This window comes from Rhinoderma darwinii, chromosome 3 (genome assembly GCF_050947455.1).
Source record: "Rhinoderma darwinii isolate aRhiDar2 chromosome 3, aRhiDar2.hap1, whole genome shotgun sequence".
Taxonomy (NCBI): Eukaryota; Metazoa; Chordata; class Amphibia; order Anura; family Rhinodermatidae; genus Rhinoderma; species Rhinoderma darwinii.
Window position 1 is genome coordinate 18,918,017 of NC_134689.1, and position 72,089 is coordinate 18,990,105.

Below are 72,089 nucleotides of genomic sequence, written 5' to 3' on the forward strand. Positions count from 1 at the left end.
CTATAGTAACTCCACTGAAAGGGGATTTCAGGCATTTTGCTGGCAATTGATTCCCATTAATATCAGTTGTCATAAAGCATACGCACCCTATATATACATATACAGGTAATACAGGAGGATGTGTCTCCGATATCGCCGCCACATGGAAGTTTTAAAACAATAGGTGCCATAACATATGGCAACAATAAAACAAATGGTTTTTACATGGTGTAAGTACATGTAGGCATCGGGATAGATCAGACATACCCTGTCCATTGAAAGATAGGCATAAGGTTTTTAGGGATCATTCTAGTTCCGGAGGCAAGGCCATAAGCAAGGTGTGTGTGATAGTGTGGGTGCCACAAGATGGGGAAGGGATACTTCTTAGGTGTGTGTTAGGGTGGTAAAAAGAGAAATTGTCTTTTGTGCCATTGGAGAATCCTGGCCACATCCTCAAACAGAGTAAATGAAGCATTCTACACCATGTTAATACAGTACCAAAACTATTGGAAAGAAAGAAGAGGTGGAAGGGTGTGCCCGTGGGTTTGGTGGGAGGTGGGGGTTCATGGTCGAGGATTCCACCCAGTCCATTTGGAACAGGAAGCTAGTCCAAGAACAGTCTATGGCACAGGGCCTATCCGAGCCTGCAATGAGCCTTCCTGACTGACACAAAGTGGAGAAGACGTCTGGTTCCCCCAAGTTCCGCACTGCCAAAACCCAGAGAAGTTGTTAATTTTTTTTTTTAAATAACTACAACTTTTAAAACACAGAACAAAACACATTATTTCTCTTCTACAGTCTAACAAATAATTAATAGAACTAAAATCAGTGAGACATCCCTTTTAATAAGGATTTCCGAAATGTATGGCGTATACACTGAACCCTGTCCCACCGAGTGAGGAGGCCGGGGACATCCACCTATCAGACTTTTATAGCATGTCCTCTGGAGGTGCCATAAATGTCCAAGATGGAAAACCCTTTACCCACAATCCTCTGAGCTTTTTCCGTGATCATCTTGAACAATAGAGATAAAATGTCACCATTGGTTTATGGGGTTTGTCAGACACAAATGAATTTCTGTTTTTCAAAAATACATGGGCAAAATTTAATTCTATTGCCAAATCTACTATTTCCCTCTGGCAACCTCCAGCTATAATAGGAGATCAAATTTTGAAGATTTTTCAGACAGCAATTAAAATGTCCGGGGACAAGCGACTTATGGGAATGATATCCTGGACTCTAGTCACCAAGAAAACAATTTTGCACAACTTATTTGCTAGCAAATAATACTTTAATAAATGTATAAATAATTTGTATTTTTTGTTGGCCAAATCCGGTACCTTTCACAAACACATAGGAAATTACAGTGGTGAGAAAATGAATAAGGACTCACAATGGCACTACGGCTTTCAGAGTAAATGGTTGGCACGTGTTTGCCAATATAATTAAATTAATGCAGAAAAGGGGAGATTCAGGCCTTTTTCCGCTCCCTTTGTGAATTCTGGACAATGAGTACAATGTACACCGGCAGCGCACAGAACTTTTATTTCCATTTAATTACTTAAGGGAAAATTGTAATCGCTTTCCCAATTTTTTTCACAGCTTCAGCTAAACAAAGAGAACAGATAATTGTTTGCAGGACTCGTCATTGTTTTACAACTTTTGTGTGATCTCTGGAGAGTGCTAGTAATATCAATTGTAAAGCCGTAAAGGAGTACAGTCTACAAGAAGCAGACATAGATAAACGTATCCAGTCGCAAGGAGCGTACACAGAAATAAAAGGGACCATGGCAAAACGTAGAATGAGTCCCATCCCTTAAATGGGATAAAAAAAAAAGTTAAGAAATTCTAGAACAACTAAAACGGAATATACTGCATATGGCTATGCTGATGTCGAATATCAGGTGTCATCAGAGTCTCTGGAGGCTGTTTCAGACTACTAATACCCCCTACCATGGGGAAGACGAGGTAGTCTGACGTTATCACAACATCCGCTATTATTGGCTTTTTGCTTCTATCACAATCTTCACAAAAATAAAATATCAGGCTGGATACAGATGCTCAGCCTCTAACATTTTAAGAAAAGTGATCGTTTGATTGGAAGGTCGCTTTGAATGAAAATTTTGGTTGCCACCATCTGCCACTAGGGGAGCTTACTGCATATGGATGTATACAGCTCCCATTGAACTTGGAGCTGTAAAATTCCCCTATTGGCAGGTAACAAAAAATTTACAATTTAAAGGCATTTTTCCCACTAACAATGTTTATTACTTATTCACAGAATGGTTCGATTGCTGCAGGCCCCACCACTGGGACCCCACAGATCACTAGTATCCTAGCTAGAGTCCACCACAGCACGTCTGGGTGGTTTTAGATTTTTTTTTAATCTATTGTCAGGTAGAGCACTTAGTGTAAGGCTATGTTCACACTGCCGTTAGAAACTTCGGAGCCTCCCTCTGCAATATTGTCAGTTTTGACAGGAAGAAATGCTCTGAATGCGACTCTATTTTTCCCATCAAAGCAACAGAAACCACAACGGAACCCAACGGACCACATGGTAAGTCAATAGGGTCTGTTGGTACCGTTGGTATCTGTTTTACGATGGATACGGCAATGCGTCGTGTTTTTCGTTTATAACACACAAGCATAGACATAGCCTAACTGTTTTTCCACACACTAAGGGTATGTTCACACGACCTATTTTCGCCCAAAAAACGGCCGAAAAATCGGGAGCAGAACACCTCCAAACATCTGCCCATTGATTTCAATTGGAAAACGGCTTTCTGTTCCGACGGAGCGTTTTTCAAAAAAGAAGTGCAGGACACTTCTTGGGACGTTTTTGGAGCCGTTTTCCATAGACTCTAGTGAAAAAAGCTCCAAAAACAGCCGTAAAAAACGGCGCAAAAAACGTCTGAAAATCAGGAGCTGTTTTCTCTTGAAAACAGCTCCATATTTTGAGACGTTTTTGACTCTGCGTGTGAACATACTCTTACAGGTTGTGGTTCCTTGAGGAAACAAGGGCCCAGAGCAATTGTCCAGTTGGCCATCTCCAAAAAATCTCAGGTTCACAGCGTGAACCCATACACATACACTCAAGATGGTTGGATGTTGCTCGTCCGTTCTTAAGGTACTATGTGCAATGCGTTTTTGTTTATATATGTAAAACATGTACAATGCATACGGAAAGTCCTCAGACCCTTCAATTGTTTCACATTTTATTATGTTGCGGCCTTGTGATAAAATAAAAAAAACAACAAGTTTTTCCTCATTATTCTGCACTCAATACCCCATAATGACAAAGTGAAAACAGAATGTTAGAAATCTTTGCTAATTTATTGAAAAGGAAATACTAAAATATTGCATTGACATAAATGTTCAGACCTCTTACTCAGGACATAGTTGAAGCACCCTTGGCAGCGATAAGAGCCTCCAGTCTTCTTGGATATGATGTCACAAAGTTTGCACACCTGGGGATTTTCTTGCATTCTTCTCTGCAGATCCTCTCAAGCTCTGTCAAGGATGGGGACCGTCGGTGGACAGCCATTTTCAGGTCTCTCCAGAGATGTTTGATTGGGTTCAAGTCCGGGTTCTGTCTGGGCCCTCAAGGACATTCACAGGCCTCTCCTGTTTGGTCTTGGCTGTGTGCTTAGGGCCATTGTCTTGTTGGAAGGTGAACCTTCAACTCAGTCTGAGGTCCAGAGCACTCTGGATCAGGTTTTCATTAAGAATATCTCTGTACTTTGATCCATTCATCTTTCCCTCAATCCTGACCAGTCTCCTTGTCCCAGCCATTGAAAAACACCCCCACAGCATGATGCTGCCACCACCATGCTTCACTGTAGGGATGATATTGGGCAGGTGATGAGCAGTGCCTAGTTTCCTCCAGACATGACGCTTAGAATTGAGGCTAAAAAGTTCAATCTAGGTATCATCAGACCACAGAATTATGTTTCTCACAGTCTGAGAGTCATTTAGGTGCTTTTTTGCAACATGCATGTAAGCTTTCGTGTGTCTTTTACAGAGGAGAGGCTTCTTTCTGGCCACTCTGCCATGAAGCTCAGATTGGTGGAGTGCTGCGGTGATGGTTGACCTTCTGGAAGTTTCTCCCTTCTGCACACAGGATCTTTTGAGCTCAGCCAGAGTGACCATTTGGTTCTTTGTCACCTCTCTTACCAAGACCCGATTACTCCCCCGATTACTTAGTTTGGTGAGGCGGCCAGCTCGAAGAAGAGTCCTGGTTGTTCCAGACTTCTTACATTTAAGAATTATGGAGACCACTGTTCTCTTGGGAACTTTCAAGGCAGCAGAAATTTTTCTTGTACCCTTGTGCTTTCACACAATCCTGTATCTGAGCTCTGCAATCAGTTCTTTCCTCCTCATGGCTGGGTTTTTGCTCTGATATGCATTGTCAGCTGTGAGACCTTATATAGACAGGGTTGTGTCTTTCCAAATCATGTCCAATCAAATGAGTTTACCACAGGTGTCTCCAATCAAGGTGTAGAAACATTTCAGAGATGATCTAGAGAAATGGGAGGCCCCCAGAGCTAAATTTCAAGTGCCATAGTAAAGGGTCTGAATACTTATGTCCATTCGAAATTTGAGTTTTTAATTTTTAATAAATTGGCAAAAAAATCTGTTTTCACTTTGTCCTTGTGAGGTATTGAGTGCAAAATGATTGGGAAAAACTTGAAAAATGTTTCTTTTAGCACAAGGCCTTAACTTTCCAAATGCACTTATGAGGCAGTGGCATATACAGTGTATTCGGAAAGTGTATCAAATCTAATCATATGAAAATATTAGGAAATTGCCGTGAATGCAGTATTCAGATTTTTTGCTTAAAACTAAGAAAATCATCATAAAAATGATTAGCTGAAAAAGTTTTAGTGGAAAAAGTTACGACAGCCAGGATAATGAAGTCAACTTGAAATCACAGTAACATTGAACGATTCGGTTTGCTGAAGCAGAAAGGCCCTCAGCACACAGTCTAAAGTAAAATTTTCTAGAAACTGTACATAAATGTTGCTGAAGTTGAGCCTTTTCGTGTCTCGTCTTAACCTTAGATCTCTACTGGAATAGAACGGCTCAATTGGGAAAACGTGAGATATTGAGATAGCACAGCTGATATTTAACAAGTCCCTTAGAGAGGTTCCGGAATGTGCAATCTATCAGCCTGAGAAAGACATATCTACTTCTACAGCAGGACTACGCAAGCAGGGACGCCTGGGAGCAGTACTAGAGATTGGGCGCCAAACACCATAACGCATTATGTAGAACATTCTGATGCATGTGAGGTGGACCAAGATGACACCCGAAAGACAGAAAAATACTTAATTTGGATATTGTAGACCGTAATGAGGCACTGGAGACTGTGAGAAGGTTAGAATTGGACTGTATTCAGAGAACAGATCCTGATTGAGCAAACTTTTTTAGTTCTGAAACAGCAAACTAAACTCGAACAAAAATAATCAGGGCTTGTCCGACCCGATCATTTAAAAAACAAAAACCTCTGACAATGGTGTAAAATAAAAGAAATACTCACGTTATCAATTCCCTGCCATTCCCATGTTACTACTTCTCTGGTCCTCCGCCGGTCTCTGTTCTTCCTTCTCCAGTGCCGACGTGTTGGCACCACGGAGATCACTGCTATTCCAGTGATTGGCTGCAGTGGTCACATGTCACGTCGACACATTATCGCTGGAGCAGGAAGAGCAGAGACGGGCGTGGAATTAGTAGCACGGAAGCGGCAGGAGATAGATAAGTTGATTATTACTTCATTTGTTTGTGATTCTTAGGCCTTATTCACATGAACGTGTTATACGTCCGTGATACGCGCGTGATTTTCACACGCGTCGCACGGATCTATGTTAGTGAATGGGGCCGTTCAGACTGTCAGTGATTTTCACGCGAGTCGCACGGACCTATGTTAGTGAATGGGGCCGTTCTGACAGGTCGTGATTTTCACGCAGCGTATGTGCGCTGCGTAAAACTCTCGACATGTCCTATACTTGCCAGTGTTTCGCACTTCCGGGTGACGCGTGTGATTCGCGCTACAACTGGTAAAGAAGAGAAGAGAAACATAAAATCCCCTCCTTCTTTACTTTGTCGTCACATAAAAAGGGAGTGTCATAATGATGCCGGCTGCGTGAAAATCACACACCCCCGCAGCATATACACATGTCACACTGAACTTTTGCGCGCGTAAAATGCAGCATTTTTTGCGTGTGCAAAACGGACACGTTCGTGTGAATAAGTCCTTAGTCAATAGAGGGGAGTTAGTTATTCAGGACCTCCATCAATTAGCCAAAGTGGAGAGTAGCGACAAAGACCATCACTTTTTGAAGGAAATGGCATGTTCATACACTTAATGGACAGCCCGTTGATTTCAATGGTTACCATGTAATGTTTCATTTCCCCTTGTGGTGGCACTGTAGAGGAATTGAACAGTTGGGGCTGGAGTTTCAAAGCAGATTGCAGCTGATTGTTGGGGATCCGTGCAATGACACCTTGTGATCAGATTATTTTGTGAGGATTCTTCTAGCAAAAAGGGATTGGCCAAAGCAGACAATCACTTTTTAGTCTCTTTTTTCCAAGAGCACTTTGTTGCTGTGTGTTATGAAAATCAAGATTTATTTATTCTTTAAAGGGTATCTTCACCTCTAAACATCTGCTGCCATGTCAGTGACGTCATCGTGGGCCGAGATCCCCATAATTGCCCGTTCAGCTTCACTCATGAAAATGGATATGTCAGATATCATGAACTTGACATGTCATAAGGTGTTTAAAGATCCCATTTCAACGAGGTACCCACAAGTTTATTACCTGGTATATATGTGTATGACTGATTTAGCTTTACTGCAGCAATTTACAATGGATACTCCAGTATCTCACATAGAAGAAGCAGATGGTTGAAGTAATTCACAAAATTCATCCTGAATTAATTAAGAGGAGTATCAGTTTTTTCAAGATATAAATCATTATGTTTAGCTTATTATATCACACAATAATCAATTCAATTATTATGGCTTCCATGACCCCATAGTGTCAATAAGATTAACGAAGAGCACTGATAGTCAATGACTAATTTATTCATTTATTAATCCCATAGGGAGCTAAACTGCAACTGTGCTGAAATTTCAGCGGCACAACAAAAATGCAATGTAGATGAGTATTTACATGGTAACACAGCAAACGAGAGTAACGTTATAAAAAATGAATAATACTGTAACCGTACACATAGAAAAAGCATAAGTCATCAGACAAGGGTATACATACAGCAAGTAAAGAAAAGACACATACTGTAGCAAATGAAAATTGAGTTCTCCTTTCTGACGCACAATTTTGGCCAATCCCAAACCCCCATTCACAACAATCACATAAAGTCTTCTACATTGTTCTAGAAGAGGCAGAATTCCTCTCTTCCAATTTTGGAAAAGACAATCAGCGATTAAAGGGGATGTCTGGTTTAGAAAACCCTTTTCAAAATGTTTCAATACTTTTCACGTACCCTATTAGGGCATTCTAATTAACCGGTTGAGGACCGACCACTGTATATATATATATGCTGCCCGAGCGATTGAGCAGCTGAATGTCGGATGCCCAGCAGTAAGAGACTGAAAGGGACCCTGAAGAGAAGACAAAAGCGGGTTTTAACGCTTCTGTCTACTCTGTACTCACATACACAGCGCTCAACGAGCGTTGTGTATGGAATAGAAGCAGCGCCGCAATTGCCAGAGGTCATGTGACTGGTCATATGATCGCCAGGATGACATTAGTGGGAGGCTGCTGCTTGGCCTAACAGCCCTTTTACATGGGCCAATTATCGGACAAACGAGCGTTCACAGAAACAGGGCAACAATCGCCTGATGAACGAGCAAACAGTCGTTCATCGGCTGATCGTACCGTTTCGTCAGACTAAAATATTATCGTTGTCGGCAGCACATCTCCCTGTGTAAACAGGGAGCTGCCGACATGATAGAAATGTATGGTGACGAGCGAAAGTAGTAACGAGCGCTTGTCCCCATACACGTCCAAGCATATCTCCTTGTGAAGGGAGCAAACGAGCACCGATCAACGAGCTGTCTCGTTGATCGGCGCTCGTTTACACGGTCCAATTGGGCCAGTGTAAAAAGGACCTTAACTCGACCCAGCACAGGCCTAACAGTCATAATAGTCACTATAACAGGGCTGGTTTCCCCTGTAACTGGAGCGGATGTGCTGCCCCAGTTACAGTGGAAAAGCTTAGTGTAATAAAAATATAATGAAATAATAATATCCCCGAATGGTCTTTTCTGACCTTTTGAGGGACAGGTCCTAATTATAAAAAAATGAAAGTAAAAATTTTTTTTATAAAAAATTACACATAAAAGACACCTCCCAAAAAACGCTACCCCACGCCAATCATAGTCGTAACGCTAGCCCTGACCTAATTACCCTAAAAAGGACATGTAATATATCAAAGTGGACAATGACAATCACAAGTGAAAAGTCTATATTAGTAACAGAAAAATGTGCAAAAAATTTAAAAAGCGTATTCTTTTACGATTTTTGTCAAAATAAAAGTGTAAAAGTTTAAAAAAAGCTGGGTGGTGTAAGGTGGGGGCCCAAGGTGATGTATGGTCTCTGCAGGTTTGTCGTGGGAAAGATGTCACAAAAAGAGGATCTTGTGGCAAAAAAAATTGCAGGTATCTATCATACATATGCGCATGCACAGACAGTACTCCCTGATTGGCCGAGTCTCTCCACTTTCTATTGGCTGCCATATACATCCATCATGTTTGGAAGAGGTGCGCTTTTATGCACCCATACCTATTGGCTTTTGTCCATGACACACCCCTTCCTACGTCAATCGTAGGTTTTAAAAGGGTTGTGTCTCGTGAGAACGCCGCCATCAGCACCTACACCTCTGAAGACGCTGCGTAGCAGCGAAACATGTCGAGGGGGCTTCTTGAATTTTAGCTCAATGTAGGTTTTAGACAGCTTGAGCATATAGATAGGTACTCATATTAGCTTAGATACAATCTACACCGTGTTCCAAATTATTATGCACATTGGATTTAAGTGTCATAAACATTTAATTATTCGTTTTTCAATTAAACTCATGGCTGGTATTGTGTCTTAGGGCTCTTTGGATCATTGTAATCAATCTCAGACACCTGTGATAATTAGTTTGCCAGGTGTGCCCAATCAAAGGAAAACTACTTAAGAAAGACGTTCCACATTATTAAGCAAGCCACCGGTTTCAAGCAATATGGGAAAGAAAAAGGATCTCTCTGCTGCCGAAAAGCGTGAAATAGTGCAATACTTTGGACAAGGTATGAAAATATTGGATATTTCAAGAAAACTTAAGCGTGATCATCGTACTGTGAAAAGATTTGTGGCTGATTCAGAGCACAGACGGGTTCGTTCAGATAAAGGCATAATGAGGAAGGTTTCTGCCAGACAAATTAATAGGATTAGGAGAGCAGCTGCTAAAATGCCATTGCAAAGCAGCAAACAGGTATTTGGTGCCTCTGGAGTCCTCAAGGTGTAGGATCCTCCAGAGGTTTGCAAGTGTGCATAAAGCTATTATTTGGCCACCCCTAAACAATGCTCACTAGCAGAAACGGTTGCAGTGGGCTCTGAAATACATGAAGACTAATTTTCAAACCGTGTTGTTTACTGATGAGTGCCGTGCAACCCTGGATGGTCCAGATGGATGGAGTAGTGGATGGTTGGTGAATGGCCACCATGTCCCAACAAAGCTGCTACGTCAGCAAGGAGGTGGCGGAGTCATGTTTTGGGCTGGAATCATGGGGAGAGAGCTGGTAGGCCCCTTTAGGGTCCCTGACAGTGTGAAAATGACCTTTGCAAAGTACGTAGCGTTCATGACTGACCACTTTTTTCCGTGGTACAAAAAGAACCATGCCTTCCGTAGCAAAATTATCTTCATGCATGACAATGCACCAGCTCATGCTGCAAAGAATACCATTGGCTGCTATGGGCATAAAAGGAGAGAAACTCATGGTGTGGCCCCCATGTTCCCCTCACCTCAACCCTATTGAGAACCTTTGGAGCATCCTCAAGCAAAATATCTATGAGGGTGGGAGGCAGTTCACATCAAAACAGAAGCTCTGGGAGGCTATTCTGACATCCTGCAGAGATATTCAAGCAGAAACTGTCCAAATACTCACAAATTCAATGGCTGCAAGAATTGTGAAGGTGATATCAAAGAAGGGGTCCTATGTTAACATGTAACTTGGCCTGTTAAGTCTTTTTTGATTGAAAGAGCTTTTGATTTCTGTAAATATGACCTCCTAATGCTGCAAATTCAGCAAATGACCATTTTAGTTCTCTTTACAAACTTTAAAATGTTTTGTTCTCTGTTGTGCATAATAATTTGAATTTTGAGTTTTTTACTTCTAAAAAAAATCTGCTATCATTAGAAGATTTGTTCAATAAAATTCACATTATACGCCAACGGTTGATGGCTGGAAGATTATACTGACTGCCATTTGCATCGACTATTTAGGAAAATCAGCGAAAAATAACATTTGCATAATAATTTGGAATGCGGTGTATTACCGCTTAGATACAATCTTTTCTCTTCGCTCTATCTCTACTGGCTGGTACTATACTGTCACTTAGCCTTAGCAAGAAAGACTGCTGTCTGACTACATTGTCATTTTAACCTTATATGTGGTTCGACTTTTTGTAAAAATAATAAAGATAACTTCTTAGTATTTAGAGCAGTGATACATGTAAGGCCGGATTCACATGAACGTGTGTTTTACGCGCGCAAAAACCGCTGAGTTTTGCTCATGCAAAAGTTCAGTGTGGCATCTGTATATGCTGCGGGGGTGTGTGATTTTCGCGCAGCCGGCATCATTATGACACTCTGTTTTTATGTTACGACAGAGTAAAGAAGGAGGGGATTTTATGTTTCCCTTCACTTCTTTACCAACTGTAGCGCGAATCACGCGTGTCACCCGGAAGTGCTTCTGTGTGCGATTTGCACGCACCCATTGACTTCAATGGGTGCGTGCTGCGCGAAACACGGGCAAGTATAGGACATGTCGTGAGTTTTACGCAGCGGACATACGCTGCATGAAAATCACGACCTGTCAGAACGGCCCCATTGACTTACATAAGTCAGTGCGACGCGCGTGATTTCCACGCGCGTAGCACGCACGTAATACACGTTCGTCTGAATAAGGCCTTAGTTGGGAAAAAACTTGCGTTATTTGCCTTTGGCATTTTTTGTAAAATGTAACTGTTCGCTTGCCCGCCAACTAATCGTGTCCTTCAGTGTGTTTGCTGTTTATACAAATACACAAATCAGGCATCAAAGTTTCTTTTAAAATTTGGGGATTCTCCCCATACTATGGGACAGGACACATGATGAAGGGGACACGTCTCCCTGATACGTTGCGTGACAGAGGATCTCTTTTTAGTGGGACTTTAGCGTTTTCTGTGGAACAATTCAGTTGAGACAGTGTCCTACATACGACTACTGGATTGTAAGTATTTTATTCTCTACCTCGCACAAGCCCAGTGAAAGCCTGGTATATTTCTCTGAAAAAAAAATTCACGAGCAGGTGAGACTCCATATCAGGCACTGATAAAGCAGGGAGGCTTAGGGCATGGCCAGACGTAGCGGAATTGCTCTGGAATTCCGCTGTGCACACTCCGCAGCGGAGATCCGCAGCGAACCCGTTTCTCCATTGCCTTCCACAGCTATGTGGTTGGGTTCGTTTGCACGTTGCGGACAATTCCACTGCGGAGCATAGGCTGCGGTGCAGAATTTGGTGTCCGCAGCATACAATGGTTGTTGCGCACGTGTGGCGGACTGGTTGCGGACTCATTGCGGAATTTCTCCATTGACTTCAATGGAGATTCAAAATTCTGCAATGAAGTCCGCAGATGTTATGTAGATTATAAACAGATGTCTCACAGGGACAGGTAGCTGGTTGGCTACAACACACATTGGTATAAAGTACCCCCACAGTGTCATGAGATAGCAAACTCACTGATAGCATAGCATATATATGAGAAAGAAAGAGTCATAAGCTATATATAAAGTACACAATACAATTTTATTTGATATAATTAACATAAATAATTTTAATAAAAAACATGGCGAGGTTTCTAAAAAGAAGAGATATGCCTGTGGGTCACATTTGGAGAGTATACGACCATGGGTACATTAGTATAATAGACAATGAATGACACAGGAGCATACAGGTATATATTGCTCAAATGCACAGTTAGCAATTTAACCAGCACTGCTGATATTAAAGGGAAGAAGGACAGCATGAAGTCTATGTCAAAAGTGAATGTGCCGTATAAGGGAATCCCTACTACTGGTACAAAGTGCCATCCAATCTAAAAAGTCCAAGGACTTATAGTGATAGCTGCACTCAATGTGCAAAGTATACACCATATGCACGGCTACTACTCCGGAATCACCGGATAGAGCCAGGAAGCGTACACTCACCCATGGTTGAAAGAAAGTGAAGTCGTGATCCACAGACAGTGAAAGGCCACCCCAACGCGCGTTTCGCTGTATCAGCTTCCTCAGGGGGTCTGATCTAAACTATATCCTGTCCACCCTTTTATATTGTCCCACGGCCCGGATCGCAGAAAAGAGGAGGGATAGAAGAGAAGTTCCGGGTGTCAGTCCACATCAGAGGTCCACGGCGCATGCGCGGGATTGTTGCATAGACCACGAGAACTCGGTCACCAGTCATCACGCCCTGACTGCGCACGCACGTCTCCAAAGACGCGTCTCCAAGGAGATCGCGCAAACGCAGAGGGGCGTATAGAAGAGAGGGGACCGAGTCGCGCGTCCAGCATCCCTGCTCATGCGCAACCCCAAGGATGTGGTCTGTATTTGATTAAGCGGATCTATCTTTAGATGGACGGCACCTGTCCCCAGGAAAAACCCCCCGAGATGAACCTGGAGCGGCACAATCAGGGGATTGACTGTAGACATCATGGTAAATATTAAAATTTAATCATTAGATGATATACATATATTTTAAAGCAAAGGGAGTACTAACGAAGGCTCAATATGTGTATTTATTAAGTGAAGAGAGAACAAATAATACAGATTAGATGGTGAAAAAATATGTGCTAAATGATAAATATTACAATTTAAGACCGAGACTAATGCTCGGATATAAAAATATCAAAAGTGGGTAAAGAAAGGGAGGTGGGGGGGGGGAGGGGGAAGGGAGAAGAGGAAAGAGAGAAGGGAAAGGTAAAAGGGGGGGGGGGGGGAAAGGGGAAAGGAGGTGGTGAACAAAGATGCACAAAAAAGATGAAATCAATCCATAGGAAATCTGTTAATAACTTGTGCTGATAAAAAATATATATATAACAGTACACAAATTATACTGAAAAGTGCAGTGAAGAAGTGCTGAACCTTGTAGAACATATAATCACAAATATATTTGTAAATAAAATTATATATACACCGAAATTTTCCAAGGGTCTCAAAAAGGGGATGACGAAAAGTAGATAACATCCCAGCCATCTTACTTTACAATATAGTAGAAATATAATGTTGGGACATATTATTCATTTCATATTCAGGTAACTGTTGTTCATCAGTTGAATAGTCATGTTTCAAATTGTTCCAGTGTGAATCGTGGTCATCAAACACGAGAAGATCCTCATAAAAGAACTACGACCGGATCTAAATCTAGAGGTGGGAACAAAAGGTTAGTAACATTTTCAAGGTGGATCAGGTATATACTAACGCATAAAATCGCCTAAAAAACGCAAAAGATTGCAGTGAATGGGTATATTCTATAAAAAGGGAGAAAAGCTCAAATTTTCATTTAGACCAGATGGGGTCATAGTACCGAGGGTAATAATCCATCTGCACTCTTTTTGTGCTAGGATTTTGATCGCATTACCCCCTCTGACACCACAATGTACCGTGTCTATACCTCGCACCAGAAACGTTTTAGGATCGCATCTATGATGTAGTTTAAAGTGTTTAGGTATCGTCTTTAGTAATGACACATCACTGATTTTTTTCTGCAGCCCGGATATCCCTCACATGCTCACGAACACGAATCCTGAGTTGTCTGGAAGTAAGGCCAATGTATACTTTAGAACAACCACATGTTGCATAGTACACAACATGGGTCGTACTGCATGATATGTAATGCAGGATATTAAATTGGCGTCCGTTTTTGACGGAAGTAAAGGAATTTGTCCTTATTATGTTGGCGCATGCCACACACTTGCCGCAGGGGTAGCAGCCTTGAATCGGGCCTCGTGAGGAGAAGGGGTTAAGTTGTAAGGGTACGTAATGACTTTTAACAAGTATGTCTCTCAGGTTTCTATTTCTTCTGGCCGTCATCTGGGGATTACTTTGTAGGGCCTTAGAGATAACAGGTTCTGTATGCAGAATCGGCCAATGTTTTTCTAAAATTAATCTCATTGTTTGCCACTGGTTGTTAAAAGTGGAGATAAATCTAATTTTGTTATCCGTCTGATCTTTCTTTTTTATACCGATCGGATGTAAGAGAGTCTTCCGTTCTGTTTTTTTGGCTCGATTATATCCCTGTTTGATACACCTATGACTGTATCCCCTGGCTTGGAATCTTTCTTTCAGGTCTTGTGCTTGTTTTTCGAATTTTTCCTCAGAGGAGCAGATCCGCTTCATTCTCAGGAACTGACCAACTGGGACAGCCATTGTAGTAGAATGTGGGTGCGCTGAAGTGGCATGTAGGAAGGAATTAACTGATGTCTCCTTCCTATACACATCTGTCTGTAAAAGTCCCCCTATAGCTGTCTCAATAGTCACATCTAGGAAGTCTATCTTGTGTTTATCAAAAATATATGTTAGTTTGATGTTCAGTGTGTTCGCATTCAACATTTGCATAAAATCAGTCAGGGCTTTTTCAGTACCTTGCCAAATGAGAAATACATCATCTATGTACCGTAGCCAGCACTGCACATGGTCAGCGGCATGGGCGCCGCCACCCTGCAGAACCTGTCTCTCCCAGAAGCCGAGGAACAGGTTCGCATATGACGGAGCGCACGCCGCGCCCATCGCAGTGCCTTGCCTCTGTACATAGAAGGTATCTTTAAACACAAATAGATTGTGAGTAAGAATATACTCTAATAGTTCAATGATCAGATTTTGTGTCTGGCTGTCCGAGTTGCTCATCCCCAAGAAAAAACGGGCCGCATTCACCCCATCGTGATGTCTGATATTTGTGTATAGCGACTCAACGTCAGCCGTTACTAGCAACATGTCCTGCTCCAGAACAATCCCATCGATTCTCGTGAGCATATCAGTCGTATCTTTTATAAACGAGGGTAATATTCCAACCAAAGGCTTTAAATAAAAATCAATAAATTTGCAAGTTGGGTCACATAGGCCCCCAATCCCTGAGATGATGGGCCTCCCCGGTGGTTCCAAAGGGTTTTTGTGCACCTTTGGTAACAGGTAGAGGGTAGGGATTTTGGGGTACTGGACCATAAGACCGTCAGCTACTTTTTTTGGAATAATCCCCTTTTCCAAGGCTCTATCCAAAATCTTACTCAGTACACCAGAGAAAGTGTCAATAGGATTATATGCAAGTTTCTCGTATGTCTGTCGATCTTTTAATTGGCGGAAAGCCTCTCTTTCGTATAGGTTCATCGGCCAAATAACAATGTTCCCCCCCTTGTCTGCTGGTTTATATACCACGTCCTTGTAAGACTGTAGTTCTTTTAATGCCGACCTTTGATTTGCTGTAAGATTATCGTATCGTTTGTTGATAGATATTTGTTGGAAGTCTTCCATCACTAATTTAGTGAAGATTTCCACTTGCGGACAAAGGGACATGGGGGGGAACCTTGTTGACCTAGGAAGTATGGATGTTGGGAACCCACCTTGTTGCGGAGAGGTTTGCTCTTGTAATAGTTCCTCAAGGGCCAATAGAGTTTCCTTCTCCAGAGTGGTGTTCAAACCCAAGTCCATATCTCCCCTACTATGTAGTTTTCTCAGGACCAGCTTCCGTGAAAATAAATGAAGGTCTTTCAAAGCTGTAAAATAATCAAATGAGTTGCTTGGTGAAAAGGATAATCCTTTGTTCAAAATATCGCATTGTGTGTCAGAGAGGGTATATTTAGTTAGATTTATTACCTCCAAATTTTTGGGCTTTTTTCCCCGTTCATAAGGAGATGGGGTCTTGCGTTTAGCAGCCTGTCTCTCTCTGTTCCTTCTCGGGAATATGGGATCTGGCCTGTTCAGTGCTGACTCTCCAGTCCACCTATTTCCTGTTTGTTCATCCGAGGTCTGAGAGGACATGGACCCCGATCTAGAGCGGGGCCCAACACGTGGGTTCCCTCATCGCCATTTGTACACCCTCCCCTGTTGGAAATCGGTAATATCTCTCTGGAACTTTTTAGTTTTAATCGAACAAATCTCTTGTTCCCATTTTTGGAAGTCTTTATCTAGATCAATGTTAAGTTGATCTAGTGCTTCACTAGAGAGATCTTTTTTGAGGGAGATCTGTAGGTCTTCAATTTCTTTTTCAATCCCCACCAGGGTAGTTGTATTTGATTGGATCAGGAGATCCATAAACCCACGTGAACATGTGGTGGCCAGTGATTCCCATTTATCCTTAAAAACTCCCTCATCTGTGGGAAAAGATGGGAACACTTGGATTCTAAGACCTCTTGGAACAAGGCCCTTACTTAAATATCTGTCAAGAAAGGCCTTATTCCACCAGATCCTGGTCCTATGTTTGAGCAATTCTTTCAGTTTGTTAGTTTGTTCCCTCATATCCCTACCACTATTATCTAAGAGCGTGTTAAAATCTTCTTTAAAAACCTCATTTAGTTGCGAGATCCAAGACTGGTCTCGCAAACGGAAATCCATGTTAGGCCTGGAGCCAGAGGCTGTGAAAAACACAGAAAATACGATTATAAACAGATGTCTCACAGGGACAGGTAGCTGGTTGGGTACAACCCACATTGGTATAAAGTACCCCCACAGTGTCATGAGATAGCAAACTCACTGATAGCATAGCATATATATGAGAAAGAAAGAGTCATAAGCTATATATAAAGTACACAATACAATTTTATTTGATATAATTAACATAAATAATTGTAATAAAAAACATGGCGAGGTTTCTAAAAAGAAGAGATATGCCTGTGGGTCACATTTGGAGAGTATACGACCATGGGTACATTAGTATAATAGACAATGAATGACACAAGAGCATACAGGTATATATTGCTCAAATGCACAGTTAGCAATTTAACCAGCACTGCTGATATTAAAGGGAAGTGTGTGGCATGCGCCAACATAATAAGGACAAATTCCTTTACTTCCGTCAAAAACGGACGCCAATTTAATATCCTGCATTACATATCATGCAGTACGACCCATGTTGTGTACTATGCAACATGTGGTTGTTCTAAAGTATACATTGGCCTTACTTCCAGACAACTCAGGATTCGTGTTCGTGAGCATGTGAGGGATATCCGGGCTGCAGAAAAAATCAGTGATGTGTCATTACTAAAGACGATACCTAAACACTTTAAACTACATCATAGATGCGATCCTAAAACGTTTCTGGTGCGAGGTATAGACACGGTACATTGTGGTGTCAGAGGGGGTAATGCGATCAAAATCCTAGCACAAAAAGAGTGCAGATGGATTATTACCCTCGGTACTATGACCCCATCTGGTCTAAATGAAAATTTGAGCTTTTCTCCCTTTTTATAGAATATACCCATTCACTGCAATCTTTTGCGTTTTTTAGGCGATTTTATGCGTTCGTATATACCTGATCCACCTTGAAAATGTTACTAACCTTTTGTTCCCACCTCTAGATTTAGATCCGGTCGTAGTTCTTTTATGAGGATCTTCTCGTGTTTGATGACCACGATTCACACTGGAACAATTTGAAACATGATTATTCAACTGATGAACAACAGTTACCTGAATATGAAATGAATAATATGTCCCAACATTATATTTCTACTATATTGTAAAGTAAGATGGCTGGGATGTTATCTACTTTTCGTCATCCCCTTTTTGAGACCCTTGGTAAATTTCGGTGTATATATAATTTTATTTACAAATATATTTGTGATTATATGTTCTACAAGGTTCAGCACTTCTTCACTGCACTTTTCAGTATAATTTGTGTACTGTTATATATATATTTTTTATCAGCACAAGTTATTAACAGATTTCCTATGGATTGATTTCATCTTTTTTGTGCATCTTTGTTCACCACCTCCTTTCCCCTTTCCCCCCCCCCCTTTTACCTTTCCCTTCTCTCTTTCCTCTTCTCCCTTCCCCCTCCCCCCCCCCCCCCCCCACCTCCCTTTCTTTACCCACTTTTGATATTTTTATATCTGAGCATTAGTCTCGGTCTTAAATTGTAATATTTATCATTTAACACATATTTTTTCACCATCTAATCTGTATTATTTGTTTCTCTTCACTTAATAAATACACATATTGAGCCTTCGTTAGTACTCCCTTTGCTTTAAAATATATGTATATCATCTAATGATTAAATTTTAATATTTACCATGATGTCTACAGTCAATCCCCTGATTGTGCCGCTCCAGGTTCATCTCGGGGGGTTTTTCCTGGGGACAGGTGCCGTCCATCTAAAGATAGATCCGCTTAATCAAATACAGACCACATCCTTGGGGTTGCGCATGAGCAGGGATGCTGGACGCGCGACTCGGTCCCCTCTCTTCTATACGCCCCTCTGCGTTTGCGCGATCTCCTTGGAGACGCGTCTTTGGAGACGCGCGTGCGCAGTCAGGGCGTGATGACTGGTGACCGAGTTCTTGTGGTCTATGCAACAATCCCGCGCATGCGCCGTGGACCTCTGATGTGGACTGACACCCGGAACTTCTCTTCTATCCCTCCTCTTTTCTGCGATCCGGGCCGTGGGACAATATAAAAGGGTGGACAGGATATAGTTTAGATCAGACCCCCTGAGGAAGCTGATACAGCGAAACGCGCGTTGGGGTGGCCTTTCACTGTCTGTGGATCACGACTTCACTTTCTTTCAACCATGGGTGAGTGTACGCTTCCTGGCTCTATCCGGTGATTCCGGAGTAGTAGCCGTGCATATGGTGTATACTTTGCACATTGAGTGCAGCTATCACTATAAGTCCTTGGACTTTTTAGATTGGATGGCACTTTGTACCAGTAGTAGGGATTCCCTTATACGGCACATTCACTTTTGACATAGACTTCATGCTGTCCTTCTTCCCTTTAATATCAGCAGTGCTGGTTAAATTGCTAACTGTGCATTTGAGCAATATATACCTGTATGCTCCTGTGTCATTCATTGTCTATTATACTAATGTACCCATGGTCGTATACTCTCCAAATGTGACCCACAGGCATATCTCTTCTTTTTAGAAACCTCGCCATGTTTTTTATTAAAATTATTTATGTTAATTATATCAAATAAAATTGTATTGTGTACTTTATATATAGCTTATGACTCTTTCTTTCTCATATATATGAGATGTTATGTAGATGTTGTGTGTGCTGCGGAGCGTATTGGTTTTTTAACATGACATTTCTTCATTCTGGCTGGATCTATGTATTTCTAGGTCTACAGCAAGACTGAGGAAGTCAATGGGGCTCCCGTAATTACGGGTGACTACGTGTGTGCACCCATAATTACGGGTGACTACGTGTGTGCACCCATAATTACGGGTGACTACGTGTGTGCACCCGTAATTATGGGAGCGTTGCTAGGCGACGTCAGTAAATAGTCACTGTCCAGGGTGCTGAAAGAGTTAAGCGATTGGCAGTAACTGTTTCTGCACCCTGGACAGTGACTACCGATCCCAATATACAGCAACCTGTAAAAAAAGTTCATACTTACTGAGAACTCCCTGCTTCTTCCTCCAGTCCGGTTTCCCAGGATGACGTTTTAGTCTAAGTGACGGCTGCAGCCAATCACAGGCTGCAGCGGTCACATGGACTGCCGCGTCATCCAGGGAGGGCTGGATGGCGAAAGAAGGACGCGTCACCAAGACAACAGCCGGTAAATATGAAATTCTTTTACTTTCACTAGGGAAAGTGCTGTCCCTTCTCTCTATCCTGCACTGATAGAGAGAAGGGAAGTACTTTCACCTCAATACGCAGCGGCTAGTCCGCATCAATTTAATGCCCATTTTGGGCAGGTCCTCAACAGAATCTGCAACACAGATTCTGTGCGGCATTGATGCGGACAGTTGCGGAAGAATTCCGCCACGTCTGGGCATGCCCTTACAGTCTGGTTCACATCAGTTTGGTGAATTGAATACTTGCTGCTAGGTTCCCAGATGACAGCTGATCCCTGTGGGTTCCAGCAGTGGGACACCCTGTGATCAGCTTTTTTTTTATTGGACCCTTCTAACAAAAAAAAAAAGGATTTCCCAACGTGGACAACCCCTTCAAATGTTAAAACGCTGTCTTTCTGTAACTTTTATTACCCATTTTTTTTTATAGTACCAACATATTCTGCAGATCACTTCATAGATTGGAATCCCTCGCATCCGTCCCTGTCAAAGTTTGAGACATTTGCATAGATTTGGCTATAACAAAAACATTGGAAGCACAAACTTGCAAAAAATGGCTGATGAGTAGCTAGAAATAATAATCCACTGCATGTCTGCGCTGGTGTTCATAAAACTTCCTATAGTCATTGTTATAGGGTTCTTGGCAACTTCTATGACCCATGGAGGAAATAATCATAATGGCCTGTAATATTCTGAGATATGACAACATTCATAATATTGCCTGCCACAAACTTGCCAAAACCCCTCGGACGCTTTGCTTTGCCTGTGCTCCTTTAGTAACTGGTGCAGGTATGTCCTAATGCCGAGCACTGTCGACCAGACAGGACAGAGAAGGGAACAACTAGGACTGGACTCAGGACATTTGGGATCTATTGCCTAGATCCACTTTGAATTACTTTGTATTAATTAATAGCAAATTAAGTTACATATACACTATATGGCCAAAAGTATCTGGACACCACTCCTAATGATTGAGTTCAGATGTTTCAGCCATACCCGTGGCAAACAGGTACATAAAATCACAGGGACTTTAAGAAGCGCTCAGGGACTTGTCACTGTCATAGGATGTCACCTTTGCCACAAGTCAGTTTGTGAAATTCCTGATCTGTTAGATCTGCTCCAGTCACCTGTAAGTGTTATTATTGTGAAGTGGAAGCTTTTAGAAGTAACAACTGCTCAGCCACAAAGTGGTAGACCACGCAAAATCCCAGGAGGGGGCCCGTCAAAAGCAGGAGCGTGTGATGTGAAGAAATAGTTTATCCTCTGTTGCATCATTAACTACATATTTCCAAACTGCTTCTGGAAGTGACATCAGAACACGAACTGTACATCGAGAAATTCATGAAATGGGTTTGCCATGGTCGAGCAGCTACACACATGTCTAAAATCACTATGCACAATGCCAGGCGTCGGCTGGAGTTCTGTAAAGCACGTGGCCACTAGACTCAAGCAGTGGGTTCTCCGTAGTGATGAATTATTTCTCACTGTCTGACAGTCTGATGGTTGAATCTGAGTTTGTTGGATGCCAGGAGAATGCTACCTACTGGAATGCAGACCTTCTTGTCCAACATCAGTGCCTGACCTCCCAAATTCTGCTTTGGCTGAATCGGCACAAATTCCCACAGACACACTCCAGCCTTCCCGGAAAAGTAGAGGCTGTTATAGATGTAAAAGGGAGCCCAACCCTATATTAACGCCCATGGTTTTGAAATGGGGTGTACAACTAGATCATATAGTTGTCGTGGTCAGGGATTCACATACTTTTGGCCATATAGTGTACTGTGATGACGGAGAAGATTTTTCTCTGCACCTAAAGCCAATCCCATTTTGTCCATAGATGCTGTAGCCTAGTCTGCTTTACTATGTAGTCTGCTTATGCACCTCTTACTACTACAAGTTGTATATTGCACTAGACCTGCAGCTGGTCATAGGATTTAGAAAATTCATGTCTGTTCATCTAACATCTTCAATTTCAAGTAAAGTCTTGTAGATAATTAAAGTATATTAAAACTTGCATTTGACCCCCCCCCCCTCTATTAGACAGAGCAGAGCGCTTCTGCAAAGAGCAACTCTCCCCTAGGACCCAGCTTAGCCGTGCATTATGGCCCCCTTAAAGGGAACGTGTAATTATTAAAGCGGTTGTCCAGTCATAAGAAATTTATGGCCTATCCTCAGGCCATCAACATCTGATCGTTGGGGGTCCCACACCCAGCACCCCGCCGATCAGTTGTTTTGAAGTGGCCGCGACTCTCATACGAGCGCTGCTTCCCCTTCATTCCTTATCTGCTTGTACTGTGAATCGCCAACACACTTGTAGCGGCAGTTCATATTACTACAGCATTCGCCAATTGAAGTGGATGGGAGATGGCCTATCCTGAGGATAGGCCATCAATTACTTAAGACTGGACAATCCCTTTAATTTCCGCTTCAGTGGAAACAAGCAATGGCTACTTCCTCCAGTAATAAAAGATAATCGCTTGGAGTCCCTCTCTCACATGCACTCTCCCCAGCACATCACTAAGGGAGACTTCAAATGGAACAACCCCTGTAATACAAAAAAAAATTGTTTATTTGCTACCCATTTATGCAAAATAGCTGAAAATGTAAACTACACTTTAGGCTGTGTTCATATGTTTTGGTTGAGCTGCAGTTTTTTGGGCGTGCTAAATCTGTTTTCTAGATCCTCACATTTTTGTGGCATGTACCATCACTAAAACTCTGATTCAACAACGACGCATTTACATACACACTTCAACGGGAGAGAAGCTTGATCACACGATTTAGGCCTTGTTCATAGTGCAGATTTTGGATGCATTTTTTAAGATCTATAAGGTCTTACTTTATATATTACTGTTTAGTTTTCGTTTCTGGTTTTGGCTTAAAACATACATGCAAAATCTGTAGCAAATCTGCACTGTGTCATCAAGGCCTTAAACAGGATTGGTCCCAATATGAAAAAATCTTTAAAGAGTACCTATCCTTTATTTTTTATTGCATAAATAAATGGAACATTGCATACTGATTTATTACTGTGTTATTATAATATGGGTTTATGGCAGCCGTGCGGCTGAAATCTATATAGTGATCTGATCACAGCACACACAGGGAGCCGGGCAGTAGGATATTTGTTACAAAGAAAAAAGCTGCGACCACTTTAACACTATAGTAGTAAATAAATCAGTGTACACTGTGATATTGATTTACTACATAAGAAAAAGACATACCTTTTAAGAAATATGTCATAAGTGTTACTTTACAAAAAAGAACTACTCACGCTACTCAGAAATACAGAGAATGTGAAAGAAATAATTAAAGTCAAGATCGTTCAGCAAAAACTTTCATCTTGATGGAGGATGTTTTTTTTTTTGCTTTTCTTTTTACTTCAATGAGTAGCAAATTGTTGATAAAAGAGAACAAAGTCTTACAATAAAATAGCTAACATAGTTCCTCATCCAAATCAATCATTCTTATTAGCATTTGTATTAATAAATAAAAAAGGCTAATTTTCCAAAAACAACTGTTGACGCAATCATGGCCCAAAAATATATTAGGCTGAAATTTGTAATGTGTATGTCAAATGATACCCCCAGTGAATTTATCCAGTCCAAATCATAGATTAAATCGAATATATATATATACACACACACACACACATATATGTAGTTATATATATATATATATATATATATGAGATAGATATATATATATACATGTATATAGATATATATATACACATGTATATATATATATATATATATATATATATATATATATATATAGATATATTTATATATATCGGAGAGAAGTAGAGACACAGACGCTGCTTGTATACTCAAAATACTCCTCTGAGCTTTATTGACCAAAACAATTACAATAATATGATTTTAAAAAGGTTGTAGGCTTGAGGGTAACCGATCATTTACAATATGACAATAACTCTGATTCAGCCAATAGAATACTATGAGAATATTTCATATTGAGCCAATCACAGACATACAATACATTTCAAATAATATTATAATTTCTTATTAGATGCTTACGTCAAGTCAATATCCAATCTTTAACAGGTTCCCGACCGCTGGCCGTAAATATACGGCCAGCGGTCAGTGTCTCTAAAGTCCGGCATATAGTATATATACGGCCGCACTTCAGAGACTGTGCACGCGCGATCGCGTGCACACAGCTCTATGCCCTGGTTGTTGCTAACAGCCATGGGCACTGGGCAGAATGTCAGGGGTCAATCTTTTGGCCCCTGAACATGTGATCGCTGTGACAACCAATCACAGCGATCACATGCATTTCTGCATAGAAAACAGTGTGCACGCGATCGCGTGCACACAGCCCTGTGCCCTCGCTGTTACCAACAGCTCTGGGCACTGGGCAGAGTATCAGGGACCAATCTGATGGTCCCTGATCATGTGGTCGCTGTGAAAACCTATCACAGCGATCACATGCATTCCTGCTTATAAAACAGTGTGCACGCGATCGCGTGCGCACAGCCCTGTGCCCTCGCTGTTACCAACAGCTCTGGGCACTGGGCAGAGTATCAGGGACCAATCTGATGGTCCCTGAACATGTGGTCGCTGTGAAAATCACAGCGACCACATTTGTTTTATTTTGAGTTTTCTGGCAGTAAATCTCCTGCCTCTTTTCTTCTCCTCAAATATTGTTTCAGTTTGAGGAGAAAAAGAGACTCGGGAGAATTGCTGCCAGAAGATTACAGTGAAAAAAAAACAAACAGTTACACTATAAAACATTCTCTGTATAGATAGATTTCTATCTATCTATACAATCTATCTATCCATCTATCTTTTTTTCTATCTATCTACCTTTCTTTCTTTTATTCTATTAGAATAGGCAGGTAGGGAGTATATAATTATATATATATCCACATATATATAATATATATAGCAATAGCGGTTTATTTTTTTGTTAGCGGTAGTGTAGATATATATAGCAGTTAGGCCCCATGCACACGACAGCAAAAAACCTCCGTTTTTGCGGACCGCAACTGCGGTCCGCAAAAACTGAGCCATTCACTTTCATTGAACGCTGACACCTTTCAGTAGCACTACGGAAGGGTGTCAGTGCCGTGGAAATGTTCCGGGAATTATGGAACATGTCCGTTCTTTCGCATTTTGCGGGCCGTGCTCCCATACTTTGTATGGGAGCACGGCCCGAAAATGCGGCTGTCAGTCAGCGGCCGGCCGTGCCCGCGATCGCGGACAGCAATTGCGGGCACGGTCGTGTGCATGGGGCCTTAGTTTGTGTGTTTTATAAAAAAAATAAAAAAATAAAATTTGTTTAGTTAGTGTTAGTGTTAGTTACGTTATGGCGAGGAAGTTGTTTAGCGCCGAGGAGGCATACGCCATGCTGTGGTCTGAGTCGGAGACCGCATCAGAGATGGCGTCCGAGATGGAACCTGTTTTAGGTAGTGACGATGACAGCGTCACTTCAGGTTCATCTTCAGGGGACGTTGTCCCTGATGCAGTCGAAACTGCAGAACATGAAAGCGCAGGGCCAAGTAGCGCTGTAGCACGGGACAGCCTGGTCCCTCCAGTCCAGGCTCTTGTATGGGCACCTGCCCCATCTTTTGGGCCTAGAATCCACGGATTTACGACCACTCCTGGCATAACCGTGGACAATACAAATTTTGTCCAAATGGATTACTTCCATTTATTTATAACGGACGACATCCTAAATCAGATTGTCCACGAAACAAATTTATATGCCACGCAATATATAAGGCAGAAACCTTCATCCACCCATGCCAGAGATTGGACGCCCACCAATTTGCAGGAATTAAAAAAAAATTTGGGGCTCACCCTAAATATGGGTATTGTCAAAAAGCCCTCCATTAGGTCTTACTGGTCAACAAGACCCGCCCAAGCCACCCCAGTATATTCTGCAGTAATGCCCAGGTCTCGTTATGAGACAATAATGAGGTTCCTCCACTTCAATGACAACGCACAGGCCCCCCCAAGTACCGATGCAAACCGGGATCGGTTGTTCAAAATAAGACCGCTAATAAATTCCCTGAATAATTTATTTCTGCAACTCTACACCCCTGAGCAGAATGTAAGTGTGGACGAGCAGATATTTTGGAAGTGTTATAGAAACTCTGTTGAGTTTTGTAAAACCAGCTTTGAAAAAAAGCGATATGTGAAATAATCTTCTTCTATCCTCCGCCCTCCTACATCTCTATGTGATAAATAAGGCCACATATTTGGTATCCCCGTGCACGGGAGAAGTGGCAGAATGTGAACGGAGATTAATTTTGACCGTGGTCTATACCGTGTGTGAAAAATGCTGGTATAAACTGACGCATTTGCTAAAAAAATGCTAATTTTATTTTGTTCCATCTTATTCAAGAAACTTTCAGAAGAAAACTGGACTGTCTAAAAATATGATAAACCCCTTGAAGAAAACCTTGTGGGGTCTACTTGTGTGAATGAAGTCATTTATGGGGTGTTTCTAATGTTTCAGCAGCATTACACCCCCCAGAAAACAGTATGCGGCTATAAAGTCAAGTGCAGAATTCCTGGACCGAAAAGGCCAAAAAGCCTCCTTTTATGCCAAGCCCTGGCACATGCCCGCACAGTGAATAAGGCACACATATTTGGTATCCCCATGCACGGGAGAAGTGGAAGAACGTGAAAGGAGATGAATTTTGGCCGTGGTCCATACCGTGTGTGAAAAATACTAGCCTAAACTGACGCATTTGCTAAAAAAGTGCTGATTTTATTTTGTTCCATCTTATTCAAGAAACTTTCAGAAGAAAACTGGACTTGCTAAAAATATGATAAACCCCTTGAAGGAAACCTTGTGGGGTCTACTTGTGTGAACGAAGTCATTTATGGGGTGTTTCCAATGTTTCAGCAGCATTAGGCCCCCCAGAAAACAGTATGCGGCTATAAAATCAAGTGCAGAATTCCTGGACCGAAAAGGCCAAAAAGCCTCTTTTTATGCCAAGCCCTGGCACATCCCCATGAATAAAGCACACATATTTGGTATCCCCATGCACGGGAGAAGAGGAAGAATGTGAAATGCGATGAATTTTGTCCGTGGTCCATTTTGTGTGTGAAAAAGCTAGCATAAACTGACGCATTTGTTAAAAAAAAAAGCTAATTTTATTTTGTTCCATCTTATTCAAGAAACTTTCAGAAGAAAACTGGACTGTCTAAAAATATGATAAACCCCTTGAAGGAAACCTTGTGGGGTCTACTTGTGTGAATGAAGTCATTTATGGGGTGTTTCTAATCTTTCAGCAGCATTACGCCCCCAGAAAACAGTACACTGCTATAAAATCAAATGCAGAATTCCTGGACCAAAAAGCCTCCTTTTATGCCAAGCCCTGGCACATGCCCGCACAGCGAATAAGGCACACATATTTGGTATCCCCATGCACGGGAGAAGTGGAAGAATGTGAAAGGAGATTAATTTTGTCCGTGGACTATACCGTGTGTGAAAAATACTAGCCTAAACTGACGCATTTGCTAAAAAAGTCCTGATTTTATTTTGTTCCATCTTATTCAAGAAACTTTCAGAAGAAAACTGGACTTGCTAAAAATATGATAAACCCCTTGAAGGAAACCTTGTGGGGTCTACTTGTGTGAATGAAGTCATTTATGGGGTGATTCTAATCTTTCAGCAGCATTAGGCCCCCCAGAAAACAGTATGCGGCTCTAAAATCAAATGCAAAATTCCTGGGCCGAAAAGGCCAAAAAGCCTCCTTTTATGCCAAGCCCTGGCACATGCCCGCACAGTGAATAAGGCACACATATTTGGTATCCCCATGCACGGGAGAAGTGGAAGAACGTGAAAGGAGATGAATTTTGGCCGTGGTCTATACCGTGTGTGAAAAATACTAGCCTAAACTGACGCATTTGCTAAAAAAGTGCTGATTTTATTTTGTTCCATCTTATTCAAGAAACTTTCAGAAGAAAACTGGACTTGCTAAAAATATGATAAACCCCTTGAAGGAAACCTTGTGGGGTCTACTTGTGTGAATGAAGTCATTTATGGGGTGTTTCTAATGTTTCAGCAGCATTAGGCCCCCCAGAAAAAAGTATGCGGCTCTAAAATCAAATGCAAAATTCCTGGACCGAAAAGGCCAAAAAGCCTCCTTTTATGCCAAGCCCTGGCACATGCCCGCACAGCGAATAAGGCACACATATTTGGTATCGCCATGCACGGGAGAAGTGGAAGAATGTGAAAGGAGATGAATTTTGTCCGTGGTCTATACCGTGTGTGAAAAATACTAGCCTAAACTGACGCATTTGCTAAACAAGTGCTGATTTTATTTTGCTCCATCTTATTCAAGAAACTTTCAGAAGAAAACTGGACTTGCTAAAAATATGATAAACCCCTTGAAGGAAACCTTGTGGGGTCTACTTGTGTGAATGAAGTCATTTATGGGGTGTTTCTAATGTTTCAGCAGCATTAGGCCCCCCAGAAAACAGTATACGGCTAAAAATCAAATGCAAAATTCCTGGACCGAAAAGGCCAAAAAGCCTCCTTTTATGCCAAGCCCTGGCACATGCCCGCACAGTGAATAAGGCTCACATATTTGGTATCCCCATGCACGGGAGAAGTGGAAGAATGTGAAAGGAGATTAATTTTGGCCGTGGTTCATACCGTGTGTGAAAAATGCTAGCATAAACCGACGCAATTGTTAAATTCTTGCATTTTTTTCCAATTTTGCCCACTTTAGAGAAAAAAAAAAAAATGATATATACTGACAAATGCCACTAAAACAAAGCCCTATCTGTCCTTTAAAAAGAGTGTAAAATTCAAAGATGAACTTTATTCACCTGCTGAGTTATAGTCATCTAAAGAAGCGCATAGCAAAATTGTGAAATTTGCTCTGGTCATTTAGCTGTAAAACAGCCTAGTCCTTAACCGGTTAAAAAAGCTTTTAAACATGACTCGGGCTAGGAGCCAAACCAGACATCCATCTGGCTGATAATCCGAGTCCAGTTTCAAGGTGCTTTAGGACTACTTTTTGTAGTGCTACTGAATGATTTTAACTATTGAGCTACAGTTGCAGTCCACATTATCACATTGAATTGCATGCAATCTTGTGGACTGCAGCTGTCACTGAAGAATTAAAATCAGTAGCACTACAAAAAAAGACTAGGTGTAGCCCTGGCCTAAAAGAGTCAGACATTGACTTACGGGTAGTCACCTATAGGTGGCACTAGAAAGACAGACTTTCCACGTGGCCTCAGTCAACGGACTAAGAGCAAATAGGTGGAAACTCTGCCTTTATACTGGAGATTTTAATGGCCGTTTTGTGAACGACTTGTTGTTCAGGGTTGGTCTGTGCAGGTAGATGCTGCTCCGCCATGAACACAGACGCTGTACAGGAGCACATGGAGTCCCTATGGCTACGGAACTGTAAAAACTCCATGTGTCACCAAATGGCGGCTCCAAATGACACAGTATTGTGCTGCTGCTGTTCACAACTAGAAGCAATAGAGCATGCCATGATTAGTTTTTCTGTTGGACCCCCTGTAAGTCTCTATGAGTCCCACATACTTTTATTTGGTTCCCTAACACAGCTCCATACTCAAAGGCTGTACAGAGCCGTAATAAAGTTGTAAACATGAGAGCTTAAAGGGAACCTGTCACCAGCATTTCACCTATTGAACTTTACTTGTCCCTCACTGGCCGTTATCCCCTCTCCTAAACTCCTCCTCCGACTGTAAATAACGGTCTGCAAACATTTTGCGCCTTTTATCGTAATAATCCGGTGTCCCTTTGTGCGCACGCACCAGAAGAGGATGTCAATGCACAAGCGCAGGATTGTGTGTGCTGAGGGAAGGCGAGGAGCTGTCAATCAAAAGTAAGGAGGTGGAGTAAACTCTGAAAGACTTGAGGAATGAACATATGACTCTTTTCAAAGGAAGATCTGACTCTTTTCAAACGAAGATTTGACTCTTTTATGCTCATTAGCATATGGTGTGGGAACACTAAAAAGCTGAATACTAAAGCTACAGAGCCGACTATGAAGACAATTATAGGCTATATAGAAATGATTTTTCACCCACTACCACCAGGTATTGCTGGTTTAATAGGTGAAATGCTGGTGACAGGTTCCCTTTAAAGAGGATTTGTCACTAGTTTAGTAATGTCCCATCTCCTAGCTAATATAATAGGCGCTGTCACACTGATAATACTAGTGAAAATTGTGTGCCAAAACGTTTATTATTTACAAAGTTATGAGCTTTTTTCTAAATATTCAAATGAGCCAATACTAGACAAGTGGGAGGTAACAGCAGCAATTCTCCTGAGGTGGAGCCTTCTCACAGCCTCTGACGCTGTCCTATCAGCATGAAGCTGCTTCACACAGTGTGAGAGACTGAGGCTGGAGTGAAGGGGGGTCAATTAAAATAGCCATATCTCAGGCTGTGGACCACCTAGAACAGCGGATCTGGTGGCATATTAAAGATAATCTTTCATTTGACATTAGGATTGCAGTTCTAGCTGTAAAACAACCGGAGGTATCACCAGTTGAAAACACCGTCGGGAATGGAAGCTGTATATTATATGATCAGGCTGTGTTGCTGGGCTGGAAGGAGAAGAACTGTATGACACTGATTGGACAGCGCCATACAGAAAACATTGCATCGCCCAGAGTGAAAAAAAAAAAAGTGTATCCTCCCATTTGGCCAGTATAGCCACATTAGCATATTTAGAAAAACATAACTCATAACTTTGCAAATAATAAACGTTTTTTAAAAGAAATACACTGTAGTTATATGCATCATAGCACCCATTAGATTAGTTAGGAGATAGGGAATTGATAAACTAGTGATAGATCCTTTTAGGGCATGCCCAGACGTGGCGGAATTCTTCCGCAACTGTCCGCATCAATGCCGCACAGAATCTGCGTTGCGGATCTGCCCAAAATGGGCAATAAATTGATGCGGACTAGCCGCTGTGTATTGAGGTGAAAGTACTTCCCTTCTCTCTATCAGTGCAGGATAGAGAGAAGGGACAGCACTTTCCCTAGTGAAAGTAAACGACGTTGTCTTGGTGACGCGTCCCTCTTTCGGCATCCAGCCCGACCTCCCTGGATGACGCGGCAGTCCATGTGACCGCTGCAGCCTGTGATTGGCTGCAGCCGTCACTTAGACTGAAACGTCATCCTGGGAAGCCGGACTGGAGAAAGAAGCAGGGAGTTCTCGGTAAGTATGAACTTCTTTTTTTTTTACAGGTTGCTGTATATTGTGATCGGTAGTCACTGTCCAGGGTGCAGAAACAGTTACTGCCGATCGCTTAACTCTTTCAGCACCCTGGACAGTGACTATTTACTGACGTCGCCTAGCAACGCTCCCGTAATTACGGGTGCACACACGTAGTCACCCGTAATTACGGGAGCCCCATTGACTTCCTCAGTCTGGCTGTGGAACTAGAAATACACATAGGTCCAGCCAGAATGAAGAAATGTCATGTTAAAAAAACCAATACGCTCCGCAGCGCACATAACATCTACATTACATCTGCAGACTTCATTGCGGAACTTAGAATCTCCATTGAAGTCAATGGAGAAATTCCGCAATGAGTCCGCAAACAGTCCGCCACACGTCCGCAACAACCATTGTATGCTGCGGCACCAAATTCCGCACCGCAGCCTATGCTCCGCAGCGGAATTGTCCGCAACGTGCAAACGAACCCAACCACAAAGCTGTGGAAGGCAATGGAGAAACGGGTCCGCTGCGGATTTCCGCTGCGGAGTGTCCGCAGCGGAATTCCAGAGCAATTCAGCTACGTCTGGCCATGCCATTAAGGTTTATTCACATGTCGCAGATTTGTTGCAGAAATTTCTTTGACTGTCCCATTCATCTTGGGCTTGATGAAATCCATGCACCTGCTGCAGAAGCAAACCCATTCAAATGCATGGTACTGATTTTCAGATGCAGACATTAAAACAGATCTGCCGTGTGTGAACGTACCCATAGGAGTAGGAGGCCACTTCGAAAACACCTTTGATTATGATTTAAAGTGATAGTACCACGCTTGTTACTCATTTTTATTTATTTTTCGATATTCATCTGATCGCTTGGAATATTTGACAACCCGGCAGCTTCTTGGTCCCATGAACGCTGCATCAAAGAAATTTTCATATATTAGACAAAACATTGGGGACGCAGAGTGCATAGGGCCCCTGTGCAAGAACAGTATATGGTCGTTATGCTCTCCAATAGCTCATAATAAAGCTGTCTATAGATAACCGGGCTCCTGCTCTAATGGGTGGGATTGGCTACAATCCCACCTGTTTAACTCCTTAGATGCCGTGGTCAAAGGCGACCGCAGCATCTAAGTGGTTTCAGAGGAGGGGGCTCCCTCCCTCACCCCCTCGGCACCTCTGCAACACGATCGGGTCGTGCCGATGATTTTTTTGGCAGAAATAGAATGACTGTCAGTTTTATACTTATTTAATGCTTTATTTTGAAAAAACTAAAATAAATTAAAATGCTACACATAATTGGTATTTCCGCATCTGTAACGACACGAACTATAACTATTACATTATTTATCACGTACGCGTAAAAAATAAATAAAAACAATGCCAGATTTGCAGTTTTCTGTTTAGCCTGCTTACAAACAATGCGATAAAAATCAATCAAAAAGTCGAATGTACCCCAAAATGGCACTAAAAACTACAATTCAGCCCGCAAAAAACAAGCCCTCATATTGCTCCGTCGGCGGAAAAATAAAAAAGTTATGGTTCTTAGAATCTGGTGACATCAAAAACAAAAACTTTTATTTTTTAAAAAAAAGTGTTTTTATTGTTTAGAAGTAGTCAAACATAAGAAAACGTTATAAATTTGGTATCCCCAATAATCTTAATGAGTAGAACAAAGTTATTACGTTATTTATACCACACAGTACATGGTGTAAATTTAAGACGCCAAAAAGAATGGTCAAATTTCAAGTTCTCTTCCATTATCCCACAAGGAAAAGTTAATTAAAGTTAATCAATAAATGATATGTACCTGAAAATGTTGGCATTAAAAACTACAACTCTCCCGCAACAAACAAGCCCGACACGGCTCTGTTTTTCGGAAAAATTTAAAAAAGTTATGGCGTTTGAAATGTGACGATAAAAAAAGGGCCCAAAATAGGCTGGTCACTAAAGGGTTAAGAAACATGTTTGCATATTATTTCCAGCATGTCTAAAAAAATAATAATACGCTTTATAAGCAAAGAATCGGTCGGTGGGTCGGATGGTATGTCAAGACTTTGCCAGCGCACTTCCCTTCCCATCACCCAAAATACTGTAAAAAAAATAAATAAATGGGCTATATTTAGTTTAATCAGAATTGCCTACTCTGCATTGCTGGCAGTAATAAGTTACAGTCAATTTGCTTTCTCTATTGACTTAGTAAGGTTTTTCGCATCGAACATGACAACATTATGCTGATAAAGACAAGTCTGGCAGATTTATCCTTATTTCCGTATTGAGCACCGGATATAACTGTATGTACATCGCCAAGCAAAAGTCACAACTGAAAAGGTGTTTTATTAAACCACAGATGGCACCGTTTCTTTACCAAGTTCACCCTCCTCGGGACCCCATGCACCTGTGTTGGCATCAGCTATCTGTCATAGACTATGTATAACCACATAACCATGTTTGAGGGGATATTGAGGGACTATATACAGGATTATGTAGCAATAAATAGTATTATAAGTGACAGCCAGCACGGTTTTACTAAGGACAGAAGTTGTCAAACCAAACTGATTTGTTTTTATGAAGAGGTGAGCAGAAGCCTAGACAGAGGGGCCGCTGTGGATTTAGTGTTTTTGGACTTTGCAAAGGCATTTGACACTGTCCCCCATAGACGTCTAATGGGTAAATTAAGGACTATAGGTTTAGAAAGTATAGTTTGTAATTGGATTGAGAATTGGCTCAAGGACCGAATCCAGACAAATGTGGTCAATGATTCCTACTCTGAATGGTCCCCGGTTATAAGTGGTGACCCCAGGGTTCAGTGCTTGGACCACTATTATTCAACTTATTTATTAATGATATAGAGGATGGGATTAATAACACTATTTCTATTTTTGCAGATGACACCAAGCTATGTAGTATAGTTCAGTCTATGGAAGATGTTCGTGAATTGCAGGCAGATTTAAACAAACTAAGTGTTTGGGCGTCCACTTGGCAAATTAAGTTTAATGTAGATAAATGTAAAGTTATGCATCTGGGTACGAACAACCTGCATGCATCATATGTCCTAGGGGGAGCTACACTGGCGGATTCACTTGTTGAGAAGGATCTGGGTGTACTTGTAAATCAAACTCAATAACAGCATGCAGTGTCAATCAGCTGCTTCAAAGGCCAGCAAGATATTGTCGTGTATTAAAAGAGGCATGGACTCGCGGGACAGGGATGTAATATTACCACTTTACAAAGCATTAGTGAGGCCTCATCTAGAATATGCAGTTCAGTTCTGGGCTCCAGTTCATAGAAAGGATGAAAAATACAAAGAAGAGCAACGAAGCTAATTAGGGGCACGGAGAATCTAAGTTATGAGGAAAGATTAAAAGATTAAAAGAACTAAACCTATTTAGCCTTGAAAAAAGACGACTAAGGGGGGACATGATTAATTTATATAAATATATTAATGGCACATACAAAAAATATGGTGAAATCCTGTTCCATGTAAAACCCCCTCAAAAAACAAGGGGGCGCTCGCTCCGTCTGGAGAAAAAAAGGTTCAACCTGCAGAGGCGACAAGTCTTCTTTACTGTGAGAACTGTGAATCTATAGAATAGTCACCGCAGGAGCCGTCACAGCAGGGACAGGAGATGGCTTTAAAAAAGGCAAAGATAATTTCCTAGAACAAAAAAATGTGTAGACATTTTTTACTTCCCCTTTCCCATCCCTTGGTTGAACTTGATGGACATGTGTCTTTTTTAAACCGTACAAACGATGTAACTATGTAACTATGTAATTAATGTAACTACTGAGGGTGGCATACCGGTATAGCTCTCACTTATAGGCATTGCTATCAGTTAAAGGAACAGTGTCACGAAAAAAAAATCAGTTTGGTTTTAGTGTTTTATTAAAAACTTTTATATTTATTTGTGTGTTTGTGTTTTACTTTTTTTTATTTTTACACTTTTTCTTCCCTATGGGGGCTGCCATTTTTTTTTCCATTTATGTATGTGTCGATTAACGACACATACAGACATGGAATACGGCAGCTACAGTCCCATAGTGAATGCGAACGGGGCCCGTTCCATCCACTATGGTGTACGCCGTCTGTGTGGGAACGGTGCATGCGCCGCTCCCACACAGTCCAAGTTGAACTGTGCGTCGTCCGGCGCCATTTTCCTGTAGACCGGAAGTCGCGGCCGGACAGTAAGATTACTACTTCCGGTCGCGGCTTCCGGACTTGTGCACTTGGAGCGGCGGTAGCAGACGGAGCGGACGGACCGGAGGGAGCGGCGGCGACTGGAGCAGGTAAGTTATTTCTGTGTATGTAAGTGTTTTACTGTGTGTTTACTAGTGTATGTAAACCTACTACACTGTGTGTTAGCTCAAAAAATGGCGACACACAGTGTATGAGGTTTGACCGTTCAATCCCCTCGTTTCTCCCGTCACTAGCCAGGATAAAGGAGGGGGGGATTCTGTGAGCTCACTAGAGCGAGTGAGTTTTCCCAAATTTTGCAGCATAAAGCAATGTGGTTGCTTTACCACATGCAATGCTGCAATTTTGGGAATTGCTCCATCTAGTGACCAGCACTGGGAAATATTATAAATTAGAATCTAATTTATAATATTTCCTGACTAGTGAAAAAAAGTAAAAGATTAGAACAATGTTTAATCATTTTTACACTAACTGTTCAATTAAAAAAAACAAATAAAAAAAAAAACTCGCAACACATTCCCTTTAACACTGCTGTTTGGCCCAATGTAATGGAGTTTTGGGCCTGAGCGAAGAAGTGTATTGAGGGTACGGCCAATATGTTTTTGAAGATGTGGCTAGGGTATCAGGGTTAGGGTCCATCTACAAGACATTTCCTTGCTGTGTGCACAGAGAATGTACGGAAGCATAGAGAGTGCTTAGGCAGGGGCGATATGGGCAACGTGTGCAGTTGCATAAGGTCCAGTAGTTTAGGGGGCCCAATGCTTTAAACCTTAAAACAGCTTCCTACTATTTATTAAATTGCATGTAAGCCACTGAGCTAATAGATTTCATGGCTCACAATTACTGATGGATTGTTAGAGGAGACTTAAAGGGAGTGCTCTATGCGAAGTAGGGATCCCACATACTGTTCTTGCATAGGAGCCCTATGCGGTTTGTGTCCATCACTGCCTCCCTGGGTTCGTATTTTGGTCCTGTAGGCACTTCTTGTGCTCGTATGGTGCCTTAAGGAGGCACTGTATTCTCCCATAGAAGTAATGCTGATAGGGGAGAATATCTAAATAATATGGCATGTGATAGACCATTGGTTTTTTCCCCCTTATGTGCTTTATATAATTCTATAAAAATTTGTACCACATGAACCACAACGATCGTAAAACCAGAGAAGCACCACATCAACATCCTAAATCTATAGCTAATAACACCACCAGACTAGACAGGCCCAAATAATATGTAGTCAATCACAGGAAAAGACTGTGGGAATACCCCAATTTCATGGACTCGGTAGCCATATATTGATAATATAATACTTGGGCAACCAATTCAACAATCCACTTGCAGATCCAACACTTTTTGCCATTATCTCTTGTAAACATATACAGTATTCAGTTCACTCTTCCACATGCAACGGGGCAACGGGATTGAAAAGAGGTCGTTCTTTTCGCAACTGCAACTTTCCATAACTAGCCTCAAAATCTTTTTTTGTTCCATTTAAAACCTCTAAACTCTGCTCCTTAATTTCTCGGCCCAATTGTTTGATTTTCCTAGCCCTAAACTGTACAATCTGTGGGGTGAGTTCTAGAACATTAGGACATTCTTTCACTTGATTTATAGTAGCCCCTTCCCGGAGAAGAAGTTGTAAACGTTCCTCCAGCAAAGGGACGGAATAGTAGAGAAGGGCAGAGGATTTCATTACCATTTCTTTTAGCTCTTCATTGCTGCAATTGAAAGTCGACATTGTGAACAGAACCCCCTTTTCCATGGTGTCCGTGTTCAAATCAAAGATAAAACCTTTAAGTTTAGACAGTAGCTTCAATACTTTTTCATCGTGAAAACCTAAATCTTGTAAAAACTTCAGATTGTCTTTCATTGTCTTGGTGGTTTTCGAGAGGACAAATGGATCTTGACTTATTAACTTCATTATCCAGGTTTTAAAGTTCTCTCTTTTACCCCCCAGATTGAGGAAATTTTCTTCCAGAGCATCGACCACCTTCTTATTGCTTTCAATCTGATTACAAAAGATTTCTGGAGCGCTTGTTAGAAGTCTGCTGACAATTTTGTTGTTAAGACCCAGATCTTGAAAATATTTGATGTTGGCTCGTTGATTGGTGGGACTTTTAGAAGTAAAGAAGGAATCTGGAAACTTTTCAATTAGTGTTATTAGTTCCCCATCCTTGGGGCAAACTAAGTTCCAAATGGATTTTTGAATGTTGACCTCTGCAGGTTCTTGTAGAAAAGCTTCCGGACAAGACTCCAGAATATTGGCCACGGTAACGTCACTCGCTCCCATTTCTTTCAAGATATTAGCAGTCTCCTGGACATAGGCCACATCTTTATAAAGTACCCAGCTTTTTAACTGGCGAATTTTCTTAATGTTCACAGACAATTTGTAAAGACTGTCAACGGTTGTTTTGTTTTCGATCACAGATTTTTGGGAATCTGAAACGGTGAACTTCCTGGTACCCTGTAAACTTCCGGAGACAAAAATCCGTTGGCGCAGAAGCATTTTTTTCCATGGTTTAACGTGACAACTCAGAACAGTGTAAGCCACAGCTCTCAGCATGGTTACTTTGTATCACTCAATGTTGTCTTCATTCTGCAAATTGAAAAAAATGAAATATACTTTGATGCAGGATTATATACTAAATGACAAATGTAAAGCAGATTATAGGGTATGCATTTGAATAAAAAAAACTTTGCACGTAGTCTTTATTAAAAATATTCTCGTTTTTTTTTGCCTACAGCTCCTGTGCAGATCTATGTGTCTCCATGGTAATAGACTACAAAATGTGTAGTCTGATCCCGCAGTCATGCATTTCTAATTTCTCTCTGTCCCCTATTTCTTGCTAACCTACCAAATGTGTGTTAGCAAGAAGTAGGGGACAGAAGGGAGTATGACTGAAAAACAGCGTCATACTAGGGCTCCTTGGGTCCACCAGAGGGCCACTCACCATCTATGCAGAACATGTGTATGTCCACTTTTAGGGTATGTTCACACAGGGTGGATTCGCTGTGTAAAAGAACACAGCGTATCCACACTGTGCGCTGCAGGGAATTCAGGCCGAAAAACGGCACCAAACTGTGGTGCGGTTTTTCGACCGGATTGTCGCCTGCGGAAAACTGCACAGAAAAAAAAAAAATGGTTACTTACCACGGCGACGAGTCCCTCTGACATCCTGACGCTCTGCAGCCCTGGAATGACGTTTAATCCCATATGACCGCTGCAGCCTGTGATTGGCTGCAGCAGTCACATGGGATGAAAGTTCATCCCTGGAGTCCGGCCTGTATGAAGAAACGCAGACTTCTGGGTAAGTATAAGATTTATTTTTTCCGAAGTTGTGTTTTTTTTGCGGTGGAATCGCAACATCTACTATTTGTAGTGGGTTTTACCTCCCCATTGAATTCAATGGGGAAATCCTGCAACAAATAACCAGCGTTTACGCAAATACAATTGACGTGATGCGGATTAAATAACCGCACGCATGTCAATTTCGTTGTTTTTTTCGCAAAGCATTTACGCAGCGTGTGGATGAGATTTGTTCAAATCTCGTCCACTTTGCTGCTACTGTATTATGCTGCAGATTTTCCGCATCAAAATCCATTGCGGAACTTACCCTTAACCTCTTCCCGCTGCGGCTGGTTTTGACTTTCCTGACAGAGCCTCATTTTTCAAATCTGACATGTGTCACTTTATGTGGTAATAACTTTGGAATGCTTTCAACTATTCAAGCGATTCTGAGCTTGTTTTCTTGTGACACATTGGACTTTGTTTTACTGGTAAAATTAGGTCGATACATTCAGTATTTAATTGTGAAAACCAGCAAAATGTAACGAAAATTTTCTAAAATTAGCATTTTTATCAATTTAAATGCATCTGCTTGTAAGACAGATAGTAATTCCCAATTAACATTTACTATATGTCTACTTTAGATTTGCATCGTTTTTTGAACATCCTTTTATTATTCTAGGACGTTACAAGGCTTAGAACTTTAGCAGAAATTTTTCAAATTTTCAAGAAAATTTCAAAAGGCTATCTTTTCAGGGACCAGTTCAGTGGCTTTGAGGGTCCCATACTTTACAAACCCCAATACATTACCCCATTTTAAAAACTGCATCCCTCAAAGTATTCAAAACAGCATTTAGAAAGTTTCTTAAGCCTTTATGCGTTTCACAGGAATTAAAGCAAAGCAGAGGTGATATTTACTAATTTATTTTGCAGAAATTCATTTTTAATCCATTCTTTTCTGTAACATGAATGGTTTTACCAGAGAAATACAATTAACAATGTATTACCCAGATTCTTTCGTTTTTAGAAACATAACACATGTGGCCCTAGCGTGCTAATGGACTGAAGCACAGGCCTCAGAAGCAAAGGAGCACCTAGTGGATTTTGGGGCCTTCTATTTATTAGAATATATTTTAGGCACCATGACAGGTTAGAAGAGGTCTTGTGGTACCGAAACAAAGGAAATACTACAAAAAAATACCCCATTTTGGAAACTACACCCAAAAAGGAATTTATCTAGGGGTATAGTGAGCATTTTGACCCAACAGGTGTTTCATAGACCTTATTAGAATTGGGCTGTGAAAATGAAAAATTCTTTTTTTTTCCAATAAAACTTAGATTTTATTTTTCATTTCCACAAGGACTAAAAGCACCCCTACATTTGTAAAACAATTACTCCCAAGTACAGCAGTACCCCATGTGGTCATAAACTGCTGTTTGGACCCACGGCAGGGCTTTTGGAGATCAAATTTAGCTGGAATGGTTTGGGGAGGCCATGTCGCATTTACAAAGCCCCTGAGGGGCCAAAACAGTGGAAACCCCAACAAGTGACCCTATTTGGGAAACTACACCCCTCAAGGAAATGATCTAGGGGTTATAGTGAGCATTTTGACCCCACATGTTTTTTGCAGAAATTATTGGAAGTAGGCCGTGATAATAAATTAATTTTTTTTCCAATAATATGTAGGTTTAACTATATTTTTTTCATTTCCGTAATAACTAAAAGGAAGCAGGGGGCTCATACCTCTCCTAACAAATTTGTATAATGCTGCCTTTATACATAAAGAGCCTATTGACCGCTTCACAGAATCTCGCACAGTGCTTATTCCAAAACCAGATAAAGACCCATCTTTGCCCGATCTCACTACTAAATCATGACTATAAGCTCTTGACTAGAATTTTGGCAGACCGACTTCAATGTTTTCTTCCTAATCTTCTTTTAGAGTCCCAAACTGGGTTTACGATGGTCGAACCAGTATGATAAACATTAGAACTGCAGTAGCTGTTACAGTTTTGGCACAGGACCCGACTCAACCGGTCACCATGTTAGTGAGCCTTGACGTCGAAAAGGCATTTGACACAGTGGCTTGGCCTTTTTTGGATGCGGTCCTGTCAAAATTGAGGATTGGCCCGGTGTTCTCAAAATTTATTAACTTTCTTCGCTTGGATGCGATAACGTGTGTGGCGGTCATTGGGTTGACCTCTCCCCTGATAGATATCTTCAGAGGAACTAAACAAGGCTGCCCCCTCTCCCCTTTGTTTTTTAATCTTTTTATAGACCCCCTGTTACGCCATCTTATACAACCCCGTCTTTCGGGGGAATTAGGGTGCATGATTTAGGATTAAAGGTGGCTGCATTTGCGGACTATATTTTGCTAGTGGTTTTCGGAACCTAAACAGGTAATAGCCCCACTCTCACGAGACCTGGGTAGAGTAGGGAGACTATCGGGTTATGTGTTGAACTCGGATAAAACAGAAGCTCTTTTGCTGAAGGGCCTGGTCCTCTGCTTTTCAATTTAGATGGAAATCTTCTGCACTCACATACTTGGGGGTGCAAATATCTAAACTCCCATCTAAATGATATAGACTTGATATGTTCCAATATATATATCGGAAATGGAAACCACCTGGAAACAGTTCACTCTCTCCTATTTGGGGGAGAGGGGGACCTCCTTAAGATTACAGAGTTTCCCTGTCTCCTCTACCTTCTACACACACTCCCAATTTGTTTGAAGCCAGCAGATGAAAAACGCATTCATTTTCTTTATAGAACTTTCATATGGGGTGGAAAAAGATCTCGTATAGCTTATCATGTCTTACAACAACCTGGAGCCGACGGGGGTATTAACTTTCCTAATATTAAACATTATAATTTGGCGGCACTGTTCCGATTTGTCACCGATTAGCTTCATAATACTTCCTGTTACACATCTACCTCTCTTGACTCCAGCCTCTTCCCGGGTCATGCACTAGCAGCTTTCTTACACCTTCCTTTTGCTCAGCTACCTGTGGAAACGAGAAATAACCCTTTACTCTAACACCTGGCGGGCGTCGCAAAAGATCAGGAGCGAATTTCAACTCTTGCCTGTGCTGTCTCTCCACCTGCCACTGATATGTAATCCCGAATTCCAGGATGGTAACCCCCATGGCATCTTTCGTAGATGGCATGCAATGGGATTAACCTCTTTGAAACACTTTGTTCACATATTAGAGAAAAGGATGTTTGCTCTGAGTTACGCTCGAAATTCCCAAACATACCGATTGACCCCTTCCACTATTTACAAGCCAAAAGTTATATCACAACTGTCCTTACATGACTACCAGACCGGGAATGGAACCCGTATCTCTTACAATGCTTCTCTAGACAAAATATACCGAAAGGTCTAATAACAAGAAACTATCAGCTTATACACCAACCCTTAGACTGTGACTGCAACACCGGTAACAAAATGGCAGATTGATGATCAATCTCTTACTTACCCAGTCATATTGCGAGCTCTAGAACAAGCCCATAAACTCCTTCCCTGGGCCCGCTTTTTAGAAATGAGGCTCAAAATAGCACAAAGATCCTATCTAACTCCACTAGTGGGTTACAGAATAGGCTTATACCCTAACACTCAAATTTTTAAATGTCGCTCGATGGAGGTCGACCTTTATCATTGCCTTTGGGCATGCCCTAATATTCAGTTCTTTTGGTCCCGTATTCGATCCTACACATCTCAAAACCTAACGAACTACACCCCTGTTATGGCACTGTGGGCGATTTTTCGGTTACCTAGACCCAGACACCCATAGACGTTCCCATGGGGCATATAGACTGCTCCACTATGTGGCAGCGGCAAGTGTGAAGGCCATCCTACAAACATGGCTGCATGACCAGGTCCCACCCTTTAAATTATTTCTTGGCAAACTTTCATATTTGTTTAAAATGGATTGGATGAAACTTCCGGTTTCCGGCGCTGGCGATGCAGGACGCGTGTGACTGAGCTCCCGCTCCCGACTAGCCTGCTCACCTGCTAAAGTCACTTCGGTGGCGAAAAACAGCTCAGTGACACCGGCCTTTCGCACAGGAACGTACCCAGGGGTATATGGAACGATATCTCCTCCGGAGCGCACACAAGCCAGCCATGGAGGATCGAGCCGCGGGTGTGGACAGGGGAGGTAAGATGGCGGCGTTTCCCGCCACTACTCCCCCGCTGTATTCACAGGATGAGGAACTGCTGCAGCCCCAGCCCATGTCCCCGATTTCAAGCCAGGCAGAGCCCATAGCCTCTTTGCAACCAGCCCCTGTGGATTATATAGCACTAGCCCATGAAGTGGCAAAGCGGATAGCTCCTGACCTGCAAAAAGCGCTGGAAAAAACGGTGCAAGCGTCTCTTACCCGCATGGATGCGGATCTGGCACAAGTAACGTCCAGGACTAATGAATTAGAGCAACGGGTAACGCTGCTAGAGGATGAAAATGAACGCCTGCAATCCAAACTTAAAACGGTGTTGTCTAATACCACGCAGTTGGGAGACAAAGTAGAGGATCTGGAAAATCGCTCCAGAAGGAGCAACCTGCGAATTGTGGGCCTGAAAGAAGCGGTGGTCCCCTCTGAGTTGCAGCGTCTATGTGAGAGATCATTGCCAGCAGCATTGGGCCTCCAGCGTCCATGTCGGGTGGAAAGGGCGCACAGGGTGGGGCCAGACCCTAGAAATCTTCCAGCAGCAGACACCAGCAGCAGTTCGCATCGCCCCAGACAAGTCATCTTTAAATTGTTGGATTACAATGACAAGGTGGCAATGATGAAGGCATATCGCAGCAGATCTCGGCCCTTGGAGATAATAGCCATGAAAGTGCTACTTTTCGAGGACTATTCTACGGAGGTCGCGAAACGCAGGCGATCCTTCAGCAAGATTTATACCGAGCTGTTCCAAGCGAAAGTACGTTTTAATCTGCAATATCCAGCCATCTTGCGGGTGTTTCAAGCGAACGGCCGGACCACGACATTCAATACAGCAAAAGAGGCGGAGGACGCGCGGGCAGAGCTATGTGGAAGCCGCTCCCCGCATGAGGAGCAACGCAATCCAGAACACAGCCCACGTCGCAAGCCAAGAGAAGTCGGAAGGAGTCGCTTGGATATGGAGAGAACCTGGGCAGAAGCTTTACTACCCACGCCCGGAAGAGAACGCGGAGGAAGATCCAGGAACAGAGGGGATTCTCCGAAGCCGCAGAGACGGCCACGGGACCGCACCAGGTCCACGTCTCCTGATTGAAGAGTGAAGTTTTTTGTTTTTTTTAGGACCTTTATGTCTTAGAGAGAGGGTTCTGAGGACGCTGTAGACCACTTGCAGGTTCCGATCCGATCTTGAGCAGATAAGTTGCCAGTTATTGCAGATAATGCTTGATGATTGCATATGTTTGTCTATTACTACAGCATTTTAGTCTGTTGTCAAATGTCCTCAGATCAAAATGTATGCATACTGATATAATGCTGTATTCACATTGCAGGGGGTTGGAATCAGAGTTAGGGCCTGTTCTAAGTTCTAAGCACGCTCACTGGTGGGATACTCTGAGAGTTCCACAAGGCCGGTTCTCTCCTGAAGGGGTTTATTTGGGTAGCTGTTTGGGGCAACGTTGAAGTGAAGCAGTGTTCAGGTCGATATGGCGCGTGGTAATCTGAGCGGCAGCTGAAGGGCGTGACCCTTTGATAGAAGACCGAATATCGGCTGCAAGAAATGGTTGGTCGGCGAAGGGCTGGTGCAGCTTGATCACGATAAGTGATTTGTAATCTCGGCTGCGCAGGTCTGGGAGGAAGGGGGAGGGAGGGACGTGTTAGTGCACAACAGAAAAAAGTGAAGTTTCCTATGCCAATGTGTACTAGGGGGGTGACCGCCCATGGCACAGGCGTTTTTTATATTCCTTTTCAACAAGGTCTGTTGGCTTTGAGTTGGAGTTTAGCTTTGTTTGATAGGCCGTGTTCTGACCATGTTTTCTATGTTTATACATGGCGATTAGGGAAAGATGGATCCGACTCCCCGAACCGATCACGGCTTTTTGACACCTTAGCTCATCTTAGACATAGTCCAATAACATGAAAATAGTCTCATGGAATGTTAAGGGGCTCAGATCCCCACAGAAACAGACCAAACTCTTGCGACATATGAAGAGATTGCATCCAGATGTAGCCCTGTTACAGGAAACTCACCTTACCGAGTTAGAATTTAAATATCTACAAAAATTCTGGGTGGGCCACGTTTTTGGCTCGCCGGCAAGAGATGGCAAGGCGGGAGTTATAATATTGATACATAAAAATTTTGCTTTCACATTGGTGTCCCAGGAACGTGATGATGAGGGTCGTTGGGTCCATCTAGTGGTGGAACATGCAGGGGAAACTATTAGTATCCATAATGTCTATGGGTCAAATGCGGCCAGCACAGGTTTTTTTGACCAATTGGAAGCCCAACTCCAGCAGGATCGCACTAAATTATTGATATTAGGGGGAGACTTTAATACTGTAAGGTCATCTAGGGAAGATAGAAGTGTAGGGGCTGCTTCGCAGAAACAGAGGGATAGGATCTTGCCGGACTTTTTAAGACACACTGCCCTTGCGGATGCCTGGAGGAGTTTACATCCTGATGCTAGGGAGTATACTCACTTTTTGCACGTGCATCAATCGTGGTCGCGTATAGATTACTTACTGGTGAACGAAGCTTGTTCCCGCAGATTGCGCGGCGCGACGATAGAAGATCTTGTCATCTCTGACCACTCCCCGATTACCATTACTCTGGCTGACACAGTAGCTAAGGGAATGGATTTTATATGGAAGTTTCCCTCATTTCTGGCGACGGACGAAGACTTTTTACAAAAACTAAGGGGATGGTGGACGGAATTTGAAGGGGATAATGCGTCACACCGCACGGACCCGTCGTTGTATTGGCGTACAGCAAAAGCGGTAATTCGCGGGAAAATTATACAATTTATGGCCAATCTGAAACGTAAGACCACTGAGGGGTACAAGACGGCAAGCGAGCGATTAAGGTGTGCATATACGGCATTTTTACAACAGCCGTCGGCGTCTCTGGGGGAGGCATGGAGTGCAGCCAAGCGACAATTTGATCAATGGCTAGATAAAAGAGAAAGCATCTATCGGTCTCAATTTGATGCTGACCTTATGCGCTTTGGCAATAAAGCGGGCAAATTATTAGCACGCCTGGCGAAGGGGAGGTATTCACCGTCGGACATTGTATCCCTTAGAGACACCGACGGAATCCCTACAGCGGATCCGAAAAAAATTAACACTATTCTGCGTACGTATTATCAAGCCCTTTATTCGGACACGCGCATTGACCCTCAAAAAGGTAGGGAATTCTTGGAGAAGGTAAAGTTACCTGGGCTCACGCAGGAGCAGAACGATCTGCTGAGCGCAGAAATCACGGTGGAAGAACTCACGAGCACAATCAGGACCCTACATAACGGAAAGGCCCCGGGGCCGGATGGGTTTCACGGGAGAATTTTATAAGTCACTAAGAGAGGAAGTCAGCCCCACTTTAGTGGAGTATTAGACCGGTACTTTCCCAGCGGAGGCCAAAATAGCGCATATAAAGGTGCTGCCCAAGAAGGGGAAAGATCCTCTTGACCCGGGGTCATATTGCCCGATCTCATTGATAGATCAAGACCAGAAGGTACTTACAAAAATCTTAGCTAACCGCTTGGCCATATTTTTGCCAGCATTGGTGAGGAAATCTCAGGTGGGGTTTGTAAAGGGTAGGGCGGCAGTGACTAATCTGCGTAAGGTGTTGACGGTCCTAGAAACAGTAAGGCACTCAGCCAGGGGCCCGACCGGCACTCTTGGCGCTAGACGCAGAGAAAGCTTTTGATAACATACAATGGGAATGGCTGGGGATGGTGCTGGATAAGATGACGGTCCAGGGAGCCTTTCGGATCTTTTTGAAAGGGGTCTATAATAATCCCCAAGCGCGCGTCTACTCCTCAGGGTTTTTATCGGCTCCCTTCCAATTGCATAAAGGAACCCGGCAGGGATGCCCACTGTCGCCACTTTTATTTAATCTAGCACTGGAACCTATGGCTAGATTTCTGGAAGAGTCCGCAGTATTTAAAGGTATCCAGGTGGGGTCTCGGGCAGTTAAGTTAGCCTTGTTTGCTGACGATGTTATACTGTTTATGTCAAATCCCCAAGAACACTTAATGCCGGTCTTTCATTTTTTGCAGGAATTTGGGCAATGCTCGGGATACAAAATCAATATGGCTAAAAGTGAACTGCTGGAGTTGGGCAAACCGTTACCCGGGGCATTTTGGCAGTCCTTGGGATGCGGAATGTCCCCGGTGAAACAATGCATAACCTATCTAGGCATTATCTAGGCATTAAGATAGGGAAGGGGCCTGAAACCCTGTATGGTCTGAATTATCCACTGCTGTTTAAAAAAATACAGGCGGATCTCGCCAGATGGTGCCAGTTACCCCTATCCCTGCTGGGGAGGTGCCACCTAATCAAGATGGTTAGTTTCCCCAGACTGTTATATCCCTTTCAAACGCTCCCGCTCTTGCTGAAGCATGGGGATGTCTCCAAACTGAACTCCGCATTCACAAAATTAGTATGGGCAGGAAAGAGGCCTCGTATTGCACTTACTAAACTCATGATGGGCAAGCAGGAGGGGGACTGAAGTTTCCCAATATTAGGGGATACAATGTGGTATGCCTCTTTCGTCATGCAGTGGATTGGCTCCATGAAACGAGCCATTATTCCAACTTAGAGCTGGAAGGGGAGTATGCATCACCCTGGAACTTAAAAGCGTTATTGCATTGTAAAGTGGCCTCCCTTCCGTGCCGTCTCAAAACCTCCATTGTCCTGAGAGATACAGTCATGGCCTGGAAAGCGGTTCGTAAATGTTTTGGCTTGCCTCACCTGCTCTCCAAACACATGCCGCTGTGGGGACACCCGGAATTCCTGCCGGGAGTAGAGAGTAGGAATAGATTTTCCTCTTTGGGGGAAGCAGGTATTAGTAACGCAGGGGATCTTATGCATAAAGAGGAAAGGAGATGGTTAACAGGGTCAGAAATCAGAGCTAAACTCAATCCATTAGAGGTTAATGTTAATGCTGATTTCATACAAGTTTTCCAGGTGTGTTCGTTCTGTACCTCTAGGCTCAGAGATTTGAATAAGGAAGCTACCACTCATACTCTGGATGAGGTCATAGGCCCAACGGTTCTTCGCGCGACTATCTCGAGGTTGTATAGTGCACTCGGGGATTATTTTGTCCGACCGCGCCCACGAGCTATGTTCAAAATATGGGAACGATGGACGCAAGATCCGGCGATAGGAGAGACCATATTGGAGGGTTGGGAGACGGTACGGAAGGTGATAGTGAACGAGAGCTGGAGGGAAACCTATTTTAAACTAATACATTCGGCCATATATGGCTTTAATATTTTACCTTCGCAGTCCTTCCCCGATTTCATTACGAGCTGTCCCAAATGCAGCACACCCCTGACAAATTTGTGGCACGGAGTATGGAGCTGTGCTCAGACTGAACGATACTGGGAGATGGTACGCAGATATATTGTGGATCATTGGAAGGCGAAACTTCCGATGACGCCTCAAGCGCTGCTGTTCCATCAGGCGCGACCACCAGAGGAAGAGGGGGCTCGAGGAATGAGATCTCCGCTCCCCTTGGTGCACACAATTTTGCTGGTGGCCTTGAGGTGCCTTCTGTGTAAATGGCTGGAAGCGGATACACCGGGTCTCGACATGATCGTGACTCGCTTGAAACAATTACTGGCTCTCGAACTGGTGGAGGTAGAAAGAAGGAAGGAAACGGGAACCAAGAAGTTATTTGCTAAATGGCAAATATTTATAGAAACGCAATGCACAGCGACTGAGGTGGTGGAAATTGTTACGCCCTTTAGACACACAGCATGGTATCACACGCAATTTCTGGCAGGCACATTAGGAGGCTTACAAATGGAACCTAGATAATAGAAGGGGAATGGATGGGACGGAGATATTATCTGATGGCCTGGGTTGTGTCCGGGGATAGGGGGAGTCAGGTTGTTAGCGTTTTTAGTCGCTGGACAGATGCAAAGAGATATGCCATGAGTATATGTTATGTTGTGTTATGTTTTATTTTATTTTGTTTTAGTTATATTCGCAAGTATGCGAGATTCAAATTGTGACGCAATTTTTCTGTGAAATGTCTGTAAAAAAAAGTGAAAAAATGTTAATAAAAATGATGTTTTAAAAAAAAAAAATAAATGGATTGGATGGAGGCCTCCCTCTATAAAGAACTCCAGGTTGAGTGTTTTTTTGACACGTGGGAAACCTTTATATCTCAACTTCCATAGAGTTAGGATCGACATCAAAAATTGTTTTCAACACACTATCTGGTTTCATGAGCAAATTATTTTGGGAACTGCACCACTGTGAAAGGTGAACAGGATTCAATTTTTTTAGTGTGTTGGTGGGAGTCGTGCACTTAGCTTACATGTTCTCTTCTCTTGAGCACTCTTGCTACTTCCACAAAGATGTGGACGGAAATGGGCAGTTGACTGCTCCGCGGCCCAACTCTTTGTCCAAGGCTGGATTAAATTTTATCTGAAGGGGAGGAGATCACACTCTCTGTTCTTACATATGATCACTGAGGTGGGAGATATTGTTTTGTAGACAGGCTTATATGTTTATGTGTGTCCCCTTCCCTCCCATTCTCCCCTTGTTAATATCGTAGGGTATCTTGGTTCGTTGTGGTATATCCGGTAAATCTTATGATACTTGTATTGGATTAAGTGTAACCATAACATGCATCTGGGGAATTTTTTCCCTCTATTCTTTTCCCCCATCTCCCCCTTTTTATTTCTGTATCCCTTATTTGAAGAAGTTGAATAAAAATATTTTTTTAAAAAAGAACCAAAAGGGAGAAAACGCACCCCAACATTTGTAAAACAATTTCTCCCGAGTACAGCAATACCCCATATGTGGTCATAAACAGCTGTTTGGACCCACAGCAGGGCTCAGAAGGGAGCTCAAGTTTTGCTGGAATGGCATATGTAATCTATCCGGTGGCTAGGTCATCAGTTGCCAGAACGTGAAAAACCCCTTTAAGGGGTCCCACACTTTTTGCAATTTTCAATTACCTCCAGATTTTTCCTTTCTCTGGCTTGCAGAGGAAGGGGGCAACTAAAATGATGTAGCTGGGCAGATTCACATGCAAGCCCAATAATTGATTCAGGGTCAGTTCACATGTTGCGTAAATACTGCAGATTTTCCACAACGGAATTCATTGCAGCAAATACAGTAGCAGCAAAGTGGATGAGATAACACAAATCTCATTCACACGCTGCGTAAATGCTGAGCGCAAAAAAACTTTCAGAAGATAACCTGCGGTGCAGAATTTCATTCCGCAGCATGTCAATTGTATTTGCGGAAACGCTGCTTATTTGTTGCGGGTTTTCCCCATTGAATTCAATAGGGAGGTAAAACCTGCAACAAATAGCAGTTGTTGCTTTTTTAGCGATTCCGCTGCTTTTACGCAGCGAATCCATCCCGTGTGAACTCAGCCTTAGAGTGGTAGAGTAAGAACAGGGAACTTCGTATCCTCTCCCACTTGCTGGCCATGGGGCAGCATTTACTATTGACAAGCAAGGTGATCACAGGGCGTCCTGCAGCAGGTACCCCATCAGTCCGCTGTAATCTGCGTCAGATACCTTGCAGCGCCACAGGGAAAATGAAGCATTTCCCATTTAATCAATGGGTTGTCTCGTAACGCAGAAACATGCCATATCCTACAGATCTAGATACAATTTTTATAGTCACTCTCTGCTACAACTTATTGATGGAGGTCCCAAATCAGGTGCCCCCCCAGAATTCCCTATCAGGGTATTTGAAAATTAGATTTCTTAACCAGACAATCCCTGTAAGTGCAGAACTCCTTTAAAGAAGTCACACAATATTGCATGAATATATATATATATATATATATATATATATATATATAGATATAGATATATAGATAGATATATGAAGTTACATAATCTACACATAGATACACAATGTCACCTTTGCTACATTCACAGCTCTGACCCTCCTCCTCCACCACGGCTCCTTGTTAGGCTCCACCCAGTACTGTCTGATCTTTCAGTAGGACGCCCCAGATGCTGCTGGGAGTTGTAGTTTTATACAAAGAAGTCTAGCAAGTAGTACCGTATGTGCTAGAGCCTCGTGGGTTAAAGGACCTTTGCTGACGTCATGATCATGTGACTAGTCACATGAGGGGGGAGCAGAAATTCACAGAAGGCACTCAGTTGGGTGCAGCTGTATGAGGCTTTTCTTTTGCTGTGTCCTAAAGGGTTTATAATATAGTGGAAGGAAATAATTTTTTTTGTTGCGCTCATTAATACATTTTGATTTTCTATCCTGATCCTGCTGGGACCTGTAGATCTCCCCTCTTATACACCTCTTGCTCTATAATAGCATTGTAATATCCAATAATAATGTTTAACATGATCAGATGGCATATGCTGGGGGTTGTAGTATTTGAGTCGCGGCAGTCGCCTCTTCTTATAGACTTCAGGCCAGTATCGCCAACCTTTGGCTCTCCGGCTGTTTCGAAACATGCTGGGAATTGTCGTTTTGCAACAGATGGAGAGCCACAGGTTGGGGACCACAGTTCTAGGCTTTGTAGACTTTATGAAAAATATGCCGGGACTTGTAATTTGCTCCTCGTATACATTTCTGGATGTGATCTTTCTACCACTTCCATATCCCATACGAAAAATTATCTTATAACTGGACATGCTGGAATTTCTAGTTCTTTTGCATACCCTTGACTGTATGACCACTGATGTCCTATAATAGCTAATATCTGCATTTATTCTGGGCTCCAATTTCATATTTACAGCCTGGGCCTGCTGGGGATTCTAGTTCTTTCCACTTATATAGCACTTACCGTAATTCCCCCAGATATGTCATAATAATCGCTAATATCTGCAGGCTGGACATGCTGGGACTTGTAGTTCTCTCCGCTTATATACCACTGCTTTAATGTCCTTAGATATTTAATAATGTATACTATCTGCAACATGCTGGGATTTGTAGTTCTCATGTCTTATTCATCCTTGACTATAATGTTCTCTGATACACAACTAGTTGTATTGTTCCCTTATATTTCATATTATCAGATGTTATCTTTAGTTCAGGTATGCTGGGACTTGTAGTTCTTAGTAAATGTGGGTTATTGATCGCATATCTCCAGGACATCAAAACCGGCCACCATTAAAGCTTCAATAGGAGTCAACCAACTTTCCCAAACTCCTGAAATGGAAATCTGCCAAGTTACTTGCTTATATTTTGCTTGACTGATTTGCCATTTAGAAACCTTCTGAAAATAAGGTAACCACTTCTATGGGAGCTGTAATAGTGGCCGTATTGTTTTTCACCCAGCTTTCCCAGAAACAGATATATTAGGAAGCAACCAAATAGTTTTTATTCCAACAATTTGACCAAAAAGTTGCCAAAAAAGGCTTTGTGCACATTACCATTTTTTCCTTTCCGTCAAAGTTTCCTTTAATTTTGAAGGCAAGAATAGAGAAATCTGCAGCGCTATTCTTGGCATAAAAATACCGGAGCCCCTAAAGATACTTGACGGACACCATTGGGATAACTGTCGTGGTTCCATTATGAACAGAAGCCGTGATGCTAGGAGGGCTAGCCTACGATTGTTTGGCTCTTTGTGCGCTATTTTTATTGACACCCTCTTATGGTTTACTATATGATGCCAAAATAATACAATCACCAATTATACAGCGCCCAATTAATATTGCCGTAAGGTGCCCAAACAGCACTGACAGACAGCTTGATGTAGTTGCATTCTGAGCAGCTGCCTTTCTGTAGGTTTGAGCGCCAAATGTGGGATAGAGAGTACAAGCTTTGGGAGCCTAGGCCATCAGGACAAGCATTGTGCCCTATGTGACCGCACAGGTCGCACACCCCGAAGAAAGGTTCTGGACATTAGTGTAAAAATACATTCACAGGAGTGAGGAGCCGCTGTGTCGTGGTACATCATGGAGCCGCACCATTTCCACAGCGGAGAACTGCACAGCAATTCTGTCAGTGTAAGTGCCAGTTCACCTGCGCTCGCCATTCCGTTGTTCTGCGCCGTCAGAGGAGCAAAACAAGCGAATAACCGTAACGGCCGGTTCTGTTGCACCTAGGACACTACAAGTGACCAACGGAACCCATTGGTTTTAATGAGTTCTGTAGGGTTTCCATTGGGGCGTCTGTGGTTTTAACGAAAATAATAACGCAGAATGCTGGGCTATTGTTTACAGTATTTTCAGCCGGATCTCCGACCGAGGCCTTAATGGAGCCTCCAACGCAGGTGTGAACACGCCCTTAAATACATAATGTCAGCGAGGTTGTAACTAACCTTTGCCTTCACTTCTTCCCTGACGAAGCTACGGCGAAACGCGCGTCGGGAGCGCGGCGGTGGTGTGGGACCGGTCCTACCTGGGCATTGTTCACCAATTTTCACCCAGTTATATCTCCAGGTATTGTCATTATGTTCTTACTATATCAATACATTGTGGCTATGTTTTCTATGTGACTACCATTCTATATGAAGCTAATCAATGTGTACCTCCACTGTGAGATTTTCAATACCTTGTTGCACTATGTTTTATTGTTTCTAGATATGTATTCCTTGCTCTCAGTGCCCATTGGTATTCTCCTATAGGACCTTGACACACTTTAAACTTCTGCCACTTCTACCGCGATTTTTCTTTCTCTGTCCTAATGTATAGGTTGCATTTGTGATTTTATTTCATCCATATATGTTTGTATATTTTAAATGTTTATCCATTAAAATATTTCTTTTTATTGCATGCTAAAGGTTGTGTTCTCTTTTGGTTTTCTCTAAATAGGTTACACGTACCATTATATTCCGGGTCTTTCTATTTATTGGTTTTCTTTCACTTCTTCCATAACTAAATGGATATGATTACAAAAAGAGGTAAAATAGGGAATAATTGACCGTAACAGGGTTTTCCCTTAAAATAGGGGCCAAATGTTCCGTATTATACTCCTGTACTGCTATTAATGGGGTCCCCTGCCACTTCTTGTTGTCAACTCCACGTGCTAATGTTTCGTCTATGGACGTATGATCAATTAAACCAATCACACGCCGTAATGTGATGTTATCGCTTTGGCTGTTAGGTGTCCATGAAAAAAATACGAATGAAAACAAGACAAAGTTAATAACTGTGCAGCCGCAGGTAAAGAGGGGGCTATCAGAGACCCCTACAAGTCAAAGTCTGTCCCAGGTTTAAGGAGACCTAAAGTAGAGAAAAAACTTTACATCTAGAAAAAATATATTAAAAAACCTGATTTATAACCTACATAGAGGGACTGCTGGGAAGATTTTCAGGCTATGGATAGGCTTTGTGCTAAGGCTATATACTGTATAAAGGTTCTTTCTATTTTCTTGGAAGATTATAACACGCTACCCTCTAAACATATTTGTTCTCAATTTTAGGTGTCACTAGAAATAGAAAACATTTTACACGGCCACGATTCCACCTCTGGGATTTTACGTAGCACTTTGTCGAGTGTCACAGGGAACGCAGCTAGTAATTCAATACTGGAAACACCGGTCATCTGTCATTCAGATCGGTCATCAAGTGTTGATGAAATTAAAGGATTTATCGGCTACTGAGGCGTCCTCTAATATCACTTCATCTTTATTAAAAAAAATAACCACTGACATTGTATTCCCAACTGCAAAAATTTGTGATGATAGTAAAGCTTCAGATCAGAACCACTTTAAAGAATTTTGATTTCTTAAAGTGGATCCATGGAACCCCAGGGTTCCAACAAGGGGGTCGCAGTGGTGCCCTGAGAAAATAGTTAAAGGCGGTAAATGAGTGGGTATTCTAGCACCAGGATCTGATGGACATTTCCATCATAATGATCCTTAAACTCAGCGGGGAGTAGTTTCCCCCCGGCCCAGTGAACCGTCATTTTTGCCTAGTGAAAGCTTTCATGAGAGCTGTGCGCTAGATAACACAACTGTAGTGTAAAAGGGCAACATATACATTTAAACATCCCACCGATGGTGATGATTTGTATGCACAGGAATTTTTACAGTACCTAGTACATGTACTGCCATAAAGGCTTCATCAGAGAAGAATACCTCCGTAGATATGAAGTCAGATGAAGAATGCAACAATTTATTTTCTATTGGATTTGTACGTAATCCATCTTTGTATGCCTCCATATAAAATTAGAGGCATATGGAGGTACAGGACCCCCGTCGATCAGTAAATCAAAGGGGGCTGCGCACACTCACAAAGGAACTGATCTCCTGTATCTATGCAAACAATAAAGCACAGCATCTCCTTAATTTTGCTAATTGGCGGAGGTCCTGGAGGTCAGAACCCCACTAATTAAATAGTGATGGCCTGTCCTCTGTATGCAGTATATCTCAAGGATAGGCCATCAGTGTTTAAATCCTGGAGAACCCCTTTAATTCAGAATGCCCTGATAAGGTATTTCTAAACCAAATAATACCTTTAATAAAGCCCTTAATAACCATGGGGCCAGGGAGTTCATTTGGCCCGGTCTTCTATGCACCTGTCCCAAAATATGTGGTGTTATTGAGGCTTTTAAAATCATAACACGCCTCCATAGTGCTGCCAAATTCAGAGGTGGTTCACACACGACCAACTGAGGGTGCATATCAGGGTATGGGTAAGGCCCCATGCACACGACTGCAATACGGTCCACAATGATAGACCCGCCCGGTTCTATTGGCCGCGGACACCTTTCCGTAGCGCTGTGGAATATGTGAAATATGGAGCATGTCTTACTTTTCGGATTTTGCGGGCCGTGCTCCCATAATTTGTATGGGAGTACGGACCGAAAATGTGGCTCGCGGGTGTTGGCGGTCGGCCGTGCCCGCAATGGCGGGCCGCTATTATGGGCATGGCCGTGTGCATGAGGCCTAAATGTGGGGTCCTCCATTCTCAGTGTATGCCTCTGTGTGTACCAGTTATCAGAAATGTCCCCCACAGGCGGCCTTTTCTATATCTTTTTTCCATGCACAGGAAAGTGATTACTTCTCAGCTTTAATCAATACCCTGTGTCTCCAGCCTTAAGGTTTTGTTATTATAAAATATAACCCCTCACATTTTCCACCTAAGCACAATTTCACCCAGGTACTTAATTTAACCAAAGCCGGTTTTACAAGCGTATAATTTCTCTTAATGTACATATAATGGCACAATCATAAATTTAGCAAAATGTCTGCATCCATCTAATGTACAGCTGTATCCCGTGTAAATAAATGATGCCGCATTTAATTTTCTCTGAATTAATCTCAGGTTGTCAATATCGCTACACACCGCAGATTGAAATATTGTTCCATTCTTTTCATCTTCATCACTAATAGCTTTGGTTTCAGAACTCACAAAGAAACTTTAGAGGACGTAAAGAACTGGAGACCAATAAAAACGTAAGGCAGGAATAGTAAGGGGGAACCCTGTTCTGATTTTTCCAGTAGTGCCCCTCATTCTCTATATATGTCCCTGGGCGGTAAAGATGTGATGATGCTGTGTCTGTTCAATTACAATTTCATACATGATGTCATACAGCCTAAGCCCAACCCTGTCAATGAGCTCTTAGTAAGGGATGACATTTATTTTAATTATTTATATGTCTTTATTATTTTATTGCAATCATATGTATTTTGGTATAAAATTTTAAAGAAAACTGAAAGAGAGTCTATTATATACTTTTAGGACTCATTGTGATACCCTAATAGACTTATGCTAGGGAACGCAATTACAGACTCCTTCGTGGCTTTGTTTGGTGGAGGTCTTAGAGGTAAAAACCTCACCAATGAAACAATAATGGTCTTCATAATATGTCCGTACAGTGGTTTGAGCTCTGTTTATCGGATACAGAATAACAAATCCTCTGCTTTCCTTCATATAGTTAAAGGGTAACTAAAGTTTCAGAAAACTTCTGACATGTCATAGTGACATGTCAGAAGTTTTGATCGGTGGGGTTCCGAGCACTGAGACCCCCACCAATCGTTAAAACAAAGTGGCTCAGCGCTCACCCGAGCGATTCTTCCACTTCATTTTAGCGATTGGTGGGACCTCCACCGATCAAAACTTCTCACATGTCACTATGACATGTCAGAAGTTTTCTAAAAGTTTAGTTACCCTTTAAAATGGGCGGGCATGCCACCTGTGCTGCAAGCCCCCCGAAGGAAGGGTAGCCCTCTCTGCCACAATAGGGCTTGGAGCAGGAGTTTATTTTTTTAAGGACCTGGTTAAAATTATCTAAAAAGCTGTGACGAGCAGTGATGTTCGGTCTTTGCCTCAGTTGAAGATGTACAGTAAGTGCATGGCATGTTCTGTGCAGCAGGGACAGATATAGACAGCAGGGGACCCCTGTGCAAGAACAGTATATGGGCCCCTTACTCTCCAATGAACATCCAATAAACATAAACATGAACAATGAACATCCAATAAAAGAACATCCTGCCCTTATGTATCTCTAACTATCCCCCAATAATTGTGAGCCATTGACATTAGCTCAGTCCCTACATGCAATACAATAGTCAGTACAAAGCTACTTTTAGGGTGGAAGTGCCCTTCTCATCTTCTGGGCCCCTGTGCAACTGCACAGGTTGCATCAATGGTATTGTAATGTCGGGGTAGGGAAACAGACCAGTGAGCCCTAATCTACCCGCCACTCAGTCCCTGCCTACTTGCAACGACCCGCCCTAGGCGACGGGGTACAACTGGGCGACGGTCCCTACACTCAATAGGTGCACGACAGACAAGGGTACAAAGAAGCCAGGGAAATGGGGAAGTTGCCCACGGGAACACCGTGAGCAACAAGCGAGGTGAACGAGCCGAGTCAAACCAGGAGATGAGCGAGGTACAAAAACGCAGAGCAGAAGAATGGTCAGTAAAGCCAAGGTCAATCACAAGCAGAGGATAGTAGTTCAAGAAGCTGCAGCAGGGCCAGGAAACCAACAGAGAAGAATCACAAGCAAAGGAGGAACAGGAAAGGCAGGTATAAATAGACAGAGGGCGGGAGCTAGCTCCATCTGGCCAGGCTGTGATAGGCTCTCCCACTCCTAAGCCTGCCATCCTGGGTGGTGGAAGATGGAGTCAGTCTCCCAGACATAGAAGCAGGTGCAGACTGATTACCTATGGGCGTTGACACAGAAGTTGTGTCTGGCAGATCCTTTACAGGTATGTCTGCCCCTGCTGTGCAGTGTGCGGGATGTGCCCGCGAAGGAGTGGCACATGTGTGGCATGTGTACATTGTGTGAGTGTTGCATGTGAATTTTTATTATTATATTATACATTACATTTTATATATCATATGTGTTCTAATGTATTGGTAAGAGCAAATATAGCCGTATGTATTCAAAATGGTTAAATGCATTGCTAAAAACAACCAAACTTCTAAATATTAGAAATAAATGCATCCTTGTAAGAAAATGACTTTACAGCTAAGAGTGTGATGACTTTTATTAGAGCTATGAAAATTGGATGGTAATGTACATCTCCTTTTAGCCAAATAGACCAATTAGTAGTATGGAGTAGCTGCTAATTACAGAAGGGTTTGATGGATAGACCCCCTGTGACAGTCCTTTGTTGGATGGGATCATTAGTCTATCTGGGGCACCTTCTTCGTGATCCTCGTGGTCTTGCTCTAGAAGGAATATTTTTTACTGTAATTCCCACCGGAAAGGTGACCTGAAAAATATACAAAGAGAATCCTACATTAAAAGCCGTCTAGAGCAATATGTTCTGTATGTTTAAGACATCTGATAAAAAAGATATTACGTTTTAATCCATGAACCAAAACAGTATAGATTAAGACTTAAAGGGCAAGCGCCAAAATTTACTATGTCAAACATATATGAATATAGGTGGTGCCCCTTATTATGATTGGCACCACATCATGTGACAAAGGAGTTACATGGTTTTAGAGCAATTTGGCCTAAAGTGTATTGTCATATTATGGCTGAAGAGGTGCATTCAAACTTCTGCTGGTTGTTACTATAAGGCAATGAGTGAAATCAAACAAACCTTTCCACAGACATTGAACCAGCAGGGGTTTCTGAGAAATGTAAACGAGGAACTGTGAAAACGGGAAAACACAAAATGTGACTTAACCCCTTAAGGACACAGCCTGTTTTGGCCTTTGGGACACAGTCGATTTTTTAAAATCTGACGTGGTAATAACTTGGAAATGCTTTTACCTATCCAAGCGATTCTGAGATTGTTTTCTTGTGACAGATTGTACTTTATGTTAGTGGAAAAATGTGATCGATAAATTCAATATTTTATTTGTGAAAAATACCAAAATGTAAGAAAAATTTGCAAAAATTAGCATTTTTCTAAATATTAATGTATCTGCTTGCAAAACAGATAGTAATACCACACAAAATAGTTACTAGTTAACATTTCCCATATGTCTACTTTAGATTGGCATCGTTTTTTGAACGTCCTTTTATTTTTCTAGGACGTTACAAGGCTCAGAACTTTATCAGCAATTTCTCACATTTTCAAGAAAATTTCAAAAGCCTTTTTTTTTATGGACCAGTTCAGTTCTGAAGTGGCTTTGAGGGGCCTATATATTACAAAAAGTCCCCATAAATCACCCCATTTTAGAAACGGCACCCCTCAGAGTATTCAAAATAGCATTTAGAAAGTTTCTTAACCCTTTCAGTGTTTCACAGTAATTAATGCAATGTAGAGGTGAAATTTACACATTTTCATTTTTTTGCTGAGATTCATTTGTAATAAAAAGGTTTTACCATTGAAACACAACTCAATATTTATTGCCCAGATTCTGCAGTTTTTAGAAATATCCCATATGGGGCCCTAGTGTGTTACATGACTGAACTACAGGCCTCAGAAGTAAAGGAGCACCTAGTGGATTTTGGGGCCTCCTTTTTATTACAATATATTTTAGACACTATGTCAGGGTTGAAGAGGTCTTGTAATGCCAAAACAGTAGAAACCCCCCAAAAGTGACCCCATTTTGGAAACGACACCCTCAAGGAATTTTTCTAGGGGTATAGTGTGCATTTTGACCCCACAGGTTTTATGCTGAATTTATTAGAATTAGGCTGTGAAAATGAAAATCTAATTTTTTTTCTGGAAAAAACTTAGAAGTTTTTAATTTTTACAAGGAATAAAGGAGAAAAAGCACCCCAACATTTGTAAAGCAAATTCTCCTGATTACAGGAATATCCCATATGTGGTAATACATTTCTGTTTGGACCCACGGCAGGGCTCAGAAGGGAAGGAGCGTCATTTGGATTTTGGAGCGCAGATTTTGCTGGATTGGTTTTCGATGCCATGTCGCTTTTGCAACACCCTGGAGGGACCAAAACAGTGGAAACCCCCCCAAAGTGACCCCATTTTGGAAACTACACCTCTCTCAAGGAATTTTTCTAGGGGTATCAAAAGCATTTTGACCCCACAGGCTTTATGCTGAATTTTGGGGAATTAGGCTGTGAAAATGAAAACCAAATTTTTTTCTGAAAAAACATAGAAGTTTTACATTTTTACAAGGAATAAAGGAGAAAAAGCACCCCAACATTTGTAAAGCAAATTCTCCCGATTACAAGAATACCCCATATGTGGTAATAAATTGCTGTTTGGACCCACTGCAAGGATTAGAATGTGAGGAGTGCCATTTGGATTTTGCACAGATGGTTTTTTGGTGCTATGTCACGTTTGCAGAGACCCTGATGTACCAGTACAGTGGAAACCCGAGAGAAGTGACCCCATTTTGGAAACTACACCCTCAAGGAATTTATTCATGGATGCAGTTGGTAGTTTGAGACTACATTTTGTTGGAGGAATAAATGCATAGCCGGTGTAAAAATACAATTTTGATTTTTTTTTCTCACAAATGCGTGATTTATAGGACATTTTTCTTCGTATCCAGTACATGAAATGAAGGAAATGTACCCCAATGTTTATTTCGCTGTTTCTCTTGTTCAAAATTACCCCCACCTATGCCGAAATCTTATCTTTGTCAACATGGTAGGGCTTAAAAGCAAAGGAATACCCTGTAGTTTTCAGAATATAGCTTCCACTTACAGAGGATTTCAGCTGGCAGAACAATGTAACACCTCTAGAAGTGACCCCATTTTTAAAATCAGATCCTGAAAGTATTCATCTAGGGGTATAGTGATTATGTTGATCATATATTTTTAGCTGGAATTATGGGAGAGCATAAAACTGAAGTGCCTTGTGGCTTTTTGGGCCTAGTGAAATAAATTCCAGGAACAATGTTCTGAAATGACAGAGCAGAAAACACCGTCCTCCAGTATTCATCTAGGGGTATAATGAAATGGTTTGTTTTATTTGAGGTATAATTCCAATTTTTGAATGGGCGCTAATGTAATGGCAATAGGGATAAAATATCTGTACGTCTATATGAAAAGAGCAAAAGGAGTTAAAACAAAATTAAAGAATGAATAAATTAATATTTTAGAGAAGAATGAAAAGAACTAAAACATTCGTTGATGCACAACCCCGGCTTATCAGGGCTAGTGTCGCATTGATAACCCGTGTCTTTTCTAAGTCCATAATTGTAACAAACCTTTTTTTTAGGGCCGTCTCTTTTTTTCAGTGGGGGAAATTTCGGCTGGGAAGTGCTGTCCCGGTACAACTCTGCTGGCCTGACTTCCATGGGATGTGCTTGCACCCTCTTCTGCCCGGTCTTCCAACAGTAATTGTTTTATTACCTGTTCTTGGCATTTTTTCCTGTCTTGTGGTATAATATAAAGGAATTACACAGTGCTGTTTGAATTAAGTGCACTGCGAATTTTTTATACCAGACGCGTGACTTCCGCATCGCGTTTTTATGGCTGTAATAATTAGTCCGCCAGGTCCACCCCTACCATGTGCTGGCTGTACTCTTGTATGCACACAGGCTTGAGGGCTGTGGTGTTACTGCCTCTTACAGGAACAGGGGTGCTGCTGTCCGCATGAATAGACGTGAGGATGAAGACGTCTTTTTTTGTCCCTAAACTTAGTCAGCATGATGTTTGCATTACACAGGACCTGCTTGCGCCAGGTTTCAATTTTTGATCCACCAGATTTTTGGGGAGGCGTCTTTGATTCCTCCTTACTGTACCACGGGCCACTGTCCCTTTTTCAAACAGACACTTAAAAAGAGGGACGCTGGTATAAAAATTGTCTGTGTATAGGTGATACCCTTTACCTAGCAGGGGGCATAATAGGTCCCAGACAATTTTGGCACTAATGTTGAGGATGGTGGGGCATTCTGGTGGACAGATCTGGGAATCTTTTCCCTCGTAGATACGGAATCTGTGAGTGTACCCACTTTCACTCTCACAGAGCTTGTAAATTTTCATTCCGTATCTTGCACGTTTACTTGGCAAATTTTGCCGGAATCCCAACTTGAACAGCACGAGTGACTCGTCGATGGCGATATTTTTTTGTGGGGTGTATGCCTCTGAAAATTTCTCATTAAAATAAGTCAGTAGTGGCCTAATTTTGAATAGTCTGTCATGGGAAGGGACACCAGGGGCAGGGCACTGGCTGTTATCGGTGCAATGCAGAAATTTTAACAGCGCTTCAAACCGTGTTCTGATCATTACAGCCCTGTACATTGGCATATCATATAATACGTCAGTGGACCAATAAGACCTTATGGTGGGTTTTTTAATAAGCCCCATATTCAGAAAAGCCCCCAAAACTTTTGCATTTCTGCCGCATCAGTGGGATGCCACATCTGGCTTCTTGCATAGTAAGAGGTGGGGTGACTTGCCAGAAATTGTGATGCATATAGATTGGTTTGTGTAAACATCAGGTTCACTAACTCTTCTGTGAAAAAGATTTTTAAAAAAATCCAGTTCGCTGTACCCAGTGGTGACAATTTTTATTCCCGGGGCAGAACTGAATTCTGGAATTTGGGGAGAAAACATATTTGGGGGCACCCAATTGGAGTCACTTGACTGACTGTCACTCTGCCTACTCCGCCTTTGTGGGGGTTCTTCGCTATCACTTGATGAGGACATCATTAGGAAATGTTCCTCATCATCACTGGCGTTATCTGTGTCTGAACACAGCATGGTGTAGGCCTCCTCCACGGTGTACATCTGTTTAGCCATACTAGAACAGACAAATAAAAATTTGCTGACTAGAAAAACACTTGAAAACTCAGGACAAAAACCTACCTAAATGATTATACTAAATGTATATAACTTGCAATTATTTTTTTTTACTTTTTGACAAAACAAAAACGGCGCCTGAAATGTCAGCGCACGGCGGGAGAAAACACGCCTTTACAGACCTAAACTAACCTAACCTAAATCTACTGTACTATATAGATATATATACCTCAATATATATATATATATATATATATATATGCTGCGTATATAAATATATATATATACAAAACACTACTATCATTGACACTATATATTTTTTTTAGATTTTTTTTTAATTTTTTATTTTTTTTCAACGGGACAAACAAACTGACAGCTCCTAAACAGCTTCCCACCCAAAGGTCAAGAAGCAGTTCAGGGGTATTATAGAGGTCTCTAGGGGGTTTATTTCTAATTTTCACACTGGGACACACTAAATTACAGCAGTTCTCTCCGATCTCCTCACAACTGTGACAGAAATTAGGAGATCAGAGCTGGGGAAGGGTTTTTTTTTTACATTTTGGCTGTGATTGGTCAGTCTGTATTGACTGACCAATCAAAGCCATCTCCGGGCGGGGACAGCTGCGATCGGTCCCGCCACTAACCTATGTCTATGACAGCTGAAATCACTGTTCTGTCACAGCGTGTTTACATGCTGTGACAGTTTAACTGCAGGACGAGAATGCGAGTATTCTCGTCCTGTGTCGGCAAGAGGTTAAAGAGGTTTCTGGTTTGAGCATATACGGTGGCAGACGTGCAAATGAATAGGCATACAATTCCTTACGTTTAGGGCTACATGTGCAGCAGAATACGTTCTCTAGCATGATAGATATACCGGCAGTGGTTTTGATTTTCTCTTGGAAAAATATGTTCTTCTTTTCAGCGCTATAGTTTTGCTTCTGCTTTTTTCAGCACCGAACGTCTCATAGAACAGGTTTTTTATTTCTTTCCAGCTGTCTTGACAAAAGGCTCAGAAGGGCTATAAACCTCTTCTAACAAGTTTCTCAGTATAAAAAGTTTGTTACAGATTGTCTTCATTTCTCAAGCGATTTTCGTAACCTCAGAACACAATCCTTTGTCTTGTTCTTTTTTATTTGACCCTCCAAGCAAACAGCATATCTTCATATGACAGCTGACATCATAGCTACGGTGCAAAATAATGATTAATTGAGACTTTTAGGGGAGAACATAGATGTGTTCTAAAAACAGGAATGGCTTTAGTTTCAAATACAAGAACATTGGAGTGCTCAGCAGGAGTGATTCACATAATAGGGGAGAGCGGCTGATGGGAAATAAAATTCTCTTTGGATATATCCTTGAACCGTCAACAGAAATCTGTCAATGGAAGAAGAGGAGGAAGCCCCAGTGTCGCACCGGGGTTCCTTGAGCCCACTAAATTTAAAAAAATTCTGATGCTCCACCCTCCATCGATATAGAACATGTGAAGATCCACTTTTAATTGTGTCATAATCTTTGTTATTATCATTGCACATAGGATATCAATAAGGTGTAATAGGTTATTGTGAATTATTCCATAAAGCGTAGACCCCAACTGATTTATTCCAAAGTCACATCCAAATAGAGTTTACTTCAACACTTTTGGGGCCCATTATTGTGTCAGAGTCCGAGCTCAGCGGACTAGCTGTTGGTAATTTAGTGGGCCAACCCAACCCTGATCATCATATCATGACCCCTATTGTCTTTAGATTCACAGGATGCAGGCATACCGAACCAAATTCCCATTTTTGGGCTCACCTAGTAGCCAAATTGTTCTTGGAAAAACTCTAATTGTATCACATGTAAGAACTCTCAGCATTTAATTTATTTCTTACCTTCTTGTTCCAAATCTTGGTCTTTCCCTTCTTCTCAAAAGACTAACAACTGACCAGAGCAACACAATAGTGCAACATGATCCATAGAGGCCATTATCATCTGTCTACTATTTAGATGATGTATTATAAACCAGGGGTGGTAAGTGTTTTTGACAAAATGTACCTACATTGATGATCTTTCTGAGAAATTGTGTGCCAAGATAGCAATAACTATGACACACAATGGTAATGTAAAGCCAAGGTCATTTATAGTCTACAGTAAAGTGATAATATGTAGGCTCAAAAATTCTGCAGCAAAAACAAATCACTTTTTGTGAACCGAGCTTTAGGGTCCACAGCAAGATTCTGGGATTCTGGTAGATTTTTTTTTTATACTACCCCCACTTTACACCTCGCTATTTTATAGGGTGTTTTCAGAGTGAGGGTTCATGCTGATGACCTTATGAAAGTGAAGGTGCACGGTGAGAGTTGTTTGAGACTACAGCAACCCACACCATACACCTTAAAGGGTTTTTCCACCTTCTGACAACTGATGACCTATCCACCCGATAGTCATCAGTACATGATCTGTGGAGGTCCTTTCACGAGGAGCAATGATCAGTTATGTATGGGGACAAGCGATCATTACTATAATCGTTCGTACACATATTCGTTGAATGGTAACCAATCAGGCTTTGTTACTGTTCATGTTTCGGTTGCCCCCTGCAGGCAGAATGGCATAGTCTACAGGTCCATACTACCCTGTAAAAAACATGAAAACCTAATGTAATGGCAGGAAGGAGGTGAAGGGAAAGTGAGCCCTAATCTACCCACCGCCCTGTCCCTGCCTACTTGCAACGACCCACCCTAGGCGACGGGGTACAACTGGGCGGCGGTCCCTACGCTGTCTAAGTGCACGGGAGAACAAACAGGGAACACGCAAGGGAAGGGGCAGTAGCCCAAGGAACGCCGCGAGGAAACGGAGCGGTGAATGAGTTGTCAGGACCAGGATGAAGTGGAGTATACCCAAGTGAGCACGGAGGAGGAAGCAAGCCGGAGGCAAAGCAAAGCGGGTTAAGCAGAACAGCAGCAAGGCAGAAGCAGGCTGGAGCAAGCAGCAGTGGGGCCAGGAATCCAAAAGAATTACAAGCACTGAGGAGGAGAACACAGCAGGTAATAAAGGACAGGGGGCGGAGCTAACTCCGACTGACCAGGCCGCGATAGGCTCTCCCACACCTGAGCCTGCCACCCTGGTTGGTGGGAGATGGTGTCAGTCAAACAGGTCTGGCCTCAGGTGTGGATTGATTAATCCCAGGAGTATACCTAGACGTAGTACCTGGCAGATCCCTAACAGTACTCCCCCTTTTATGAGGGGCCACCGGACCCTTACTAAGAGGACCCGGTTTAGTAGGGAAGAGAAGGTGGAACCTCCTGATCAATGCCCCAGCGTGAACATCACGGGCAGGTACCCAAGTCCTCTCCTCCGGCCCGTACCCTCTCCAATGGACCAGGTACTGGAGGGAGCCCTGGACCATCCTACTGTCCATAATCTTGGCCACCTCGAATTCCACCCACTCAGGGGTGAGAACGGGAACAGGAGGTTTCCTCGAGGGGGACCAGGACGGGGAGCAGCGTTTAAGGAGGGAGGCATGGAAGACGTCATGTATGCGAAAGGATGGGGGCAGCTCCAGACGGAAGGATACAGGGTTGAGGACTTCAATGATCTTATAAGGCCCAATAAATCGGGGAGCAAACTTCCTGGACGGGACCTTAAGGCGCAAGTTCCTGGACGACAACCAGACCAAATCCCCGACGACAAACCGGGGGTTAGCAGAACGTCTACTATCCGCCTGAATCTTTTGTGCGCTCTGGGACGCCTCTAGGTTCTTCTGAACCTGGGTCCAGACAGTGCACAGTTCCCGATGAACATCCTCTACCTCAGGATTATTGGAACAACCAGGGGAAACGGAGGAGAACCTTGGGTTAAACCCGAAATTACAGAAAAACGGGGAGACCCCTGACGAGTTACTGACCCGGTTATTCAGGGAAAATTCAGCAAGGGGAAGGAATGAGACCCAATCGAATTGACAGTCAGAGATGAAACACCTTAAATATTGTTCCAGGGACTGGTTAGTCCTCTCCGTTTGGCCATTAGTTTCGGGATGGAAGGCGGAGGAGAAGGACAGATCAATCTCCAACTTTTTACAAAAGGCTCTCCAAAATAAGGAAACAAATTGTACCCCTCTGTCAGAAACGATATTGACTGGGGCCCCATGGAGACGCAGGATGTGTTTCACAAACAAAGAAGCTAACGTCTTGGCATTAGGTAGCTTCTTAAGGGGCACAAAGTGGCACATCTTGCTGAAGCGGTCTACTACCACCCACACCACCGACTTGCCCTGAGATGGAGGCAAATCGGTGATAAAATCCATGGAGATATGGGTCCAAGGTCTCTGGGGAATGGGCAAGGAACGTAGTAGGCCCGCAGGTCGGGACCTAGGGGTTTTGGACCTAGCGCAAACCTCACAAGCGGCGACGTAAGCCCTAACGTCTTTAGGCAACCCAGGCCACCAATAGTTTCTGGTAATGAGGTGTTTGGTGCCCAAGATGCCAGGATGACCAGATAGAGCGGAGTCATGGTTTTCCCTGAGTACCCTTAGCCGGTATTGCAGGGGAACAAACAGTTTGTCCCCAGGGACGTTCCCGGGAGCTGCACCCTGATCAGCCGCGATATCAGAAGCTAAATCAGAATCCGTGGCAGAAACGATTATACCAGGGGGTAAAATACAAGCACGATCCTTCTCGGAAGGAGGATTGGCCATGAAACTATGTGACAGGGCATCAGCCTTAATATTCTTGGACCCAGCCCTATAGGTAACCAAGAAATTAAATCTGGTAAAGAATAGTGCCCACTGAGCTTGTCTAGGATTAAGCCTCCGGGCCGATTCTAGGAAAACCAGATTCTTGTGATCCGTAAGGACCGTTACCTGGTGTCTGGCCCCCTCCAGGAAGTGCCGCCACTCTTCAAAAGCCCATTTAATGGCTAGAAGTTCGCGGTTGCCAATATCATAGTTACTCTCCGTGGGCGAAAACTTCCTAGAGAAGTAAGCACAGGGGCGGAGATGGGTGAGGGAGCTGGTACCCTGGGACAAGACGGCCCCCACTCCCACCTCGGATGCGTCAACCTCCACAATAAATGGCTCCTCTTGGTTGGGCTGAATCAGCACGGGGGCCGAGATAAAGCACTTCTTGCGGGTCTCAAAGGCCTGGACGGCCTCAGGGGGCCAATGGAGGACATCAGCACCCTTGCGAGTAAGGTCCGTAAGAGGCTTAGCGACGACCGAGAAGTTGGCAATAAATCTCCTGTAATAGTTGGCGAACCCTAAAAAACACTGTAACGCCTTAAGGGAGGCAGGTTGGACCCATTCCGCCACAGCCTGAACCTTGGCAGGGTCCATGCGGAATTCATGAGGAGTGAGGATTTGCCCTAAAAATGGTATCTCCTGTACCCCAAAGACACATTTTTCAGTCTTAGCAAACAGATTATTCTCCCGAAGGACCTGGAGCACCTTCCTGACATGCTCCACGTGGGAGGACCAGTCCTTGGAAAACACCAGTATGTCATCAAGGTACACAACAAGAAAATTACCCAGGTAATCTCTCAGGATTTCATTAATAAAATTCTGGAAGACAGCAGGGGCATTACACAACCCAAAGGGCATGACCAGGTATTCGAAATGACCCTCGGGTGTGTTGAACGCAGTTTTCCACTCATCCCCCTCTTTGATGCGGATAAGGTTATATGCCCCCTGTAGATCGAACTTAGAAAACCATTGGGCTCCCTGAACCTGATTAAAAAGATCCGGAATCAAAGGAAGTGGGTACTGGTTCCTTACGGTGACCTTATTCAGGTTACGATAATCAATGCACGGCCTAAGACCACCATCCTTCTTCCCCACAAAGAAGAAGCCAGCACCTACAGGAGAAGTCGAGGGGCGAATGAAACCCTTGGCCAGGCATTCTTGGATATACACCCTCATAGCTTCACGTTCAGGACATGAAAGATTAAATATCCTACCCTTAGGAAGCTTGGCACCAGGCACCAAATCGATGGCGCAATCGTAATCTCTATGGGGGGGCAACACCTCGGAGGCCTCCTTAGAAAACACATCGGCGAAGTCCTGAACAAACTCAGGAAGCGTGTTTACCTCCTCCCGGGGAGAAATAGAGTTAACAGAAAGACATGACATAAGACATTCACTACCCCATTTGGTGAGATCCCCAGTATTCCAATCAAACGTGGGATTATGCAACTGCAACCAGGGAAGACCTAATACCAGATCAGACGATAATCCCTGCATCACCAGTACAGAGCACTGCTCCAAATGCATGGAGCCAACCAGGAGTTCAAAAACAGGAGTATGCTGAGTAAAATAACCATTAGCAAGGGGAGTTGAGTCGATACCTACTACAGGGATAGGATAAGGTAAATCAATAAAAGGCATTTTTAGAGACATAGCAAATTCCACAGACATGATATTAGCAGATGAGCCAGAATCCACAAAGGCACTGCCAGTGGCAGACCGGCCAGCAAACGAGACCTGAAAGGGATGCAAAATTTTATTGCGTTTCACATTAATGGGAAATACCTGTGCGCCCAAGTGACCTCCCCGATGATCACTTAGGCGCGGAAGTTTTCCGGCTATTTATTCTTGCGCCTGGGACAGGTGTTCAGAAGATGCTTGTCGTCCCCACAGTAGAAGCAGAGACCATTCATTCTGCGAAACTCCCTACGTTGTCGAGGGGACATGGAGGCCCCGAGTTGCATAGGTACCTCCGAGTCCTCCGTGGAGGGGCGAGTAGACGGGACCTCGGGGGGAATCGCAGAAAAGTCAGAGGGGAGCACATTGAAGCGTTCAAGCTGACGTTCCCTGAGACGTCGGTCAAGTCGTACTGCTAGGGCCATAACCTGGTCAAGGGAGTCAGAAGAGGGGTAACTAACCAGCAGATCCTTCAGGGCGTCAGATAATCCTAACCTAAACTGGCACCTTAGGGCCGGATCGTTCCACCGAGAAGCTACGCACCACTTTCTAAAATCAGAACAGTACTCCTCAACCGGTCTCCTACCCTGACGTAAGGTCACCAGCTGACTCTCGGCTAAAGCAGTCCTGTCAGTCTCGTCGTAAATGAGTCCGAGGGCAGAGAAAAAGCGATCAACAGAGGAAAGTTCAGGGGCGTCAGGAGCCAAGGAGAAGGCCCACTCTTGGGGCCCTTCCTGGGGTCGGGATATGATGATACCCACCCGCTGGTTTTCGGAACCTGAGGAGTGGGGTTTAAGGCGGAAATACAGTCTGCAACTCTCCCGGAAGGAGAGAAACGTCTTACGGTCCCCTGAGAACCGGTCAGGTAACTTGAGGTCGGGTTCTAGAGGTGAGGTGAGGGGAACTACTACGGCAGCGTCACCCTGGTTGACCCTCTGGGCCAGGGCCTGGACCTGTAGGGAGAGGCCCTGCATCTGCTGGGTCAGGGTCTCAAGGGGGTCCATGATAGCGTCAGCGTAGGGGAAATGGTAGACTAGGTAAGGGGCTTGTAATTATGTAATGGCAGGAAGGAGGTGAAGGGAAAGTGAGCCCTAATCTACCCACCGCCCTGTCCCTGCCTACTTGCAACGACCCGCCCTAGGCGACGGGGTACAACTGGGCGGCGGTCCCTATGCTGTCTAAGTGCACGGGAGATCAAACAGGGAACACGCAAGGGAAGGGGCAGTAGCCCAAGGAACGCAGCGAGGAAACGGAGCGGTGAATGAGTTGTCAGGACCAGGATGAAGTGGAGTATACCCAAGTGAGCACGGAGGAGGAAGCAAGCCGGAGGCAAAGCAAAGCGGGTTAAGCAGAACAGCAGCAAGGCAGAAGCAGGCTTGAGCAAGCAGTAGTGGGGCCAGGAATCCAAAAGAATTACAAGCACTGAGGAGGAGAACACAGCAGGTAATAAAGGACAGGGGGCGGAGCTAACTCCGACTGACCAGGCCGCGATAGGCTCTCCCACTCCTGAGCCTGCCACCCTGGTTGGTGGGAGATGGTGTCAGTCGAACAGGTCTGGCCTGAGGTGTGGATTGATTAATCCCAGGAGTATACCTAGACGTAGTACCTGGCAGATCCCTAACACCTAATGGACCCATCACAAGTCAATATAATCCATTAGGATTTGCACAATGAGAGAAGGGATGACCGATTGCTAAAAACACATCAGTACCAGTCCTTAGTAGGATTAAAATACCAACTAACTCATTGATTTTATTATGAACTCCATTCGTATTTTTTGTCAGAAATCTTTCTAAATCCTATACTGAAATTTCACTGTCTACATTTTAAGTAAGATAGAACTGTCTGGCTCCGCGGCCTTACCCATAATAAAGAACCCATTTCTACCACTTCCTCTCCTGACAACAGATTTATCACCTCGGTGCTGTTCATTAGAAGCAATGGAATTATAGTTTCTAGAAAGATATTTATTAGTAACAAGACTCCATTTCCAAAATGCATATCCCAAAATCAGTGACTTATACAGCATATTCTAATGCATACAGTTGAACACGTATCTACCTAATGGCAGAATATAGTGATCATTCACTTTTTCAGCATCTTTGTTGGCAGTTTTGCCCGTAGTTGGCTCAGATTTGTGAGATAAAAAAAAAAGTGAATTCAATAAATAGCATCTGTAAGTGAAGCAGATAAGGCGGACATGTTGCACAGGATACAAAACTTGGCAATGGATTTATGGCTGATACGATTGAGAATTTAGGTTGTAATATATTTAAGCCAAAAAAGAATACCTATATATTAAAGGTCATATATCAATGAGAATAGTTGCACATATGGGACCCCATGCATAGAAACACCAAAAAATTATCCCTACATGTTACAATAAGACCTAATCAAACGTATCTTAGAAAAATAAAAAAAGACTTTATTGAAGACAAACAACACAGTTGATCAAGACACTTTAAAAATTAACACCCATAAAAACAATGTACAGGCAGTACAAAGAAATAGACAGTGTTGAATATAAGGCAGGGCAAACAATGGTGGTATAAGGCGGGATTCACACGACAGGGTCCCGCCCGAGTGTCGGCCGGTAAAATCGGCCATTTTGCCCGGCCGGTTTGCATAAAGTTTTGCATCCGTGCCGGGCCGGGCAGATCTGGACAGTGACATCAGCGGCAACTCCTGAAGGGGAATTCCCATGTGTTCGGGGATTCCGCTTCAGGAGTTTCCCCTGATGTCACTGCCCAGATATGGACAGAGACATCAAGCGCTTTGTCCAGGAGCGGAATCCCCGAAAACACGGGGATTCCGCTCCTTCAAGGAGCTAA

General features: G+C 42.8%; 1 protein-coding gene across 1 annotated transcript; it reads right to left on the reverse strand.

The window, feature by feature from the left end:
- Positions 1 to 34,637: 34,637 nt before the first annotated feature.
- MTERF2 (mitochondrial transcription termination factor 2) lies at positions 34,638 to 50,892 on the reverse strand. Its single transcript, XM_075856070.1, has 2 exons — positions 50,744 to 50,892; positions 34,638 to 38,001 (listed from the first exon to the last, which is right to left on the reverse strand). The coding sequence occupies exon 2, from the start codon at positions 37,966 to 37,968 to the stop codon at positions 36,796 to 36,798; it is 1,173 nt and encodes a 390-aa protein (XP_075712185.1). The 5' UTR covers positions 37,969 to 38,001; positions 50,744 to 50,892; the 3' UTR covers positions 34,638 to 36,795.
- Positions 50,893 to 72,089: the final 21,197 nt, after the last annotated feature.

Coding starts and splice junctions, on each gene's coding strand:
- MTERF2 (XM_075856070.1), bottom strand. CDS start 37,968: ATGCTGAGAGCTGTGGCTTACACTGTTCTGAGTTGTCACGTTAAACCA.